Raw genomic sequence first — 71942 nt, 5'->3', positions numbered from 1 at the left:
ATCGGAGGAAATCTGCAAATCTGGACAAAACAAATATCGTACTACAACGGAATTAAACCGAACATCGTACCAAGACGCGAACTCAAGACAAAAAACTCTGCAATAAGAAGGGATTAAAACAACATCTGACATGAACAACAAAAGAAAACTCACCCCTCTTTGGAAGATGAACAAGAATAAAAAGGAAAAAGTAGGGTTTACTATGTTGTTGTTGTGGGGCGGCTATGAAAAAACAAAAAGTGACATGTGTTTTTTCTCTTATTAATAAGATTTCATGTTCTTTAATAATTTATGTAGGACCTATATATATTTATACTCATGAATTAATAAGATAACCTTTTTTTTTTGTGATTTATACGAGACTTATAATTTTAATCATATATTAATAAAGTTGTTTATTTTTTTATAATTTTGCGGGTTATACTAGATCAAATAATACAAGGACCTAATTATTTTGTTCATTTTTACGAGACATATATTTTTTTATTAATATATTAATAAGGTTGCTCATTCTTGACATATATTTATACTCATGCATTAACAGAAGGATATAATCTTTTGTGTGATTTCTGCGGTGCCTTTTTTTTTTTGAACAAACTAAAATGAATTTTATTATTAATAATGAGTCCTGATTAGCACAAGGTGTGCCAAACAAAACAACAACAGTTTATATCATACACGTATGCAGGGTCTATGTTTTTACTCTTATTAATAAAATTTCCAGTTTTTAACTATTTTTTGTGAACTTATATTTATACTCATATATTAATATACGATAACCTGATCTTTTGTGTGGTTTATGCGGGACCTATGTTTTTTACTCATATTAATACGTTTGTCCGTTCTTTTATAACATCTACGGAACCTATAAAATACTCATATATTAATATGGATTTTTTTTTTGTGATTTCTACGGGGCTTATACTTTTATTTATTTTGTTTTACAATTTTACGGGTTATACTCATATTTAATACGATGACCTAATTATTTTGATGATTTTTGTGAGACCTATATTCTCACTAACATATTAACAATGTTACCTATTTTTTAATAATTTTAAAAGGATATATTTATACTCATATATTTAATACATGGACCTAATTTTTTGGTGGTTTTTACAAGGCCTATGTTTTTACTAATATATTAATAAGATACTCTATTTTTCCATAATTTCTACATTATCATTTATATTCAAATATTAATACGGAGACATAAGATTTTTTTGTGATAGTTTTACCATTGTTCTTTTTCTATTTTTTTACCAAATATTATATCTTTCTATTTTTTTAATCTACTTCCCAATAAATTACTATTTTATGTTATCAAGTGAGGAGCGGCAACGCCGCGACTCCCGTGCAGACGCACGGGTGTCCTGCTAGTTCATTTATATTGTTTTGACCGTATATTTTTAATAACATATAGACGTAAACATTAACATATGAGATCTTGTTTCTACAACATTTTTGAAGTTTAGGCAACAGTTTTTAAAGCAATGTTTGAAGACCGCACCTATAAAGTGGAATAGGCAGCGGTTTTGACTCTGTTGCATAGTTTCTGTACCCACAGTCATTAAACTGTTCCTAAACACAGTATAAGCTACGGTTTGGCTAACTGTTGCCTTAAGACAGAGGTACGGTTTTTTGTCTTTAAGTAACAGTTTTTGACTGCTGCCTCATTTTCAAAACGTTGTAGTGTGAGTATTTTCAAAATATCAAATTTTTATAATATTTACAAATAAACAATTAAAGATATTAGTGATCAAAATTGTGCATCGACGTACATGCAGTGATCAACTAGGTCTTATATTTTGGGACGGAGGGAGTACATCTCTACATCATAATTTATTATGATTAAAATCACAATAAAAATCTTATATAAGATCACCTAAACATTTTTAAAGTTTCTAACCCATCCACCACAAATTAAAAAGACAATTTATTTTACTATAAGCTCCATCAATCAAATTACATTTATTCAAAGAGCTTAATATATCATACATACTTAGTAATTTTTTTTTTTGTACATCATTTTTTCATATATAAAAACATACTTAATAATCATCGAACATATGCAGCGGCTTACTTAAATAAGCTACATAATACGATTTCTATTTTATTATTACATATTTTTATACTAAAAATAAGATATTCATTCGTTTCAATAATTGATAAAGGAAACCATTAGGTCTTGATTCAAAATCTTGAATGACTTCTTTGTTTTCCTTCGCGTCAATTTCCTCTGCCGTGTGTTGGTCTTTCACAGCAAGTTTCAAGTATTCTCCTAGATCCTTTCTTGATTCTACCGTTGCTGCAAACTTTTCAAAAATATAAAAACAAAAATAAGACAAAAAAAAGTAGAGGTGTGAGTGCAAATGTGTTTCGGAAACCGCTCTCATCTCCGAAACTCGATTGGAAACCGCTCTCATCTCCGATCAAATTCCTTCATCTATATTCTATCTGTATCTCGGTTCGATTGTTCATCTGAGTTTCCGTCATCGTTCTCAGAGATATGTTTCTTCTTCTTCAACACCAAATCGATATTCCTTCATCTATATTCTAACTAATTGCGATGCCACACATAAGAAGGTTTGATTCTTCTTCTCCAACACCAAATCGATATGCATTATTACGGTTTGATTTTCTTTTCTCTCTGTCTCCGATCGATCTAATTTTTTGTCCGATTTTCTTTGTTCTCCATCTCAATTTGCTTCTCTGTTTCTAATTGATCTACATTTAGATCCATTTTTGCATCTCTGATTTTATGTAATCGCATTTCTTTGTCTAAAATTGATTTTTCTACATTTTGTCTCGGATAGATTTTGACTTTTGTTCAATATTCTTGGTTGCATTCATCTTGGAATGTTTATCTTAGGGTTCACAATATCAATAATCCTTTCTCAATATGATTTGTTTATATAATCTATGTAATGTGATTCAACTTCATCTATGTAATGTGATTCAACTTCATCTAATCCGTGCTTTTTTGTAATATCAAGTATTATTATCTTGTCACATTTTACTGATTGTGTATGAATGAAACAGGTAACATAAACACATTGGCTGGAAATGTACCTCCGAAAGCTAACCTCGGTGACTTGAGGGGGCTTGAATGGGCTTAAAAGTTCTTCGATGAGAAGATGAAGCAGGAAAGAGACTTGCTCAGGTAATGAGACTCTGTTTGGATTAACTTATTTGAGTCTATCCTTTTTGTTTTTAGTTGTATTGAATTTGCACTTGAATCTGATATACTTTACCAATTTGACTGAATCAACATCTTTTATTTTAGTAAAAAAAAATCATTCGCTTTCCATAAAAAAAAGATCATTAGCTTAACTCACAAGTATAAAAATTAAAAATAAAAAAAAGAAGCCATTTCATACTCAATTCATTCTGACTTGCAAAATTTATATGTCTTTATTTAACAAATTGTATGAATCTATTTAACTAGCTAGTGTTACTGTTAACATATGGAGAGCTAACATATAATGCTTAGAACAATATTGAAAATTGATGTAAGAGGTAAAAATTTATTCCTGTAAATTTTGGCTGATAAATTCACACATAAATTTGTCTCTCAAAATAAAATGTTAAATAGTGATAGACCAAATTATTTAAAAGGTAAAGTAAATGAAAAGCTCTCCTAATTAAGAGAAATTTAAGACCAGCTTTTGGAAAAGTGAGAGTTAGAGCAGCTTTTGTTAGGTGTGATGGTGCGTTCAGATACAGCAGATAGAAGGCGCTGGAATTCTGAAAGTTCAGGTATGTTTAGCGTAAAATCTGTGCATCTCTTCTTGCAATCTAGGCTTGAACTGTTTATTACCGAACCGGGTTTATTGGATGCTTTACATAAATTGTGGAAGAATGATATCCCCTCTAAGGTTGGTGTGTTTGGATGGCGCTTACTCTTAGACAAATTACCTACCCGAGCGGCTTTAGCCTCAAAAGGTATTTTGTCTAATTATCACGATTTGCCTTGCGTCTTCTGTTTTCAAGCCGTAGAGGACATCAATCATCTTTTCTTTAGTTGTTATAAGGTTCTAGATGTCTGGAGGCAAGTATATTCTTGGATGGGTTTTGATCCAAATTACCATGTAGAAGGATGGAAACATTTTTTGGCTTTTGGTTCTCTTGTTAAATCTAAAAAAGGTATGAAGGTGAAACATTTAGTTTGGTTGGCAACAACTTGGTGCTTATGGCGTATGCGAAACAATATTTTGTTTAGAGGAGATGTTGCTGATTTTTTTGGTGTGTTTGATCATATTAAGTTCATTTCTTGGCTTTGGTTTAGTGGTAGAGCAGGGCGAAATTCAGGATATGTGTATCCAAATTGGTGCATCAATCCTCTATGTTGTTTAAAAAGCATTTGAATTTTCCTAGCTTCTTTTTTGTATTGTAAGGATTGAGTACTCCTTGTACTCCTTATTAATACAATCATTTGATTATCAAAAAAAAAAAAGAGAAATTTAAGACATAAAATGGTGGTAGGACGATTAGGGTAACGACAAAAAGTGTTGAATATCTATTTTTTGACAACTAGCAATAGTTGTAAAAAAAAAAATGACAAGCAATATGCATCAGCATAAACTAACATCCACACACTATAAAAAAAAAACACGTCAATTAAACATGTGGTTAGGGATCTGATTCTTGTCTCATGCGTATGGAGAAAATTCGGTTGGGAGGGGAGAACTCACCTTGTGTGGCCCACAGGTTCCCCGACGGAGATTAGTCATCGCTAACAGCGTTGGAAACTTCGTACTAATATCATGGTAACAAAAAAAACGCCAATTTGTGGGGGGGGGGGGGGGGGGGGGGGGGGGGGGGGGGGGGGGTTTCTTCCGTTAAGCTGGGGTTTCAAACCCCCACAGAATGTTTTGCAGGGTTTTTGAAATCTGCCGATGAATAGGTTCCCATAAATCAACTACGGGGGATTTTGTGAACCGCTGGTATCCTACTTTGAATCGCCGGTATTCTACTTTTAAATTGGGGCGGTTGTTTTGTTGGGGTTCAAAACCCTCGCAAATCGGTAAAAATATTTTTTTAAAAAAAATCAAAATACCGACACTATTTTATACAGAATCGTTGCAACAAAAATATCTAAATAAGTAAAAAATAAATAAATAAAATCTAACAAGACAAATACACAATATTTGCTATATTCATTTAATCAATTTTTTTACTACATTCATGTAACATAATGCATACAAAATTCAATGTGGATATAAGCATCATAATATCTAATGTTGAACAAAACAACAGTTAGAAAATTTGATTACATATCAAAATCAGTAGAACTGCTAAACCTCTAATTCCAAATAACCTTCGATATCCAATTTAAATGGAAGCAAATAATTTCAGATAACCTTCAGTATCCAATTCAAATTGAATGCCAGATACTCCCTCCGTCCCAATATATAAGACCCACGTTGGCCAAATGTACTATTTATTTATATTGTTTTGTCCGTATATTTTTAATAACATATAAATGTAAACATTAGCATATGAGATCTTGTTTGATTTATTTGGATAACATTACAACATTTTTGAAGTTCAGGCAACAGTTTTTAAAGCAATGTTTCAAAACCGCACCTATAAAGTGGAATAGGCAGCGGTTTTGACTCTGTTGCATATTTTCTGTACCCACAGTCATTAAACCGTTCCTAAACACAGTATAAGCTACGATTTGGCTAACCGTTGCCTTAAGACAGAGGTACGTTTTTTGCCTTTAAGTAACAGTTTTTGACTGCTGCCTCATCTTCAAAACGTTGTAGTGTGAGTATTTTCAAAATATCAAATTTTTATAATCTTTACAAATAGACACTTAAAGATATTAGTGATCAAAATTGTGTATTGACGTACGTGCAGTGACCAATTAGGCCTTATATTTTGACGGAGGGAGTACATCTCTACATCATAATTTATTATGATTAAAATTACAATAAAAATCTTATATAAGATCATTAAACATTTTTAAAGTTTCTAACCCATCCACCACAAATTAAAGAGACAATTTATTTTACTATAAGTTCCATCAATCAAATTACATTTATTCAAAGAGCTTAATATATCATACATACTTAGTAATTTTTTTTTTACATCATTTTGTCATATATAAAAACATACTTAATAATCATTGAACATATGCAGCGGCTTACTTAAATAAGCTACATAACACGCTTTCTATTTTATTATTGGGTCTTGCTAACGAGTGTCCTCGGGGCACTCTTTAAGCATTCCATTAAAAGAAACTTTTTATTCAAAAAATTAAACACTCCAATTTTCAATGCGTTGACTTTACGCATTTCCATAAAAATTCTATAAAAAACTTATTATTTAAGGGCTTAAAGAGTGCCCCGGCACCGGGGGCACTATTTAACATTTGCCTTTATTATTATATATTTTTATATTAAAAATAAGATATTCATTCGTTCCAATAATTGATAAAATACATAAGACGCAAATACAAATTCAATTTTGCTAAAAATGAAAAGGATGAATCTGCGAACAAACTCACAATATCCAAGTTAATAATAACATTACAACGGTAAAATGCTTACAAATAATATGATAAAATTGATCGTACCTGGTGATCAGAATAGGTTCGAAGGCCGGTCCGTTGAGCAAGCTTCCACACCGAAGGGGGGGTTTGTACCTGCAGGTGCTCCGATGCCTAAGTCAGCAAGGTGAACAAGAGAGATACAAAGAAGAGAGAGAAAGTATGGTATAGAATGAATTAGAATACCTGGCTCTCCTGTCTAGGAGAGCTTATATAGTGCCCCCAGCGCTGGGCCAAAGGTTGGTCTATTGGGCCTGGATAACCGGCCCAATAGACTCAACTGCCAAGATAGTCCCTGTATCGTAGGGGAAGGCCGTTATTTGCCTCTATCTTGGTTGGAGCCGTTCCGCTATTCGCGGGTAAGGGATAGGCTCGATGACAGATGCAGTTGGATAATGGAGCACGTGTTAAACGTGCAGCTTAGCTGTTAAGCTAAGGCTGAATGAGTTATTATGCTCGGATAGTCGAGCACGTGATTAGCGTGAAGCTAATCTGTTATGTCGAGCAGAACACGTCAAGGCTGACGTGTCGGGGAAACCTCCCCTTATTGGGCTGTGCCCCAAATGTCGGGCATAAGTGATTGGGCCAGCTCTTGGCCCAGTCCAGAACAGGAGCCCCCCAAGTCGTTGCTCCTAGCTATAAGAGTAATGACTTAAGGTACATGCCCGTATGTCGAGGAGAGTTCATATGTTGTTAATAAATTTCTCAATAGTATGACGAGGAGGATTTTACAAAGGGGAAGTTTCTCTTTGCCCGTAACACGCGTGCCACGATGTACGAGGAGAGGATTTTACCCTTTTCTTTGTCGAGGGCATATTGTGGTAATTGTATGTTTGTTAATGCTGCGCGTTTTAGCGGGCACATTTTGTGGCGTTTGTTTCACTTGTCCGTAACTCGCGTTTGCTCCTTGTGTCGAGGAGACAATTACGTTGGTGATAACGATGAGCCCCTCGAGAGACGCGTGGTCTGTTCGATGGGATGTGAAAGGACAGACGTTTCGTCTGATGTTGCCACGTGTGTGGGCTATCAACAGACGCAATGATGACATTGGGAGTATGCGTTTTTTGCTTCGTTTTCCGAGGAGGTTTATTAGCCATTGGATTCATCGTGTCGTTTGGTTTATAGTGAGATTCAATCAGAGCCATTTGATGCTTTTAATCGGGACCGTTGAATTTTAATCAACGGTTGTGACACGATGGGGTGTATCCCTTTGCAATGCAGGTGAAGAGACCTGGACAGATTATAAATAGAGGAGGAAGGGCTCACTTTCAAAGTTTCCAATTTCCCTTCCCTCTATTGCGTTGTTGCTGCTGCTTCCAAAGGTTTTAGGCCCTAAGTTCAAACTTCAAGGTTCCAGATTTCCATTCAAAGGCTCTTCATTTTTACTTAAGACAGGTAAACACCTTTTCTCTTTGTCTTGATTTCGTTTGAGTTATGCTTTCAATTTGTACCCATTTTGTTTGTGTTATTTGGGTTTTTGCATTCCTGTACTGTGTTGGTTTGAGGATGTTTTAGTTTAGGCTTTGTGTTTAATCACTGTATTTAGTGTGATTTGGTGTTTATTTGCGGTAAAATCACCCCCAAAGACCCATTTTGTGCTCTGATTTTGAGCCTTTTCGCTGTGTTTTGGTCATTTTTTCTGGAAAAATGATGAATGTTGCTATGGAGATGATGATTTTCTGGAAAAAATTATGAATATGATGATGAACGCGATGAAGGTGATGAATTTCTGGAATTCTATGCGTTTTGTGTCGGGGAGGAGAATGCTGTTTCCTCTCCCCGTTTATTGTAGCAAAAAGCTAGGCTATTTGAACCTTATGTCGGGGAGCTTCTCCCCGTTTTCGCCTTCGCGAATAGCTTAAGTGTCTTTTGCGAATTTTATGAATGTCGGGGAGCTTCTCCCCGTTTTTAACTTAAGAATTTAGCTGGAAAATGAGTTTGTAAAGACTCTGTGTCGGGGACCTTCTCCCCGTTTTTAACTTGGGATTTTATCCAAACTAGAGTTTGGTTTCAAGTGTCGAGCCATGTCTTGTGTCGGGGACCTTCTCCCCGTTTTTAGGCTTTGTTTAGTGGTTTTCCCCGGTTTCTCTGTTTTGTTTGCCATTTTGATAAGGGCTTTTGGTCGGGGACAGCGTCCTCGTCCTAATTTACGCCCTTTCACTTGATTTGCGGTGAAAGGGTGGATTTGATTACTGTCGAATTCACTTTGTTTTCGCTGCTTTTCAGGTACTCAAAATGTCCGACGTGGAGGAAGTAACGGGGAGCCAAGCCACGTCGAAACACAAGCTGGTCGACACTATTACTGACCCAGAGCTGGCTTGGGTTGCACCCGAGCCCCGGGGGATTGCTTCGACGATTACCGCGCAGGATCCGCGGCTTTTTACTGTCGTCGAGGAGGCTGGTTCGGAGAACTGGGAGGTTCGCACGCCTGCTGAGGGGGAGCGGGTTTGCTCGTCGTACACGGGGTGCAGCTTCACCATGTACGAGATGGCGTTCAAGGAGTTGGGGTTTCGGCTGCCCTTCAACGATCTCGAAGCCGGAATTTTTGGTCGGCTAAGAGTGGCTCCTTCCCAGCTTCACCCGAATTCATTGGCATTCATCCGGGCATACCAGATCCTATGTCGGTATCTGGAGGTAGAGGCTACCGTTGCCTTATTTTTCTATATCTTTCAAATCCAACGTCAGAAAGTCGGGGATCGGCAGGGTTGGATTTCCTTGAAGCATCAGTCGAGCAAGATATTTAGGATGTTCGTTGAGTCTGCTCGGGGCTTCAAGGAGAGATATTATGTGGTGAGGCCGTTGACGGAGTTTGCCGAAGATTCCCTCCACATGGAGAAGCCTGTATTCAACGAGGACGGGACTCCTCAGTTAGACGAGGAAGGGGGACAGGTAACGGAGTGGGTTCTCCGGTTTCCATTATCATGGTCGTCGGAGCATTTTGATTTGCGGACCGACGAGTATCTAACTGCTGCCGAGGATCTTACCCCGGCCGAAATGGCGGGCTTTCAAAAGCTCCAAACATATGTGGATGGTTTTAAGCCTTGCAAGGTCATGACCAGCTTAGGGGAGGTCGCTTTGGACAAGCATGGTAAACCGAGGATCGAGCCTCGTTTTGTTAATACCAAGCTATTGTTGTCGTGCAAGACTGTTTTGGCCGAGGACACTCTGCTGGGTATCTGTTTTTCTGCATGCCCGTCTTTTACTTGTAATAAATTTCAGTATTTTATGTTTGATTTCTCCCTGTGATTCTGACCACGTTTTTAACTTTGCAGGTAGGATGGCAGATCTTGCTAGTGAGCTTGTCAGGATAGCTGCTGAACAGAAAGGGGAGAAGGCTAGGAAAAAGGCGAGGAGGGCCAAGCCAACCATTTTGATGGGCGATCAGGGTGCTTCGGGGAGCGTCTCCCAATCTTCCCCGGTAGGAAGTTCAGCTGGGACTCCGGGTGGTCGTTCGAAGAGGCATCGGGAGGAGCAGATGACGCCCATCGTCGACTTGTCAGAGGGGGACGGTGGCTTTGTCCTCCCCGCGTGTTTGAGCAACCGGTGCTTTTTTGACAAAAATCCCCTCCAGGTGCCTGCATCGGAGAAAAAGTATATATTGGGCGCTTCTGCATCTGCCCGACAGAAGCAGCTCAACGAGGATGTTGCTGCTGTCATCCGTCTGGCGGAGACAGCCTTGGTGCTGAATGAAGGGGGACCAACTCACGAGGTGGAGAAGTTGGCCGCTCGGAATGCCAAGCTGGAGGGGAAAATTGTGCTGATGGAGGGTGAGCTGATCGACCTGAGGGGAAAGCAAGAGAATTACGGTCAGCTGTTGGAAGATGTTAGGGTAAGCCGGGACGAGTTGGAGCTTGCCAAGAAAAACCTCGAGGAGGTGGAGGCCCGGAGTGCCGAGGAGAAAAGGCAGTTGGAAGGGGTGATAGCTGACCTACAGTCCAAGCTGGCTCCTGCTGCCGATGAGGGTGCTGAGATTTCCAAGATGGTTAGTCGGGCTGACCTAGTCAAGGAGATCAAGAGGCAGCGTGGTCTGATGTTGGCGAGCATGGTCCACGGATGGAAGAATGCGATCGCCCAACTTAGGGTTGTGAATGCCGAGCGTGACTTGATTACTGAAGGTATTCACAAACTCAAACGGGTTGAGAACGGGCAGCTCGTCATTCCGGAAGAGTACAGGGAAATGGAGCTGGAGGAGGAGAAGTTGGATGAGGAGGCTGTTGATGATGAGGACGAGGAGGATGAGGAAGTCGAAGAGGAAGTTGTCGGGGAGGAGAGGGCACCGGAGGGCAACCCAGAGGGTCATGATGAAAGCTCCTGATCTCCCCGGTTTTTTATTTGGGCCTGCGCGCCAATGACTTGTAATTTATTTGCTTTTCTGATAATTTATTTTTGGGGGCCTGCGTGCCCGGTTTTTGTAATATTTGACAAATGGGTTTTTGTGCCCGGTAATTTATAACAATGATGCCCGTTTTATTCATCCTGCTCGTCCATTTTGTGCTCCTCGTTTGTATGTTTTAAATTATTGCTCTTTGTTTTTGCTAAGTTATGCCTGTTCGTAATGTGCATGTCTTTATGCTTGCTCGTTTTTAACTTAACAAATTTTTGGTTTTGATATTTGTATATTTGCTCGACATTGTTGTATGCCTGCTCGACAAAACCTTTATTATATTTGCAAGTTTTTTGTTGCGAGCGCGTTTCATCGAGGAGCTCGTCCTCGGATTTAACTTAGAAAGTTTAGGGAACTGACTAAGCGCCTAGAGTTGTTTTCTGAGGCTAATACGGAGGCCGACACGTTGTTGTGCCCGTCCCCGCGGCTTGAACTTCCCATCGCGAGCTGGGCGTTAAGCCTTGGCACGAAAGACGAGGAGCTTGTCTTAAAGGTTATCCTTGTCGGGGAGATGCTATGCCCTTCCTGAGCCAAAGTATCTCCTTTTCAATAACTGGATCGAGCACGTGTGCCCGCGTGCTCTCCGTTGTCTTGCTGTCGGGCTCGTTGCTTGAGGATCCGAGCAGCCTCCTTTGAGGGTATGTTTTTTAGTTCGGCAATAACTTAGCTGTAATATTGTTTTAGTTTTTGGGCGTTCCAAGGTCGGGGAAGTTTCTTTCCTCGAAGATCCTCGAGATAATACGCGCCATTTTCTGTTTTGTCAATGACGCGATACGGTCCTTCCCAGTTGGCCGCCAATTTACCATCCTGGGAGTCCTTAGCATTTCGTCTTAAGACGAGGCTGCCCACTTCAAATTCTCTTTTGATGACTTTGACGTCATGTCGGGCAGCTATTTTTTGTTTAAGGGTGGCTTCTCGAAGAGATGCCCCCGTGCGAATTTCCTCGACGAGATCTAGCTCTTCGCGAAGAGCTTCGTCGTTCATTTCTTCTTCGAGCGGTTGCTCGGTTCGGCGAGATGGCTCGCCCACCTCCACGGGGATGACTGCTTCTGTTCCATACACCATTCTAAATGGAGTCTCCCCGGTTGTGGAGTGTGGTGTTGTGCGATAGGCCCAAAGGACGCTTTCGAGCTCCTCGACCCATTTCTTTTTATTTTGGTCCAATCTTCGTCTTAGGCCGCGCAGGATCACTCTGTTGGCGGCCTCGGCTTGCCCGTTAGTTTGGGGATGCTCCACGGAAGTGAAATGTTGCTTGGTCCCCAGGGCAGCGAGGAAGTCTTGGAATCCTTTGTCCGTGAATTGTGTCCCGTTGTCCGTGACGACGGCTTGTGGTATTCCAAACCGGCAGAGTACGTCGCGTTTGAAGAAACGGAGTATCCTGAACGACGTTATGTCGGAGAGAGGTTCAGCCTCTACCCATTTGGTGAAGTAGTCCACGGCGACTATCAGAAATTTATTTTGGTGGAGTCCCTTTGTGAAGGGGCCAAGTATGTCCATGCCCCACCAAGCGAAGGGCCATGGTGACGACAAAGATTTGAGTTCGTGGGGAGGAGCTAGGTGCATGTCCCCATGTCGTTGACATTTGTCGCATTTCTTCACATGGTCCTTTGCGTCTTGCTGCATGGTGGGCCAGTAGTATCCTGCTCGAAGAGCTTTCCTGGCCAGCGATCTTCCTCCCAGATGCTGGGCGTTGATTCCCTCGTGTACCTCGCGCAAAATATAGTCGACCGTTTCCTCGTCGACACATTTAAGGAGTGGGATTGAGAATCCTCTTCTATATAACTTTCCGTCGAGGATGACGTATGCGCATGCTCGACGTCTAATTATTGCTGCCTCTTTCTGATCGTCAGGGAGGGTTCCATTCGCGAGGAAGTTGTACACGGGGGTCATCCAGCAATTTTGGTCGCCAACGACATTTATGTCGAGGACGTTGCTCGCCTTCTCGATGCTGGGTCGGGGGAGTACTTCCTGAATGACGGATTTGTTTCCGCCTTTCTTTTTCGTGCTCGCCAGTTTGGACAGGATATCTGCCCGTTTGTTGTGCTCGCGTGGGACGTGTTGCACCTCCACGGATTCGAACTTAGTGATTTTTTCCTTCACTAATGCTAGATATTCAGAGAGATTATCATTTTTGGCTTGATATTCCCCCAATACTTGTGAGGCAACAAGTTGTGAATCTGTGAAAATTTTTACCTCTTTTGCCTCCATGTCCTCGGCCAACCGTAGCCCTGCTAGGAAGGCTTCGTATTCTGCTTGGTTATTTGATGTCGGGAAGGATAGTGCTAGGGATACTTCAATGATGATCCCATTTTCGTTTTCTAGGATAATTCCTGCTCCTGCTCCCGTGGAGCTTGACGCTCCGTCGACGAATATTGTCCATTTGTCTGCCTCGCTTGTCGAGGAGGCTGGACTCGTCATTTCGGCCACAAAGTCTGCTAGGACTTGTGATTTTAGCGCTTTCCTGCTTTCGTAACGAATGTCGAATTCGGAAAGCTCGAGGGACCATTTGAGCATCCTGCCCGCCATGTCTGGTCGACCAAGCAATGATTTGATTGGTTGGTCGGTTCGGACTACGATTGTGTGTGCTAGGAAGTAGTGACGTAGTCTTCTCGCTGCGTTGATCAAGGCAAGGGCCACCTTTTCGATTTGTGTATATCTGAGTTCGGGCCCCTGTAGAGCCTTGCTCGTGAAGTACACTGGTTTTTGTCCTTCCGTTGTTTCGCGGACAAGGGCTGCGCTGACGGCCTCGGATGCGACGGAGAGGTAGATGTATAACACTTCCTCGACATCCGGGCGCGAGAGGACTGGAGGTTCGGACAGGGCCTTCTTTAGATGTTGGAGGGCCTGCTCGCACTCGTCCGTCCATTCGAACACAGCTTCTTTCCTTAGTAATTTGAAGAGGGGCAATGCGTGTTGAGCAGATTTTGCTACGAAGCGAGACAATGAGGTCAGCATTCCGTTCAGGGTTTGTATGGATTTTTTGTTGCTCGGAGTTGGGAGCTCCGTAAAGGCACGACATTTGTCGGGGTTGGCTTCGATTCCTCGTTCTGTTAGGTAAAAACCGAGGAATTTTCCTGCCCGTACCCCAAAGGTGCATTTTTCTGGGTTAAACCGCATATTGTGTTTTCTGGCCTGCTCGAAGACCTTACGTAAGTGGGCGGTATGGTCGATTTCCTCATGGGATTTTACGATCATGTCGTCCATGTAGACTTCGAGCATGTCGCCTATTTCTGCCCGGAATACCTTGTTCATCATCCGCTGGTATGTAGCACCAGCGTTTTTTAGACCGAAGGGCATTACGTTGTAGTAATAGTTGCCCGACTCAGTCATGAAAGCTGTTTTTCCCCTGTCGGCCACAGCCATTGGGATTTGGTTGTATCCTGAATATGCATCCATAAAAGACAATAATTTAAAGCCAGAAGAATTATCGACTAATTTATCAATGCAAGGTAAAGGATAGGAATCTTTAGGGCAAGCCCTATTGAGATCGGTATAGTCAACACACATGCGCCATTTTCCATTAGATTTTTTAACTAGTACAACGTTTGACAACCAGGTAGTGTATCTGGCTTCAGAAATAAAATTTGCCTCTAGGAGGTCTTTTACAGCTTTTTCAGCAGCCTCCGCTTTTTCGGGAGACTGCCTACGCCTACGTTGCACTACAGCACTAGCAAGTGGGTCGACAGTAAGTTGATGACAAGCGATGTTTGGATCCAGCCCGGGCATGTCGGCAGCGTGCCATGCGAACAAGTCAGCATTTTCTCTAAGGCAGGCTTTCAGCTGCTTCCTCGCCAACTCGGGGAGCCCCGTACCAATCTTGACTCCTTTTTCTGGATCTTCGCCAAACTGGACTATCTCGAAGTCTCCATCTGGAATGGGGCGATAATGCTCTTTGCTCGCCTCGTCGTCCTCCTTCTCCTCCTTCCTCAGCTTTTTCTCCTCCTTATGCTCTTTCTTGGAGGTGCGGCTGTCAAGATCAACAGAGCTCACACTTGGACCGGGCAGACTTGGTGGTGCTTCCGGGGATGGCTTTGGTGGTGCTTCCGGGGATGGCTTTGGCTTCTTTGCTTCAGGAGCTTTGCCAATGAAGTTGTTGCCTTTGGATGCTGCGTCAAAGCATCTTCTTGCAGCTTCAATGTCCCCGTGTAAAGTAGCAACCTGCCCCTTATGAGTATAGTACTTCATCTTCAGGTGGGCAGTAGAAGGGACAGCAACCAGGTCTGCTATGGCCGTCCTGCCGATGATGCACTGGTAGAGGCAAGGGCAGTCCACGACCAAGAATTTCACCCTGATCGACTTGGCAGTCTCTTCGGAGCCAAAAGTGACGATCAGGTCGACATAACCCCAAGGCTTAGTAGTTGCTCCATTGAATCCTGTGAGGTCTGAGCCCAAGTACGGGGTGAGATGTGTCTCGTCCAGCTGTAAGGTCCTGAACAAACTGGCGTACATGATGTCGCAGGAGCTCCCCGGATCGATGAGGACTCGACGAACGTCCATGTTGGCCATGTCTGCCCGGACGAGGAGGGGAATTTGGTAATTGGCTGTCCCACCGGGCAGCTCTTCTCGATAGAAGGCTAAAGGCATTGATCGCCCCTTCGCCTTGTCCAGCGTTGCGTTCATATTCGAGGACGTGTTGATGAGATCCTCGAATTTTCTTTTTATTGATCCGACGGTGTGCTTGTCCATGTGACCGCCGGATATGACGAGTGAGTCTGTGAAGTAGTCCCCCGTGCTAAGCGTAGGACCAGTATAGGTGTCCTCAAAATCGCTGGGGATAGCCAAATCTTCTGGCCGGGATACGCTCATAGCTATCTGCTTGGCGTTTTTCTGCCCGGCTGGCTGTGGAGGGACCTCCTCGACCGCGCGAGTCTCCGCGGTTTCGGGTCGAGGGTCATTGTTTCTTTTCACGAACTGTCTTAGTTGTCCGTTTTTGATCATGATTTCAATAGCATCCTTCAGTTGGATGCAGTCGTCGGTCCTGTGACCATAACTCTTGTGGTATCTGCAATACCTATTTTTGTCTTGGCCGGGTTTTAGGGGGGTTGGCTTTGGTTGTTTCACATTTGCTCTGTCGAACTCAGAGATGTGAACCTCAGCGAATATCTCTCCCCGTGATTTGACGAGTTGGGTGTAGGTGGCGAATGTGCTTGGAGGACCACGAGGCTCTCGTCTTTCACCCCTCCTTCTGTCTCTGCCCCTCTCGCCGCCCCGATCGCCGCCTCTATCATGTCCCCGGTCGCTTCCCCTGTCATCGTTCCTGTGGGTGGACTCGCGGGCAGGGTGGCTGCTTCCAGGTCGGGCAAGGCGAGCGACATCAGCTGCCTGGACCTCCTCGTAGTCGATGTACTTTTGAGCTTTTAGGAGGAGGTCGTCCCAGGTGGGTGGTTTTTCTATGCCCACAGCTTTAGCAAAATCGCTGCCCGGGCGAAGGCCCCTCTGCAGCAAGTATTTTTTCATATCGTCGGTTGTTTCGACTTGCACAGCCTCTTTATTGAACCTCTCGACGAAATTGCGGAGAGTTTCATCCTCGGCTTGGTATATGGCCTCCAAGGCGTGCACAGTCTTTGGATGCTTGCGGGAAGCAGTGAAGTGTCTGGAAAACTGTTCAGTCAGATCCCTCCATGAATGGATGGATTGAGGGGGCAGGCTTTGGTACCATGCCATTGCTCCCTTCCTCAGCGTGGTTGGGAACAGTCTGCACCTAATGGCACCGCTAATGTTCCTGAAATCCAGGTTAGCGTTCACATTGGCTATGTGATCGTCGGGGTCGGTCAAGCCATCGTACGCGGGGAGCGTAGGAGGTCTCTCGAAGCCCTTTGGAACACGCTTCCTCAGAATGTCTGCGGACAGGGGGCATCGGGGATCACCCTCGTCGCTCCCATTGGGAGAATGGTCCTCGGAAGACCGGGGAGAATTATCGCCGGGCATGGGCGTTTGACTGCGAGATTTGCGAGGACGATAGCTGCCCGACGCGCCATGCTTGGCCATGTTCGTCAACCCTTGAGGTGAATGGCGGCGCGGGGCTTCGTGCTTCCCTTTCTTGCCCGGGGAGAGCCTACCCTCGCGATGTGGAGGAGTACGATCCCTCTTCCGAGGAGTAACTTCGACCCTCTCTAAGTCGGGGCGTCGATGTTTGACGGCCGCCGGACGGGGAGGGGAAGGAGTAGCCTGGTGTCTCCGCGGGGGAGAGTTGGTCTTTCTGCGACGCCGGCTCTTCTCCAGCGCGGCGATTCTTTCGCTCTGCTCGTCCAGTCGACGATTTTGAGCCTGCATGGCCTCCGTTGTTTGTTTGAGGGCAGCGATCAAGGCTGCGACTTCAGAGTTGGCCAAGACGGCGGGCTGTTCGGCGTTGTTTGCCGGAGTTTCTTGTTTCAATTGCGGGCGTTTGCCCATCTGACGATCGGTTAGGATCTCGACGTCTTCTTCATCGGAAGAGAGTGAGGTTTCCCGTCCGTCGCGGGAGTCGGTTTCTGGACCGTGAGACGCGGTGGTATTGTCACGCACCGGGGATAGCACGGTGTTATGCTGCGGCGGCGGAGAGGATGGAACGTTGAGCACGTTATCGTCGCCGGCGTCGGTGTTGAGTGGCTGCGAAGAACTGGCCATGATGAAGTTTTTTGAGAGGTTTGGTTTTTTATCTTCGTTTCTTTGGAGAAAGGTTAAAGAATGGGGAAGAACTCAGTTCCCACAGACGGCGCCACTGATCGTACCTGGTGATCAGAATAGGTTCGAAGGCCGGTCCGTTGAGCAAGCTTCCACACCGAAGGGGGGGTTTGTACCTGCAGGTGCTCCGATGCCTAAGTCAGCAAGGTGAACAAGAGAGATACAAAGAAGAGAGAGAAAGTATGGTATAGAATGAATTAGAATACCTGGCTCTCCTGTCTAGGAGAGCTTATATAGTGCCCCCAGCGCTGGGCCAAAGGTTGGTCTATTGGGCCTGGATAACCGGCCCAATAGACTCAACTGCCAAGATAGTCCCTGTATCGTAGGGGAAGGCCGTTATTTGCCTCTATCTTGGTTGGAGCCGTTCCGCTATTCGCGGGTAAGGGATAGGCTCGATGACAGATGCAGTTGGATAATGGAGCACGTGTTAAACGTGCAGCTTAGCTGTTAAGCTAAGGCTGAATGAGTTATTATGCTCGGATAGTCGAGCACGTGATTAGCGTGAAGCTAATCTGTTATGTCGAGCAGAACACGTCAAGGCTGACGTGTCGGGGAAACCTCCCCTTATTGGGCTGTGCCCCAAATGTCGGGCATAAGTGATTGGGCCAGCTCTTGGCCCAGTCCAGAACAAAAATCAAAGTGAACGAAATATCCATTCTTCCGGATCTGCAACGTTGACTTCCAAATCATAGATTGAATCTGCAATTGATTGAAGTTGATCTTTCAATATGAACTAACTCAACGCCACAACAAGACAGAAAACCCAAAACGACGTACCAATCAGACGACGACCAACACACTGTGCGCATATTATTACACTTATTTATGAAACATATTTCATGACACTTGGATTCGGCTCAAAATACTTCTTTTACATAACATCAATGTAATTTTCTTCATTGCTAGAAACCGTGGGTTTTAGTTCAAAATCTTTAATGGCTCCTTTCTTTTCATCTGCATCTATCCCATGATAAAGGAAACCATTAGGTCTTGGTTCAAAATCTTTAATGGCTCCTTTGTTTTCCTCTGCATCTATCCCATGATAAAGGAAAGCATTAGGTCTTGGTTTAAAATCTTTAATGGCTCCTTTCTTTTCCTCTGCATCTGTCCCATGATAAAGGAAACCATTAGGTGTTTGTTCAAAATCTTTAATGGCTCCTTTCTTTTCCTCTGCATCTGTCCCATGATAAAGGAAACCATTAGGTCTTGGTTCAAAATCTTTAATGGCTCCTTTGTTTTCCTCTGCATCTGTCCCATGATAAAGGAAACCATTAGGTCTCGGTTCAAAATCTTTAATGGCTCCTTTCTTTTCCTCTGCATCTATCCCATGATAAAGGAAAGCATTAGGTCTTGGTTCAAAATCTTTAATGGCTCCTTTCTTTTCCTCTGCATCTGTCTCATGATAAACGAAAGCATTAGGTCTTGGTTCAAAATCTTTAATGGCTCCTTTGTTTTCCTCTGCATCTGTCCCATGATAAAGGAAACCATTAGGTCTTGGTTCAAAATCTTTAATGGCTCCTTTCTTTTCCTCTGCATCTGTCCCATGATAAAGAAAACCATTAGGTCTTGGTTCAAAATCTTTAATGGCTCCTTTCTTTTCCTCTGCATCTGTCCCATGATAAAGAAAACCATTAGGTCTTGGTTCAAAATCTTTAATGGCTCCTTTCTTTTCCTCTGCATCTGTCCCATGATAAAGGAAACCATTATGTCTTGGTTCAAAATATTTAATGGCTCCTTTCTTTTCCTCTGCATCTGTCCCATGATAAACGAAACCATTAGGTCTTGGTTCAAAATCTCTAATGGCTCCTTTGTTTTCCTCTGCATCTGTCCCATGATAAACGAAACCATTAGGTCTTGGTTCAAAATCTTTAATGGCTCCTTTCTTTTCCTCTGCATCTGTCCCATGATAAACAAAACCATTAGGTCTTGGTTCAAAATCTTTAATGGCTCCTTTCTTTTCCTCTGCAGCTGTCCCATGATAAAGAAAACCATTAGGTCTTGGTTCAAAATCTTTGGCTCCTTTCTTTTCCTCTGCATCTGTCCCATGATAAAGAAAACCATTAGGTCTTGGTTCAAAATCTTTAATGGCTCCTTTCTTTTCCTCTGCATCTATCCCATGATAAAGAAAACCATTAGGTCTTGGTTCTAAATCTTTAATGGCTCCTTTCTTTTCCTCTGCATCTGTCCCATGATAAAGGAAACCATTAGGTCTTGGTTCAAAATCTTTAATGGCTCCTTTGTTTTCCTCGCATCTGTCCCATGATAAAGGAAACCATTAGGTTTTGGTTCAAAATCTTTAATGGCTCCTTTCTTTTCCTCTGTATCTGTCCCATGATAAAGGAAACCATTAGGTCTTGGTTCAAAATCTTTGATGGCTCCTTTCTTTTCCTCTGCATCTATTCCATGATAAAGGAAACCATTAGGTCTTGATTCAAAATCTTGAATGACTTCTTTGTTTTCCTTCGCATCAATTTCCTTATCTCCATAAACATTAATATTAGGTTTTTGTGTCTTGAGATTCTTTTTATCGTTGAAGTTAAGGAGTCCTTGAATATATTCTGCCGTGTGTTGGTCTTTCACAGCAAGTTTCAAGTATTCTCCTAGATCCTTTCTTGATTCTACCGTTGCTGCAAACTTTTCAAAAAAATAAAAACAAAAATAAGACAAAAAAAAGTAGAGGTGTAAGTGCAAATGTGTTGTTAATAATATAATATTGTCTTGTTTTCAAAATAGCTATGTAAGTTTTTTTAAAAAAACATTAAATAGCTATGAAAGTTTTTTAAAGAAACATAGGAAAATATATTAATTAAAGTCACGTTATTTCACAACCGATAGGATTTGAAATTTGTCACAAAAATATTGGACTTTCTTAGTTCTTAACTACGTACATTATATCTTTTTTTTTATATGGTTTCCTTAGTTAGATTACAACTGAAACATATATATTTGACACCTCAAAAAATATTAAGCTAACTCCATTGTTTATATGTCTATATAATCATATTATAAACATTGATTCAACAAATGAAGGGTATCTTTAATCGGTATAAGATAAGTACTGGACATAATCACATAATTGTATATATGAAAAATATTTAAGGTATTGAATAATTTTTTTTGGCATTCACCACCAATTGAATCTGGTTCGGGGATATTGAATAAATTTTACTTTGTAAGATGTTTGATGTTTAAAATATTATTTTAGTATTTTATGTAATTTGTGTAAAGGATAAAAAGTTGGCCATTAGTTTAGTGAGGAACAATAATTTTAATTTTTGTCCACTCTCTTGTATATGTGTGTTGATTTTTTTTGGATTCATTTTTATTTTAGATTCTCTAAGATTAATTTTGATAAAATTAATTCTTTAGAAACTTATAAAAAAGCACAAATCAAAAGGTTTTCATGTTGATAAAAGTATAAAAAATTAAAATCACTCAAGTTGAAAACTATGAATATTAAAATAGTTTATCATTAAAAGAGTTGAAAAAAACCATAGAATCAATAAAAAATAACATTCTCTCAACTTCTATTAAAAATAATTTTCTTTAAAAACTAATCAAAATAGCTATTTCGTTATCAACATGAAAATTAGTTCTTAAGAAAACAATTTTTGAGAATAATCTCTACTTAAACATCACCAAATAAAAAATCTAGAACAATATAGACTAGTCATGCATTGCATTAAAATCACCAAAACTAACCACTGACTTCAAATACATTAATTAGCATTTTGTTTGAATATTATTAGTATTAATGCTACTAGTACTACTATTTGTTTGAATATTATTATTATTAATTAATGCTACTAGTACTATAGTATTGAAAGGACGAAAAGTGAAACATACCAAGAGAAGCAAGAGAGGTAGTAAAGCAAGAGCAGGTCTCATCTTGAGAATCAGATTAAAGCCTCGTTGTTGTGACTATTTGTTTGTTTGTTTGTTTGGATGGATGGATGGATGGATGATGATCTTATAACTTGTTAATCACTGCTATTTATAGCTAGCTAGATACAGGCTCAGGCTAGGGTGAGAGAGTCTATCATATCTCTCACCCATGAGCAACCCTTAAGGGCCTTTAGATTAAAGGGTCCATAGATTTTATTGTGAGCTTTCTGCATCATAATATTTTTTTCCTTTTGTCTTTTTGAAATATTTTCAACCTTTAATTTTTTCAACCTTGAATCTTTTCTATTTTCTGTTATAAATTTTTTTTCAAGCCTTAAGATTTATCATCATTGGTAAATACTGTACTAATTACTTTTTTATTTGTAATTTATAATTTTGCAAAAAAAAAATTTACTCTATAATTAATTACTATTTTTTTTACTTATAATACGTACTATTTTCGTCACTCTGAAATCAATATTTTTTATTTTGCTTTTATAGTAATAACGAATGTTTAAGAACACTTTTTTTTTAGTAAGACTTAGTATTTTTTTTCTTTTTTGGGCCCCTAAAATCTTTGTTTGAATTGTCTTACCCTTGAGCCAATCCTGACAAAGAAATAAAAATAAAATAGAAACGCAATAAACAACAAAAAAAGCAAAAATGTGAGAGAAAAAAAATAAGGCTAAATTAGATAATTGGTCCTTAATTTATTTTTATAATGAATAATTGAGTGGATGCCCATTAACCATTGACTCATTTCACCTGTTCATTGTATTGTCATATAAATAGGACTTATATTGTTATGTAAATATGCAACTTGAATAGAATACAATTTTTATTGTCCCCTAATTTTAGCTCAGTTGGTAGGGACATCGTACTATATGTTCAGAAGCCGATGTTCGAACCCGGACATACCACTTATTCACCTTTAAGATAGAATTAGCCACTACACTACTTTCAAAAAAATACATATTTATTTTGTTATTTTAGTATACATATATTATTTTTGTAAATAAATAAAATGACAAAGTCACTATAAATTCACACACACATATATGTGAGAGAATTGAAAATTGAACTTTAGTCATGACGTCCGGCCTAACAATTTTAACATTTTTTTTGTCGGTTAAACTAAAACTTGTAGACATTATTTTAGTACATTTATTGCTGCATTCAATTTATAAAAATAAAAAGAATAATTATGTTGAATTAATAAAATTTACAACACTTGCGTCAATTTTTTTAATAAAGCTGGATTTGATAAGATGGGAGAGGAGCATGGACAATAATAAAGTGCATTACGTATATCTTACACTCTTATAATCAATGGTTTGGATTGATCATTTCACTTGTGCACCTATGAACTATATGAACGGCTTGCTCACAGTAGAAGGCGCTGCTAGGCGCTAGATACATACACGTTTACGGACCTGGATTTCCTACAGTTGAAAAACCACACAGTTTAACACTGTAATGAATCTTTACCATTGATTTTTGATCAAACGGTTTTGATTAAATATACTCTAAAATAATCCTGACCATTTATTATGATCGGACGGTTCACACCGTAACTGCGTCAACGCAGTTACAGCAGGGAATCTTTTTCCCACGTTTACCAAACAATTATCGAAGCCTCGTTGTGACTGTTTGTTTGTTTCTCTGTTACGAAAATTACTACTACTTTTTTTTTTTTACATTAGTCCTTTGGTTTCTGAGGAAAGGTTACAATAATCTAAAGTTCGGTCGCGAAGATAACAAAATGTGACAAAAAATTATTTCATAAAAAATTAAACCCGAATTTTTCCGAACAATCCGTCGTAGGAAGAACTCATTAATCTTTGGTTTTAATTGTAGTGATGTCTCTAGTTTTAATTAATTATACAGCGTGTAAAAAAATAGTAAGCATCACAATTTCATTATTGAGCTTGCACAATAATGAATTATTTGCACGTGTTTTATTGTTGTGAAATAACAATTTTAACTCGAAAGTATTGAACTAGGCATAAAATTTGATTCATAATGTAAAATTATATATTCTTATTCTAAGTTGTCAAGAAACTCCAAAGGCTTGATAAAAAGATGGGTCCTGTTGAACAAAAAAAAACGGGTTTTAAATTCGAGAGGTTAAGGGTTTAAACTTTGCTAATGTTTTTGGAGAGAGACAAATATAAAAATTTTTGTAAGCATTTTTTGAGCTCTAAGATCATCTTCAATGGTGTAGTACTTATTAAGTACTTATTAGGTACTACCATTGGACAGAGCCGGTTTTGGGCCAGGGCAAGCTGGGCCCGAGCCCAGGGCCTCCAAAATTTGGGGGCCTCAATATTTTTTCAGGCCCATTGTGTAAAACACTTGTCAAGTAGAGTTGCTGCAAATTTGTAAGAAGAAATGAAGCTTTAACCGTTCATTTCCACTACTCTTATCTTATTCCTTGTAAAACTGGTCCTTCCAAAATCCATAAATCATTGATAAAATTGGTCCCAAGTCCCACAAGCCAACCGTGTCCTTGCCAAACAAATCACACCAAAAAAACATTCTTGAATTTTAAGTGTAAGTGATTAAGTCTAATATAATTATGAATGAGAAAAATGTTGAATTTATAAAAAAAGTTATTCATTAACATACTGCCTTAAGGTTTTGGATGGACAGATACGTGTACTAATACTAACTTAGTACATAACCCTCACTCACAAGCTCAAAATACACGCTCACATGTCCAATACGACCTACCAAAATACAAATGTTAGAAAGTTTTTTTTTTTTTTTGCTTACTTTATTAGTAACATTATCAAACTAATCTAGTATGGTTTTTGCTTACTTTATTAGATTCATTTGAAATTATATTTTTATTTCAATAAAATTGAAATTTATTTTGTTTATTAAGTCATTTGAGGAAATTGGAACATTATGAAACAAAATTAGTGTGACACTACCACCGTCCACCGGTCTATGACTAAGCAGCCTTCTATTTATGTGATTGGAAGGAAATTGGGAAATTGAGAAATTATGAGGACCACCAAAACAAAAGGTTTAACTACACATTTGGTCCCTTACGTTTATTTTAGGTTTCAATTTGGTCCCTTACGTTTAAAAAATATCAATTTGGTCCCTTACGTTTATTTTAGGTTTCAAGTTAGTTCTTTCCGTTAGTTTTGTCACTAACACCGTTTGAACAGTACACGTGTCAGCGTGTCAAAGTGCCACGTGTCAGTCCACGTATGCAAATTGACTGCCACATGTGACAAAATTGACGGAAAGGACTAACTTGAAACCTAAAATAAACGTAAGGGACCAAATTGATACTTTTTAAACGTAAGGGACCAAATTGAAACCTAAAATAAACGTAAGGGACCAAATATATAGTTAAGCCAAAACAAAACATCTATCTCGTACTTTTTGTCAAGTACTCCTATGTTTTTTTTTTTTGTCAAGTATGTGCTGATGCTGATGTTATAGTGTTCTTTCACCATTTTAAACGTTTATTATATGTGTTGTATTATCTAATAACTATTTTTTTTTAACGGCAAAATAATATTTATATATAAAAAATGAATTGAAAAAAAGTACAAGTAGTACTCAATCCACTTCTAAAAAAAAAGTACAAATAGTACTCCACCCAATCCGAAAAAACCATACCCAAAACTATCTAGCTATACAATCAAAAGGATTCGTAAACCACTCATAAAACATGCAAGGTGTACCAATCTTTTTTGCCAAAAGCCATTTCCAAGAAACAGGCTTAATTCTATCCACCATCTCTTGTAACTCTACAATTCTCCAAAAAAAAATCCTATCATTCCGAGAGCGCCATAAAGTCCAAATAACCGCATGCCAACTCTATTGGTTTAACTCCACTGGTTGGCATGCCTGATTTAAAGTCTCTTTATCTTAAGGTTGTGAGTTCAACTCTCATCTCTAGTACTTTTGTTTTATTTTATTTTAACCCATTAACAATCAACACTTCATAAGCTATTTCAAAATTGTTTCTTTTTTTTAAAATGGTGAGTTTTTCTATAAATAAAACCACTACTTTAGTAAAAACAAAATCACTACTTATAAATAACTTCACTATTTTTATTTTTTAAAAAAAATACATTTTATTATTTCTTTAAAAATAAAGAATTAATTTCTAAAATTAAGATGCAATTTTATTAAAAACACTATCAATTTTTAATGATATTAGCTTCAAGGTGTATTTTGTTATTATTGATTTTAAAATGATTATTTTTTTACATTATTGATGTTTACATTTTAAATAAAAGATTACATTTTATGAAGTAATAGGTTCATTTTTAATGATATATCGCTTAATTTTATATTTTTCGATTAAATTTCAACACTGTGGAATTACCTTTTCTTTAGGTTAGTTATGACTATTTTTGATGTTGTTGATACTATTTATAATTTAAATAAATGATTTTTTTTTTAAAAAAAAATTATTTTTTATTAGGGGTCCATTTTTATTATTTGTCCCGGGCCTCCAAAATCTCAGAACCGGCCCTGCCATTGGAGTACCACTCATTTGAGTACCTATTAGGTACTACTTCTAAAATAATAACTATTTCTCTCCTCTTGGACCCACCTTATTTTTCATTAAAATATTCTTTTCATGAGCCCACTTTATTTTATATATTCAATTTGAATTAATGGTACAAAAACACAATTATTTTTTGTACATCACAAAAACACAATTTTTGAATTGGCATGCCTCTAAAAAAAATTAATGCCAACCATATAGACGTTGGTGCAATATTCGGTAAATAGAACCCAGTATAATATGTGGTATTATTTAGCCGATGATATTTATCCACAATGGCCTACACTTGTCAAGACAATTCTAATGCCATAAGGAGATAAAAGAAAATTGTTTGCACAACATCAAGAAGCAGCAAGAAAGGACGTGAAGCGTGCATTTGGAGTGCTTCAATCTCGATTCGCAATTGTATGTGGTCCGGTGCGTAATTGGCATATGGATACAATTAAACATATATTATATGCATGCATTATATTGCATAGCATGATTGTGGAAGACTAACGACACATGTATGCTGGTCATTTTAATTATTCTTATGATCAGCCCCCCAATAATGATGTTTCAACAAGTGACACACATAATGATCCTCATCCAAATCTCGCACCATACCTTCAAAGAAGAGTACATATTCAAGATAGGCGAACTCATCTTCAACTTCAACATGATCTTGTCGAGCATATTTGGCAACATTTTGGGCATGATGATCAACAAAATTAATCTACTATATAAGAAAAGAAGATACTAATGAAATTCCCAATTTGTCCCTTTTTCATTTTTTGACACATAATCATTTCATGATTATTTTTTGTCTTTATCAAAAAAGGTTAGTAGAAAAATGCTAAAAACATTTCTCAATAGAATTTGAACCCTTAACCTTTTAGTTACACTTCTTATTACATTTACCACTAAGCCATATGAATTAATTTGTTATATTTTTGGAACCAACATATAATCAATATGAGTTAAATGACTAATTGTAACCATCTACTATATAAGAAAAGAAGATACTAATGAAATTCCCAATTTGCCTCTTTTTCATTTTTTGACACATAATCATTTCATGGTTATTTTTTGTCTTTATCAAAAAAGGTTAGTAGAAAAATGCTAAAAACATTTCTCAATAGAATTTGAACCCTTAACATTTTAGTTACACTTCTTATTACATTTACCACTAAGCCATATGAATTAATTTGTTATATTTTTGGAACCAACATATAATCAATATGAGTTAAATGGCCAATTGTAACCACAAAACTCCACTTTATTTGTTATTTCTTCCACAATTTTTTTTCTTTTTATCTAAATATCCAATTTTGTGTATGTAACCCAAATTAAATTACCTCACTTTATACAAATTCAATTTTTTAGTAAATAAAAATCAATTATTAACTGGGCATCGATATATCCTATACATATTTATTAACTGAGCATCGACCATCTGCCACGTTTTTGTTAATATAGGTAGATTACACTTTTTTTTTTCTTTTTACCTACAAATCCAATTATTTGTATGTAACCCAGATTAAATTACATCACTTTATTTTTATTTATTTTTTAATCTAAATTACCTATTCTCCCACTTTTTTTTTCTTTTTATCTACAAATCCATTTTTTTAATTACCTAAGAAAATAAAATATTAATGCTATATTTGTCTACACATATATTTTTTTTAATCTTACTTAAAACAAAAATAGTTGTCCTTTTATTTTATGTTTCCGTTTTTTTATTTCCTGAAAAATTTTATATGGAAAGTTTTCATCAATAAGCCAGCAATACTAATTACCTAAAAAGAATAAAATATTAATGTTATATTTGTCCGTTTATTTTATATTTGTCTACACATGTTTTTTTTTGTTTTTTTTATATATTTTTTTTGAACAAGCCAAAATGAGATATATATTAACTAAACCAGTCTCCCCAGCACAAGACGTACCGAAGTAGACTACAAAAGTTTACAATATGAAACAAACAATCAAAACATATACAAAGGTCATACAAGACCCAGACAAAGTAGAGGACTAGACCACCAGCTATGGTAGTTCAAAGCTAACGTAACACTCGTCGACTTCAACCACCTAAATGAAAATAGCTTGATCTTGTCCAACAAAACATGGGGCATATCTGCTGAGCCAATATTCAATTAAGTTAATTTTTAATTCAACTAAATATATTTAAGAACAAAACTTATAAACAGTTCCATAGAAACTGTTTTTTTTTTGTACAACCATAGAAATGGTTTTTACTGTGATCAATTGAAACATGACACATGGATTAATTTATTCCATATCACTGATTTCAATTTTAATAAAATTCACGTTGTCAATTCGAATTTCGTCGAGCAAGTGGAAGAGAAGAGTAAAACGATGGAGATCACCACTACTCTTTCCTTCAATTCATCTGTTCCTTTTTCACCTTCCCAACTTATGGCTTAACAACATATATATATATATATATATATATATATATATATATATATATATATATATATATATATATATATATATTTGTTGGCCTTTCATCAAAGCCTCTCCATGGTTGGGCGTTATTGCCATGTTTATCCTGTTGTTGTTGTTGATGATTTCACTTTCAATGATACAATCAATGTTGATAACAACGGTGGAAATTAAAAATCCAGTTTCACTTTTAGATTTTTAGATAATGGTGAACTGACGGGGTTTAATAAATTATTAATGACGAATAAATTAATTCAGGTGTCGCATTGGTGAACAGTATCAACAGTACCTATGGAACTGTTTCTAAGTTTTGTCCTATATTTAATTAATTTAATATGAGAATATGGTGAGAGAAAAATGGAACCGTTTCTAAGTTTTGTCCTATATTTAATTAATTTAATATCAGAATATGGTGGGAAAAATTGAAAAACTTCCGAAAAAATGTTGAGACTAAAACAATAAGAATTCTCAGTCATCTCGAGGGGATTGGTCTCTGCAGGGTTGTGCGGATGATACTTTTAGTTTAAAAAAAAAGAATTAAATACAAAATTAAAAAATAAATGACATTTTTTTAGAAGTTTTTTTTTGGAAGATATTTTGTTGTTGATATAAGGACTGATTAATTTTTTGAGAAATAAATTACCTTTTATTTTACCGGAACAAAAAATTCACTTGTCATCAATGCATTGGTCATTCTTTTGAAATAGATTGACCAATACATTATGCAGAATTTATATTTAGTCTCACGAAACTTGTGTTTTACTAATATATTATGTTATCTATTTTTTTTATAAATAATTTACAGGGTTATATTCATATTAATATGGGAGCATAATTTTTTTGGTTATATCTACGGACCTTATATTTTTATTCATATATTAATAAAGTTGTATATATTTTTATTAATTTTACGAGTTATACTCATATATTAATATGGGGACATCATCTTTTGTGTGAATTCTGAGGGACCTATATTTTTCTTCTTATTAATAAGGTTTCCTGTTCTTTTAATAATTTATATAGCACATATATTAATACCAGAACCTTTTTTGTTTTTAATTTCTACAAGATTTATAAAACACATGATGTGTCAATTTCATTAAATGATGTGGCAACATATCATTGGATGTATGTGTAAAGAATCTTTACACCGACAGTGCACAACAATTAAACTCTTTTTTTGTGAGATCTATATATTTATACTCATATGTTAATACAATGACCCAATGTTTTGTGTAATTTTTGTGGGACCTATATTTTTTACTCATATTAATAAGCTTGCACGTTCTTTTATAATATATGCGGAACCTATATTTATACTCATATATTAACATCAAAACTTATTTTTTATGTTGTATATTTTTTTTTACAATTTTACGGGTTATACTCATATTTAATATTTAATACGGTGACCTAATTATTTTGATAATTTTTGTGAGACCTATATTTTCACAAACATATTAATAAGGTTGCCAATTTGCTAATAATTTTTACGGGACTATATTTATACTCATATATTGAATACACAGACATAAGTTTTTGGTTATTTTTACAAGACGATGTTTTTACTAATATATTAATAAGGTAGCCTATTTTTTCATGATTTCTCCATTATCTATATTTATATATTATTTTTTTAACAAAATTTATATATTATACTAATATGGATATCTGAGGGTTTTTTGTGATGGTTTTACCATTGTTTTTTTTCTATTTTTTTTACTAAATATTAAATCCTTTCTGATTTTTTTTTTTAATCTTTTGAATTACTTTCCAATAAATTATTATTTCATGTTACCAAGTGAGGAGCGGCAACGCCGCGACTCCCGTGCGGACGCACGGGTGTCCAGCTAGTTGTTTTTAAAATTATGTAATTCTTAAAATTTGGCAATATTATTTTAAATTAAATTTTGAATTTTAATTATTTTTCGAATTATAAAAAACAGTACATACTAATTTTGTAATTTTATCATTCAATCAATTTATATTATAAAATATATAATTAAATAATAAGTTATTGTAATGACGAGAAATTATTGATGGGACCCATTTTAGAACTTTTTAAGAAGTGCTCCATATTGGAGGGGTTGAGTACCTATTAGGTATTATTATTAAAAAATAATAAATTAGTGATGTGTCCATGTGAGACTCATTTAAGTACTCAAAGTTGGAGTGCTCCATTATGAATGCTCTAAGGTCTTTCTGATTTGGGTTGGGTACCATAGCCTTTGAAGAAAGACTAATGTAAATACCTTTATAATCACTCTTTGAATCTAAGGTCTTCATTGCTTTAGATTGGGGCACCATCTTCTCACCTTAAATTTAAATTTCATGTAAACAAAAAAATCTAATTAAATTGTCAAGTGTCAACTAAAATCGGATATTATCTTGTCTAATTTAAAATTTAGTAAAAGAACATAGACTTGTATACACTATACATCAACCACAAAATCTTTTGTGAAATATATTTAGGGTCATGCTAAATGGTGTTTCGTAATACTTGTTAAACATGCTAAAAAATACAATTAAAAATAAAATTAATGTTAAGGAAAGAATTTTTATATTTTTAAGATATTAAATACATAAATTTCAAGATACTATACCAAAAAAAATGCATAAATTTGAAGATAATTTCTTTTTTATTAATATGCTTATCAAATATATTTTAAAGGTGCTGCTTAGCATTTCCCATACAATTATATAAGGATCTGTGTTTCCAGCTTTGAAGTGGTGGTTGGTGGCTTGCATGCACTCTTGTTTTATTTGAAGGAAACAAAACAATTATATGGTCCGTTTTTCGAATGAACAAATGTGTCATAACCATTAAATTAAAAAGATTCAATGATCTACTGATGTACACTATATACCATATAAATATAATCCTCAAAAGGGTAATGTATAATAATTGAAGGAAACAAAACTGGAAGAAAACAAAACAATATAATTCGTAATGGGTGTATTGGTCCATAATGAAAATGACCATTAAATTAAAAAAATTCAATGATCTTGTGATGTATGTACTATGTACAACAATGCCAGATTACATATCTTATCTCCTCTTATCCTTCCACAGATTCCAGCCTGCAACAACAATACCCTCTTAATTTGTGAAAGCAAGGCATGGCATAGAATGCAAAACATCACCCTCTTCCACAACCACACATATTTTCTTCATCACTCTTTAATTATTTTTTTGCTCAAGAATGTATATCATCTTAACCCAACATTCTTGAGGGAGCCCTAAAATCCTAACCCAACATTAGTATGAATATGTTTTAAAATTAAAGCAATCGCCAGTTGATTCAGTGGTGATTGACGCTGAATTTGGTAGGGAGGACCATAATTTGATCCCGCAACTGCGATCGAGAGGGAAATGGAACAACTTGATGTCAGAACTGACCCCCGAACCAGATTAAACTTATGGTGAAAAAAAAAAAAACATATTCATACTAATGTTGGGTTAGGATTCTTCTATACCCATAATGATGATTAATTAGAAAGTAGGCACTTATTTGTTGAACTATATGGTGTTATTCATATTATTGGTTGATGCTGAAAAATCCTTGGGAGGTACGGTGCGGTTGGGCCAACAAAAAGTACATAAAACAGGCAAGTTGTGTGCCATGTCATTCGGTACACTCTCGTGATGTTAATTTTCGGGATATTAAGCATTTCCCACCATTAGAATCCTCAAAAGGGTAATGTATAATAATTGAAGGAAACAAAACTGGAAAAAAACAAAATAATATAGTAATTCGTAATGGGTGTATTGGTCCATAATGAAAATGACCATTAAATTAGAAAAAATCAATGATCTTGTGATGTATGTACTATGTACAACAATGCCAGATTACATATCTTATCTCCTCTTATCCTTCCAGATTCCAGCCTGCAACAACAATACCCTCTTAATTTGTGAAAGCAAGGCATGGCATAGAATGCAAAACATCACCCTCTTCCACAACCACACATATTTTCTTCATCTCTTTAATTATTTTAAATATATATATATATATATATATATATATATATATGGAGTGTATCCGGTGAGAACTGATAAATATTATAAGAAATGAGAACAATTGATAATAACCCCTAGATTTAACTAACGTACCATATTAAAATTCTCTCACTCACATAAAACTTCACGTGATCATACTTGTGTAGATTGAAAAATCTTCCTAAATATAATCTTTCCTAATTTATTCCTATAATCTTTCTTAATTTAATTTATTATTAACTCAGAAACTGTTCAATAATTCTATTCTAACACACTTGATCATTCATTCCGCTTGTTTAATTCCCTCTAAGAAAATATTAGATATTTGTCATTTTAGTTTTTTTTCTTGGCTTTTTTGTGTTCATGTTTGAGGTTTTTGAGATAGAAAATGGACAATAATTCTAACCCAAGATGTGTGCATTAATTTGTAAAACATCACCCTCTTCCACAACCACACATATTTTCTTCATCACTCTTTAATTATTTTAAATATATATATATATATATATATATATATATATATATATATATATATATATATATATATATATATATATATATATATATATATATATATATATATAAAGAACATTAATTTGCTTCCACTTTCTTGTTTATTTATTGAGAAGTAAACTAATTGAGTTAGAGAAAAATATTCTATATACAAATATTTTTATGTTTTTCTTTCTCTAGAGAATATATATAATATATAACTCATACCAGTAATGGTAGGAAATTTTAATGGCCCTTTCTTGTGACTATAGCTTCTCAAAATTGCAAATCATTAATTAAAATTTAAAATGACTTAAACTTAAAATAGGCTTTGATACCAATTGTAACAGGTAAATTAAATTCTAGGGACGAAACCGATAGAATCAAGTTTCAAAGTAGGAATTCTAATGAATTGAATATAATTCGGTACAAATGAGAAACTACGTGAGAATAGAATAAGAGTTTTTGTAAGAAGAGATGTTTGTTCATTTGTTGATTGATTTGTTGATTGCTTTTCAAAGTGAGGCACAATCTCTTTAAATACAATCCTAAAGGATAAAAAAATAAAATGACATAAAATAAACTATTAATTAATACTTAATTCTTGTCACAATACCCTCCCCTTCAAACATCGCCAATTAAACTAAGACCTTTGCACTTGGCGTTAAAGATCTACCTCATGCAATTAATTATCTAGAATCACGATAAATTAGCAAAATAGATTAAGGATCTGTGTTTCTCTTCCACAACCACACATATTTTCTTCATCACTCTTTAATTATTTTAAATATATATATATATGGGGATGAATCAAATTACACCGGTGAAACATTTGAGTAATGTCACACCGCTCAATAACGCTATAACGTTATCATGAATGTTTTTTTTTTTCACCATAAGTTTAATCTGGTTCGGGGGTCAGTTCTGACATCAAGTTGTTCCAGTTCCCTCTCGATCGCAGTTGCGGGATCAAATTATGGTCCTCCCTACCAAATTCAGCGTCAATCACCACTGAACCAACTGGCGATTGCTTTAATTTTAAAACATATTCATACTAATGTTGGGTTAGGATTTTAGGGCTCCCTCAAGAATGTTGGGTTAAGATGATATACATTCTTGAGCAAAAAAATAATTAAAGAGTGATGAAGAAAATATGTGTGGTTGTGGAAGAGGGTGATGTTTTGCATTCTATGCCATGCCTTGCTTTCACAAATTAAGAGGGTATTGTTGTTGCAGGCTGGAATCTGTGGAAGGATAAGAGGAGATAAGATATGTAATCTGGCATTGTTGTACATAGTACATACATCACAAGATCATTGAATTTTTTTAATTTAATGGTCATTTTCATTATGGACCAATACACCCATTACGAATTATATATTGTTTTGTTTTCTTCCAGTTTTGTTTCCTTCAATTATTATACACTAGGGATAAACCCGTGCAACACGAGTTCGATTAAATATATAATTAAAATATTTTTATAAATGAAAAATAATAATTGTTATAAATATAATAATATCATATAGTTAAATGATAGATATTAAAATAGTTTATTTAACTCCTATTCAATGTATTATTGGTCAAAAAAGAATAATAAAATATGAGACATAAGAGCAATTTAAAGTTCGCTTATAGAGATGTCGTAAAATAAATTATAACCTTTAACTTCTAAACTTTTGCACAGGTCATATACATTCAAATTATTTCTAATGTAGTTGAGACATACGTTTTTTTTTTTTACAAAACATACCAAATTCATGGTTTAAATAGAAGGAAAACTTCCGATCAAATTGACGTGCTCCCCAATCATAACTCAGTCCTTAAAAAGGTGAAAAATGGATATTGAAAATAGAATAACATTCATATATATATATACTTAAAAAGATAAAGACCAGTTTGTGCAAGTGTGTGTGTGTGTAGAGCTGTCAAAACGGGCGGCCCGGCCAAATTCGGGCCGGCCCGGTCGGGCTTCGTCGGGCCGGGCTAAAAAGCCCGGATAAAAAACGGGCTACCAAAATTGGTTCCCGAGCCCGGCCCGGTACGGGTAGTCGGGCTTTCGGTCCGGCCCGGTTTATTTTAATTTTTTTTTAACTTCTAGTGCTCAAACTCAACCATATAAATAGCACTAGTAATTCTCGCGCGTCCTATTTTTTACTCATCCGCTATATAATAATTCTCGCGCGCCGTATTTTTACTCATCCCCTATCTACGAATTTCTCGCGCGCCCTATTTTTACTCATCCACTACTTACGAGTTTCTCGCATGTCATATTTATACTCATCCGCTACCTACGACTTTCTCGCGCGCCCAATTTTTACTCATCCGCTACGTACGAGTTTCTCGCGCGCCCTAATTTTATTCATCAACTACGTACGAGTTTCTCGCGCCCTATTTTTACGCATCCGCTACTTACGAGTTTCTCGTGCGTCATATTTTTACTATCCGCTACCTACGACTTTCTCGCGCGCCATATTTTTACTCATCCGCTACGCACGAGTTTCTCGCGCGCCCTATTTTTATTCATCCACTACGTACGAGTTTCTCGCGCGTCCTATTTTTACTCATCCGCTACCTACGAGTTTCTTGGGTGCCATATTTTTACTCATCTGTTACTTAAGTAGCGGACGGTGTTTTATAATTTATATTACAAACTAATTTCAAATCATCGAAAACAAATTATTTATATTGAAAACCCATTTGGGTTGGTGCATTGGTATTGACTTGGGACCTGGGAGTGTGCTCCTCTTGAGGTCTGAGGTTCGATTCTCTTTGGCGCCAATTTGGGTGGGCTAATTTAGTTTCTTCAACAAAAAAAAAATATTTATATTGATATTTTATTTTTTAAATTTTAATTTTTCGGGCTTGCGGGCCGCCCGCGGCCTATTTGGGCTAGCCCATATTTTAATCGGGTTTTGTCGGGCCGGACTAAAAAACCCGGAATTAATTCGAGCTAGGATTTTCAAGACACGAGGCCGGAAAAAAATCGGGCTTGGCGGGCCGGCCCATTCGGGCTAGCCCATTTTGACAGCTCTAGGTGTTTGAGTGAAAAGAAAGAGAAAGAAGTTAGGGGGTGTTTCTCGACAGGAAGAAAGTTGGGGGAAATAGTGTGTAGTTGGTGCATAGCACTATCATGAGGACTAGATCAATCCAAAAGTAAATAATTGTGGTCCACTTTGGACCATTCTTTTTATGAGTCCATTTTATACTGACCCATTCGTAATACATTATTGCTACCTATAACAGTTCACAGTAATTAATTATCTTGAAATTTCTGCGTATAACATATTAAAGATGTAAAAAGTTATATTTCTATCATTAATTTTATCCTTATTTTCTTTTTTAAATTAATTGTACTGAAGTCTCTAGTTTTATTTAGGATTTAATTGATATGTACCGACGGTGTAAAATAATTTTACACTGTCAACCAATATCAACCATGTTTTCCGCCACATCACCTCACTTCACTCCACTTTCTCGACATGACATGGCAAAATGATGATTATTTATTAGACGATCATGTAAAAATATTTTACACCGTCAGTGCATATCAATTAAACTCTTTTATTTAAGGAAAAGCTAACTAATGCTTTAAGGGCACATGCTTAGTGGTTCAAAAAAGGAAATATTTTATCATAATTCATGCATATAATTCACTTTTTAAATTTGATCACAAATTAATTACACAAAATTTAAGAAAATGTTTCTACTTTTGAATTCTTAACATGTGTCATTTAGGCATATGTTAACAAGACCCTTAATCTACTATATAAGAAAAGAAGGTACATATGAAATTCCTAATTTGCCCCTTTTTCATTTTTTTGACACATAATCAATTCAGGGTTATTTTGTGTCTTTATATCATACACGTACGCAGGGCCTATGTTTTTACTCTTATTAATAAAATTTACAATTTTTAACTATTTTTTGTGAACTTATATTTATACTCATATATTAATATACGATAACCTGATCTTCTGTGTGGTTTATGCGGGACCTATGTTTTTTACTCATATTAATACGATTAATACGTTTGTCCATTCTTTTATAACATATACGGAACCTATAAAATACTCATATATTAATATGGAAACTTTTTTTTGTGATTTCTACGGAGCTTATACTTTTATTTATATATTAATTAAGTTGCCTATTTTGTTTTACAATTTTACGAGTTATACTCATATTTAATACAGTGACCTAATTATTTTGATGATTTTTGTGAGACCTATATTTTCACTAACATATTAACAAGGTTACCTATTTTTTAATAATTTTAAAAGGATATATTTATACTCATATATTTAATACAAGGACCTAATTTTTTGGTGGTTTTTACAAGGTCTATGTTTTTACTAATATATTAATAAGGTAACCTATTTTTCCATAATTTCTACATTATCATTTATATTCAAATATTAATACGGAGACATAAGATTTTTTTGTGATGGTTTTACCATTGTTCTTTTTCTATTTTTTTACCAAATATTATTATATCTTTCTATTTTTTAATCTTTTAATCTACTTCCCAATAAATTACTATTTTATGTTATCAAGTGAAGTTTTCAATTTTTTACTATTTTTTTTAGTCCTATATTTATAATTATATATTAATACGAGATCCTAATCTTTTGTGTGATTTCTAGGGACCTATGTGTTTTTTTTTTGGTACATGTGGACCTATGTGTTTTACTCATATTAATAAGTTTGCCCATTCTTTTATAACATCTGCGGGACCTATATTTAAACTCATATATTAATATGAAAACTTTTTTGTTTGTGTGGTTTCTACGGGACTTATACTTTTAATTATATATTAATTAAGTTGTTTGAAACAAAAATAAAATAAAAATTAAGTTGTCTATTTTTTTTTTTACAATTTTTCTGGTTATACTCATATTTAATACGATGACCTAATTATTTTGATGACTGTTGCGAGACCTATCCTATATTTTCACTAACATTTTAATATGATTGCCTATTTTTTAACAATTTTTACGGGACTATATTTATACTTATATATTAATACATGGACATAAGTTTTTTTTTGTGATTTTTCAACACCTATGTTTTTACTAATATATTAATAATGTAGCCTATTTTTTTTCTTCATAATATTTTGGCAAGTTTTACATAGAAAGGATTTCCCCGTTACTAATATAATACAACCCCTAATTTTTCTTTAGATCTACTTGTTTCACTCCGATAGTATCATAAATGGAGTCAATGCATAGGAAATGAATGCATTTCCATACTATTAAGTTAAGTGAAATACATACGACATAATCTGGATTATATCACATTACTTATTTTACTGAATATTACGGAGCCTGCTCATGCAGGATATGATCGAGTCTGATCATAGAAAAGATTCTCTTCAAGCGAACCGGCCTATCCTATGTAGGGGACTGGCGCGGTGGTTGTGGCAGATAAAGTCAAGTCATATATCTGCACGGCCCAATCAATAGTTCAAGTCACACACTCCCATAATCCATTCTTTTTTTTTTCGGAGAGTTCCCTTCCACTATTCATTATATGTCAAATAAAAGATGCAATTTATTTTGTTAAGTGGAAGGGGAATATCCAAATACATGTCTTATTTTTTTTTTTAATAATGCATATTTGTAGCAATGAAATACTATATCATCCTCCCCAAAATGATATATTTATATTCCTAAATTAATACGGAGACCTAAAGTTTTTTTGTGATGGTTTTACCATTGTTCTTTTTCTATTTTTTTTTACCAAATATTATATCCTTTCATCTTACCAAGTGAGGAGCGGCAACGCCGCGACTCCCGTGCGGACGCACGGGTGTCCTGCTAGTTAATTATATAGCGTCTCAACTGTCAAAAAAAAATAGTAAGCACCACAATTTCATTATTGAGCTTCCACAATAATGAATGATTGAATGTGTTTTATTGTTGTGAAATAATTGCAATTCATGTTAGATATTTTAACTTAATAAGAATCATAATTTTTTTAAAAAAATATCTCTCAAAAATAATTTTTATGAAAAGTTATTTAAAATAGCTTCTCTTTTAGAGTTTTTTTTCCGGAAATTTTATGATCCAAAAAAATTATAATATAATGATAAAATACTTTTTTTTAATAAGAAAATGAATTAAACTACTAAATAACACGAGGTAAACTAACCTCTTACATCATCTTCTAGAAGAAGTTTCAAAGCAAAAAGAGAAACATAAAAAATGATAAAATACTTAAAACCATATTTTTTAAAAAATAATATTTAAACCAATTTTTCAAAAGTTTTATAAAACAATTCTTTATTTAAAAAAAAAAACTTTTAACAAAATAATACAATATAAAAATTATTTTTAAAAAAGCTTAAACAAACTAGTCCATTAGAACTGGTTATTATTATGAATCATCACTTGAGATACTCAACGTTGAAAGTAGAAATATGGGAATAAAATTTATATCTTGGATCTTCCTTCTTCATCTACTAGTAATACTACTGGTATGTTAAACTTTCTCTTGAAACTCTGTTTCTCTCTGTTTATTATAACTATACTCTGTTACTATACTTTTGCAGTGTTCTCATGGCGACCAAGCGAGGGAATTGGATGAACAAACAGAAAAGAAATCATTGGAAATTCATCATGATATTGATCGAAGACTAATGGTGTTCTTCACTTTGAAAGATTTGAAAGTAGGAAAAATAATGCAAATTTATTTTCCAAAGAGAGACCCATCAACTTCTCCTAAGTTATGGCCCAAAGAAAAAGCTGAATCACTTCCTTTTTCATCAAACCAACTCTCATATCTTCTCAAATTCTTCTCTTTCTCTCAAGGTTCACCTCAAGCCATGGCAATGGAAGACACCTTAAGACAATGTGAGAGTAAACCCATCAAAGGAGAGGTCATATTTTGTGCTACCTCTTTAGAATCTATGCTTGAATTTACACAGCATGTTGTTGGTTCAAATTCTGAAGTCCAAGTTCTTACAACTTTTCACAAAACTAAGTCAAGTGTTACTTTCCAAAATTACACTATAGTAGAAATTCTAATGGAAATTCTACCTCCCAAAACCAAAATGGTGGCTTGTCACAGTTTGCCTTACCCTTATGCTGTTTTTTATTGTCATAGCACAGAAAGTGAGAAGAATAGGGTGTTTAGAGTTTCATTGGTTGGTGAGAATAATGGAGATATCGTGGAAGCTATGGCGGTTTGTCACTTGGATACATCACAATGGGCACCTAATCATGTTTCATTTCAAATTCTTGGGGTTACACCAGGAAGCTCTTCTGTTTGTCACTTTTTCCCAGCTCAGGATTTCATCTGGATACCTAAATTCAAAACACAAGCTTCTTCTACCATGTGATTTCTAGTAGTAGTAGTACGGTAATCCCTTCGGATTCGGATTCTAAATATAAGACAGAATTTGGTCAGTCAGCGAAAATTGATGTATCTGATTCAATCTAAATACATTAAATTTTCTTGACCCTACGTTCTCTTATATTTAAAACCGGAGGAAGTACTACCAGTGTGCTTGTAATTTGTGTTTATGTGCATCAATGCTGCTAAAATAAATAATTGTGTTTTGTGTTACAGAGGTAAGTACTAATTAAGTACTATGAAATAAAGTTTTATAAAAGTGTAAGTAATAGTAAGAGCCTCTCCTTTGATGATTTTGTTGTAATATTGAATCATATGATGTTATTATGGTCTGCTTATTCAATACCTGAAACTTAGTTTTTAAATTATTTTATGTTAAAAAAATTATTTATCGCATTTAATTGAGTTTCTCTATATATGTTGAATCTAACAATAAAAATTAGACTTTTCAGGAAAAAAGCTGAGCTCCATGCTCGCCAACCATCGTGTCAAGTCCTTAAATTAATAATTTTCAGGAACTGGTAAGGTAAAAGGTACATAACATTTAATGTGCAAACATATACTATAAATAGTCTTCAGTATTCTATAATTTGAAACTGACGTTGAACTCTCACATGCGGAAATTTATCGATGAAGTTAGCAGCTTTAGCAAGTTCTGTTGCAGCTCTGATTTCTTCATCTGTTGCTCCATCCTTACCATAGGAAATGTTCTCTTTAATGCTACAAGTAAAGAGAACTGGTTCCTGACTGACTAGGCCTATTTTTTGCCTGATCCATTTCAGTTGAAATTCTCTGAGGCTGATACCGTCAATGAGAATTTCACCACCCTGTGGATCATAAAATCTCTCTATCAAACTAATAACTGTCGATTTCCCACTCCCACTTTGCCCTACGAAAGCCGCAGTAGTGCCACTTGATATTGAAACAGAAAATGCATCGAGTATCATTTCATTTCGTCTTGAAGGATAACTAATTAAAGCAAACTAATTTTACGGATTATACTCATTTTTAATATTTAATAAAGTGACCTAATTATTTTGATAATTTTTGTGAGATCTATATTTTCACTAATATATTAAGAAGGTTGCCTATTTTCTAATAATTTTTACAAAACTATATTTATACTCATATATTGAATACATGGACATAAGTTTTTGGTAATTTTTACGAGACCTATGTTTTTACTAATATATTAATAAGGTAACCTATTTTTTCATAATTTCTACATTATCTATATTTATGTATTTTTTTTAACAAAATTAATATTATATTAATACGGATACCTAAAGTTTTTTTGTAATGATTTTACCATTGTTCTTTTTCTATTTTTCTTTTACCAAATATTATATTCTTTCTGATTTTTTTTATCTTTTGATCTACTTTTCAAAAAATTATTATTTCATGTTACAAAGTGAGAAGTGGCAACGCCGCGACTCCCGTGCGGACGCACGGGTGTCCTGCTAATAAGAATTAAATACAAAGTTGAAAATAGTTGAAAAATAAATGACATTTTTTTAGAAGATTTTTTTTGGAAAATATTTTGTTGTTGATATAAGGACTAATTATTTTTTTGAGAAAAAAATTCTCTTTTATTTTACCGGAACAAAAAATTCATTTGTCATCAATACATTGGTCATTCTTTTGGAATAGATTGACCATCAATACATTATGCAGAATTTATATTTAGTCTCACGAAACTTGTGTTTTACTAATATATTATGTTGTCTATTTTTTTTTAATAATTTACGGGTTATATTCATATTAATATGGGAACCTAATTTTTTTGGTTATATCTATGGGCCTTATATTTTTACTCATATATTAACAAAGTTGTATATATTTTTATTAATTTAACGAGTTGTACTCATATATTAATACGGGGACATAATCTTTTGTGTGAATTCTGAAGGACCTATGTTTTTCTTCTTATTAATAAAGTTTTCTGTTCTTTAATAATTTATGTAGGACCTATATTTTATACTCATATATTAATACGAGAATATTTTTTTTAAAATTTCTACAAGATTTATATTTTTAATCATATTTTAATAAAGTTGTTTAATTTTTTATAATTTTACGGGTTATAGTAGATCATATATTAATACAGAGACCTAATTATTTTGTTGATTTTTACGTGACCTATGTTTTTTATTAATATATTAATAAGGTTGTCAATTCTTTCATAATTTCTACATGACATATATTTATACTCATATATTAATACAAGAATATAATCTTTTGTGTGATTTTTGCAGGGCTATATGTTTTTACTCTTATTAATAAAGTTTCCAGTTTTTTACTATTTTTTGTGAGACCTATATTTATACTCATATGTTAATACAATGACCTAATGTTTCATGTAATTTTATTGGGATCTATGTTTTTTACTTATATTAATAAGTTTGCACGTTCTTTTATAATATATGCGGAACCTATATTTATACTCATATATTAACATGAAAACTTATTTTTTATGTCGTCTATTTTTTTTTTACAATTTTACGGGTTATACTCATTTTTAATATTTAATATGGTGACCTAATTATTTTGATGATTTTTGTGAGACATATATTTTCACTAACATATTAATAAGGTTGCCTATTTTATCTTTTTTTTGGTAGAAGGTTGCATATTTTCTAATAATTTTTACCGGACTATATTTATACTCATATATTGAATACATGGACATAACTTTTTGGTAATTTTACAAGACCTATGTTTTTTACTAATATATTAATAAGGTAGCCTATTTTTTCATAATTTCTACATTATCTATATTTATATTTTTTTAACAAAATTAATATTATATTAATACGGATACCTAAGATTTTTTGGTTTTTTTATCAAATATTTTATTCTTTCTGATTTTTTTTTTATCTTTTGATTTACTTTCAATAAATTATTATTTCATGTTACAAAGTGAGTAGCGGCACTCCCATGCGGACGGAGAGTGTCCTGCTGGTTGTATACATAAAGCAAGATGAATGATGCTTCAACACAAAACAAAACAATGGAGATTAAGCTCGAGAAATTAAACACAATACTCATAAAACCCTCAAAACCTACACCATCACATCTTCAAACTTTCAAAGTCTCATTACTAGATCAAGTTTGTCCTAATAATCATATCAACGGCACTTTCTTCTACCCAAATAACAATAACAATAACAATAATCATAACCACCATTTTTCTGATTTTTCCAATAAATCAAAAATTCTTCAAAACTCACTTTCTCAAACATTATCCCATTTTTACCCTTTCGCTGGCCATCTACATGACGACACCACCATTCACTGTAACGACAACGGCGTTTTCTTCATCGAATCACAAACAACCACCACTCTCTCCGAAATTCTCACCAATCCTAATTTCAAAACACTAGAATGCTTCCCCCCAACCACTGAGGAGAAACAAAATATGCTGTTACTACTCCGATTCACCTTGTTCAGTTGCGGTTCCACCGCAATTACCATCTCCATCACACACAGGATCGCTGACACCAACACAGTAATCAGTTTTCTCAACACTTGGACAGCAATCACCAGCGGAAATGAAATTGTTCCACTCCCTGATTTAACCGTCGCCGCTGCTCTTTTTCCTCCGAGAGAAATTCCCGGCATGTCTTCTGGTTCCGTTAAAACTTCCGATGCAAAATTCACTACTAGAAGATTCATTTTCAAAGCATCCAAAATAGAAGAACTAAAGATAAAAATCAAAAACAAATTTGAATTTCATCCTTCTAGGGTAGAGGTTGTTCTAGCTCTGATTTGGAAATGTGCTCTTTCGGCGGCATCAACAGCAGTTTCTGGTTCCAAAACGACGTCGTTTAAGCCTTCGATTTTGTTCCAAGCAATGAACCTCCGTACACGGATGTACATACCAGAGAATGTAGTTGGGACCTTGGCTTGGCCGTTTTGGGTGACGGTTGAAGAAGAAAGCCACGTGGCATTAGATGAGATGGTGAAAAGAATGAGGAAGGGTGTAATGGACTTTATAGAGAATAAAGTAGAGAGGTTTAAAGAAGAAGGTGGGTTTAAGGTTGTGGTGGAGAATTTGAAAGAGAGGGTTGAGATTTTGAAAAGGAACAATGAGAATGAGGGTAGTTTGGTAATTTACAACAGTTCGAGTTGGTGTAAATTTCCAGTGCTTGAGTTTGATTTTGGGTGGGGGAAACCTGTGTGGTGTTGTAGTGTGCATATTAATTTGGGGAGCAATTTTATTTATTTGATGGATACAAAAAATGGTGGTGGAATTGAAGCTTTCGTTACTCTTGTTGAAGATGAGATGAAATTGTTTCAACAAAATCAGGAGCTGCTTCACTATGCTGTGCTTAATCCTACAACAACTCTTATTTCAACTTCAAAGCTATAATATTTATAAGTATATCCACTTAAAAACTTGAAGGCTCAAATTAGTAATGCGCATCTTTTTTGATTTGACAAAAGTAATCTCTCTTTACTATTTTAAATAGTTTAAAATGTTGGATAGTTAAGTAATTTTTTCATTGTGTCCAACTGAATTTTCTAAATTGCCGTTTGTCTTTGTTACTTATTTGTTTCAAGTCATGCCTAATTTTTCCTTCAGAAATATCAAATGATGTGTGTTTGATGTGAATTGTTATGTTCGGTGGCTCCTTTTTAGTGGAACTTAGTGGCTTTAATTCATCTACTTCATGGTTAACATTCCTGGCTCCGCCACTGATTATAGTATATACCAAGTTAACTTTGAGATTTTATTTCTACGCAAATTAGTAATTAGAATTTTCCATTTGTTTTATTGATAATATTCTTAGTTAATTACCAGCTCTCATTGTTGTTATTCACCATCATTTTTGCTTAATAATACAAAAAGTGTGGAAACTAACAGGTTTAATTTTTATAATTTCATGTAAAAATACATAAAGTTGTGTAAGGTACATTTTTTTAAAGTAAACTGAATATTATTAAAGAATCAAATCCATGATCAAAATAGGTATAAGTTGTGGGTGTGTTTCTTCAATAGTCATTCTAAAGTGTATATTTTTTTCACCCAAGATTTCCGTCCCCTAAAAAAATCTTAAATAATTCGTTCAAATTTTAGAACTTCAAGTGTTTTTTGGTTGTTTGGTGGTCATCAAAGTCTTAGCCCTTGATCAATGGTCATTTTTTATTTAATCTTTGAAAAGTGTCCCTAAATATAAGACCATCTACAAATTTTTAGATGCAATTATTTTTTTTTTTCTGAAATATATCATTCATTAATACCACTAAGTTACATTCGAATATGAAAAAACAACATTTAATGCATTAAATATAAAGGGTAAATTAGTAATAATCTCACACAAGTCAAACAAAGTTATTACTAAACGACTTTTCTTAATATCCGTATATTTTTAGAAGTTCATATATTTTCTTAATATCCGAAACAACTACTTTGCAAAAAATCGATTCAAATTAAACCGCACAAAATTAGATTGGATTGGATCATATTTTTTTTATGTAGTCATCCAAAACCAAACTGAACCGCTTGTAATTTTAACTTTGGATCAAATGAATTTTTATCTCAAAACCGATTCAAACCAAACCACAAGCACTGTGGCAGTGATGGGTGATTACACTTATCTAAAAAATCTAATAAGTTGCATTTGTATATGCAAGTGGACCCATCTTTAAAATTTATTTTAATTTATTTAATAATAAATAATAAATGAAAAGACAGAGGTTTATGACAAAATTGATGGTAGTGGGTGACAATCATTTATTTGGTAGTGGGTGACAATCATTTATTTGAGTAATTTTTTTCCTCTTACTTTGTTTTGACCATACCAAACAGACTCTTAGGGATATATTGGATTGAGATTTCAAAGATTTTAAAAGACTTTTTTATTATAAAAAAGTCTTGTGGTATTCAATAAAGACTTTTACAAAAGTTAAGTAAATCTTGTGGTATTCAATTAAGACAATTACGATTTTTTTCAGGGCAATGAAATCTGTTGGTATTCAATTGAGATTTCTTGTCATTTATAGAATGTCAATTAGTATTCAAAAGTCTACCGATTTTGATGGATTTCATGAGACTTTTTAGTTGAAAGTATAAATACTACACTCCTCAAACAATCCCACTCCAAACCCTGAGATTGTTCATGCTCTCCCACCGACTTTTTTTTTTCTCCACTGCCGTCGAAACTCATCAGTTCAAAATATGTTCTTCTCTTACAACTTGCTATATTGTCCATACATGTAATTATAAACATCTCATATAATTTTACAGAGTTTCTTCTCTTACAAGTGGAATGGATTATATATATTTTTCAATCAATTATATGCTTGCGTCAGATCAAAAATTTCCTCAACGTATGCCATGAAAAAAAAATTGTTGTATTGTTCAATCATCATCATACATATACCACTCTCAAAATTCTTCAACATAACTTTTTTTCTTGTAACAATTTAACGTAATTTTTTTTCCATCTGTTATGTTTTTTTTTTTCAAATTCTTCAACATAACTTTTTTTTGTAACAATTTAACGTAATTTTTTTTATTTGTTTTGTTTTCTTGATTCATTGATTTTATTTTGTTATATTGATTAATTGTTATTATTATTGGATGTTATTTTAGGAAATCAATAACTTTTTTTTTAGAAAACAAATCACTGAATTATTTGAAATCATAAAAATCCATAAAGTACTCTGAAATCTAGAAAATATGTGTAATAAATTTATCTTTAAAGTATTCTTTAAAGTCTTGATTGTTGAAAATCGTGATTGTTGAAAATGTCATTAAAATCCCACAAAGTCAATACAATCCCACAAAATCTTTTAAAATCTTCAAAATTTTTTTACTAAAATAATCCATCGAAATCTCAATTCAATACACCTCTTTATCACTAAGTACAAAAGTTATAAAATGAAAATAGTAATTTCAACAATGTATTTCAATGAAAAAGACATGTTGCATATATATAGTAAGTTATCTGCTGATCAAAATACATGAAGATGTAGGGAATTAAATCCTTTCAATCCCATTTTTTTATCAATCTCTCAATTAGAAAAGTATAATTCACTAAAAGAAAACTTAATGTACAAAGTAAAACATCTAAAAATATGATTTGAACGGTATGACGGCAAAATAGTTCAAGAATTCTTTAATAACACACGACGTCAACATGTTAGTCCCGTGACTCCAAACGATACAAGAGGGGGTGAATTGTGTACTCAAAAAATTATTAAAAATAAGCACTTAAAATATTTTAACCAAATAAAAATAACTTGTAGCGAGAAATAAAAGAGATGAAAGGGTAAGAAGAAAAACACAAAGAAATTATCCTGGTTCGGCCAAAGACAAAGGGCCTACTCCAGTCCCCAAGGAAAGCACCTTGAGATTTCACTAAACCAAACTTTTATAACAGGATAAACTAATAACCTTTACAACCGAGAACTCTCAACACAAACAATGGGATATCACCTCCCTTGTGCAAGAGCCTCTAAACCAAGAGATATCATCTCTCTTGAAAACCTTGGGATCACACCCAATACAAGTGGAATAAATTGAGTTACAAGATATTACACCATATGTGTAGATAAAACAAATTGAAGCACAAGTACTACAAGTAAACTATGTAGTATAAAAAAACTCTCAAATAAATATATTAGCAAGTGTAAAAATAATGAGAGTGATGAGTAATATTCTTAATATATTTTCATGCAAAATGTATTAGTTTAATGAGCTACGGTAATACACATATATATATTTATAGGATAAATGAAAGTGGTGTATTAATAAAATAGCCGTTGGCACTTGAAGGCATAAACTAGCCGTTGCAATATCTTTACCATGATATGCTCATATTTAATTGTGAATGAAATTCCAAAAATACGCAGCATGGCTGTATCTCTTGCTCAACATCAATTAGAAATTAAAAACAAGATCGTTGAATCAAATGGTAGGCTAATTGATTATGGTAATAATCAAAATGGTTATTGTTTAGAAAGAGATCATACTGAAACAAGTTGAATGCATAAATATAATTGACAAGCTAAAAGAGCAAGTCCATTGCTAAAATATAATTATGACCTTGTTCAAAAGCATGTTCTAAAATATTTAACGAGAAAAAAAAAAATGCAATTTCCAAAACACAATTTATGCAAAAATATTTTTATTCAAAATCACATTTAAATAAAAATTATAGTGAGTGTGTGATATATTATTTTGAGAGCTATTTTTACTACACACATAACGATCTTAAAAAAATATGGATTACATAATCCAATAATTCTATAAACCAAGTCTTGAAAGCTAGATTCTCTTTTCCGCTTTTTGCATCCTTATCATTCTTACACTTCTTTTGTCAATCATCAAAACCACAATGTTCATGTCAAGGCATATATTCACACAACAGTTGCATGTCTGTGTATGCAACTCGTCCAGACTCCGATCATTAGGTATTCCTCCTCTTGTCTTTTCTTTTTCATATACTCCCTCTGGTCCTTTTTATAAGGAACACTTTGAAGAAAAAAAAAATGGTTTTTTTTATAAGAAATTTTGACCAATTTTCAAATGTTTTAAATGTTCAATGTCACGTATGCCCTTATTTATTATGAGAGAGAATTTAAAAATAAGTAAGTTAGTCGAATAAAGAGTAATTAAATAAGGGTATACATGAAATAAATTTAAATATATAAGAGTATTAAACAAAAATAACTATGTTAAATGTGCTTTCTTGATCTGTGTAATTTTTTTAAAGTGTTCCTTATAATAAGGATCGGAAAGAATACTACTTCTATAAAATAATACAATGCTATATGGCTGCGGAGATCGGCAACCAAGCAAAAGCCTCCAACGCCAAGTTGATCGTAACACATGGCCATGGGTAAGAGATTTTAAAATCAAAAAAAGCAAAGGGGTGTAAAAATTGATGGAAGTTGCAAAGCAACCTGGAAAAATTGATTGAAGAGAACAGATAAATTGATGGAAATATTGATTGAAGATCATGAGAAAATTGATCGAATTTGTTTGAGTATTTTATAGTTGTTTTAATGTGGTAAACAAAAAAAATTATAATAGGTAATTTTACTAAAGTTATTGTGAAGAATAGACTTTGTGCTTGGTGTATGCCATGAATGCAAGCTACAAGATGAAGTAGTTGCAGAGAAACTAGAAGAATATGCAGAGAAAGAAATGAGCAAAAGATAGAAATTCTTATTCATGAAAAACTTGATTGAATACAAGCACTATGTTCTATCTTATATATTGAAGGGATCAAACTAACAATCTAACTAACTAACAAACTATTTACAACAAACTCCAACAGTTTGTAACTGCCAAAACCAACTCCAAAAGCAGTTAGCTTATAAGGCAAGTGAGATGGAATTCATTTATTTGCTTTTGTCATTAACATCCCCCCTCAAGCTGGAATATATGTCAAACATTCCAAGCTTGGACTGTAATGTCTGGAAAGGACCTGGATGTAGAGATTTAGTGAATATGTCTGCAATTTGCTCTTTGGAGGATACTGGTAGCAGATGCAGTATGTTGGCTTGAACTTTGTCTCTCACAACATGACAGTCAATCTCTATATGTTTGGTTCTTTCATGAAATACAGGATTGGAAGCAATGTGCATTGCTGATTTGTTGTCACAGTACATTATGATGGGTGAATCATGCTGAATTTGAAAATCTTGAAGCAGATACAATAACCATTGTCCTTCACAAGTAGCTTGAGCCAAAGCACGATATTCAGCTTCAGATGAAGATCTTGAGACAACTGTTTGCTTCTTACTCTTCCAGCTAATCAAAGATGATCCAAGAAAAAAGCAAAAACCTGTGGTAGATCTTCTGGTATCTGGACAAGCTCCCCAATCAGAGTCAGAGAAGCCTTTCAATGTGAGTGATGATGATGAGCTAAAGAATAAGCCTTGTCCAGGATTATTTTTGAGAAACTTCAAGATGTGAAGACCAGCTAGCATGTGTGCATCAGTTGGTGAATCTAAGAACTGGCTGAGCTTGCTTACAGCATAAGAAATTTCTGGTCTAGAATGAGTTAGGTACAACAATCTTCCAATTAGCCTTCTATATGTTGTTGGATCAGAAATAGGTGTACCAGAAGATTTATGTAGCTGTAACTGTGGCTGCATAGGAGTAGGGCATGGTTTTGTTGCAAGAAGGCCAGTATCTTGCAATAAATCTAAGGTATACTTCCTTTGACATAGTGAAATGCCATTATGTGATCTAGCCACTTCAAAACCCAGAAAATATTTCAGAGATCCTAAATCTTTTATGCTGAATTTAGCATCGAGTAATGCTTTGAGCTGATTAATTTCATTAATGTCAGTGCCCCCCAGCACCAAATCATCAACATAAACAAGAATAACAGTGAATCCAGTTGTTGACTGTTTGGTGAAGAGTGAATAATCAGCCTTAGATTGCTTGTATCCTGAGGCAATGAGTGTTTCAGTTAATTTTGCATTCCATTGCCTGCTGGCCTGTTTTAATCCATAAAGTGACCTTTGTAACTTGCACACCAAGTCAGGTTTATCAAGAACCAGCCTAGGTGGTGGTTGCATGTAAACCTCTTCATTTAAGTCACCATGAAGGAATGCAGTGTTCACATCAAGCTGGAAAAGAGGCCAATTTTGAGCAGCTGCTATGGCCATAAAGGTTCTGACTGTAGTCATTTTAACTACAGGGCTGAACGTGTCCATATAATCAATACCTTCAGTTTGTGTGAAACCTTTTGCTACTAATCTTGCCTTATGTCTTTCAACAGATCCATCAGCATGTAGCTTGAGTTTGAATACCCATTTACACCCTACTGCTTTCTTGTTAGGAGGTAGTGTTGTCATAGACCAGGTATTGTTTTTCAACAAAGCAGCCAACTCAACATTGACAGCATTCTTCCATTGCTCATCATGCATTGCCTCCTCATACGAGGATGGTTCAGTGAGGGTGGAGATATTAAAAGCAAAGTGTTTGTGTGATGTAGATAAGTTTTGATAAGAAATAAAAGATGATAAAGGGTACTTACATTCAGAAGATGATGCGGAAGTAGATTGAATTGAATCATTATTGGAGGTGGAGATGAGGTTGCAATGAAAGTCTTGTAAGTAACCAGGAGGATTGGAAGGTCTAGTTGATCTTCTAAGAGTAATGGGAGGTGGAATGATGGGAGATAGAGAAGGTGAGTTAGGTGAATTGGTATTAGAATTGTTTGGTGAGGGAGATGCAGACTGAATGTAGTTGTCAGAAACATGAGTTGCAAGAGGAGTATTAGTGTCAGCAGGTGAAGTGTGTGAAAGTGGAGATGAATTTTGAATAGGTAAATGAGATGGTGTACAGGGTGGATGAGATGTGTGTGTGGAGGGAAATGTAAAATTTAAGTCATCATAAGCATGTTGATTGTAAACATGTGTAGAAGAAGATGGTGATATATCTGAAGTATATGACTTAGCAGAGTAAGGAAAGATATTTTCAAAAAATGACACATCTCTAGAGATGAAAATTTCTTTATTCTTAAGATCAAATAGAATGTGACCCTTGACTCCAGGTTTAAAACCAAGTGAAGTACATTTTCTTGACCTAGAATCAAGTTTTTGTCTGTGAGAAGAAATAGTTGCAGCAAAAACAAGAGAACCAAAAACTTTGAGATCTTCAATGTTAGGTAAAGTATTATAAAGCATTTGAAAAGGAGTTTTTTGTTTTAAAAATGGAGATGGTAATCTATTGATGATATGTATTGCATGACCAACAGCATAAGTCCAAAATATTTTAGGTAGATTGGCTTGGAATAAGAGAGCTCTAGCTATACCTAAGACATGCTGGTGCTTTCTCTCCACAATGCCATTTTGCTGAGGTGTGGCAACACATGAACATTGGTGTATAATACCATTAGTAGCATAAAAATCTTTGAGTAAAAATTCAGGTCCATTGTCAGATCTAATGGACTTAATATTGCAATTGAATTGAGTTTTAACTAAAGAATAAAAGTTTTGAATATGCAAAGAAGCTTCTGATTTTGCTTTCATGAAATATAACCAAGTAAATCCTGATCTATCATCCACAATGGTTAAAAAATATTTATGTCCTGTCATTGAAGGAATAGCTAGTGGTCCCCAGATATCAATATGGATGAGATCAAAATTATGCTTAGACACATGAGAGCTGAGATTAAAAGATAATCTTTTTTGTTTAGCATAAAAACAAGTATCACAAGGATTTGAAGAAGGAACAAATTGAACAGAAGGAAAAATTTTATTGATTTCAAGAAGTTTTACATCAGATGCATGGCCAAATCTTCTATGCCATATAGTACAATCAACTGGCTTATGTGCATTAACACTAGACTGATGTAAGCTAAAACTAGAAATGGAATTGATACAATTTTTATTTGGTATTGACCCTAAACTAACAGCTGGTGATTTGAGAATGTATAGTCCATGATTCAATTCAGCTACACCAATCATCCTCTTTGTGCAATGATCCTGTATCATACATTTATTAGCATCAAAGACTAAACTACATTGTAAATGTGCAGTAAGTTTGGGTACAGAAATTAAATTGAAAGAAAAATTAGGAAAGTATAATGCATCAGTGAGATATACGTTTTGATCAAATACAATTGTGCCAGAATAGCAGGTAGTAACTATGGTTCCATTAGGTAATTTCAAGTTTATAGGGTTAATTTTTCTGATGCATTGAAAAAATTGAAGTGAAAAACATATATGGTCAGTGGCTCCTGTGTCAAGAATAAAATCATTGGAGTCACTTGAAGTAGGAATGGTACAAAGTGTACCTGAGTTTGTGGTTACATGGTTAATACTATGAGAGGGCAATGATTGTAAGCCTTGGAGGAGTGCAAGCAATGCTTTTTGTTGAGCTGATGTGAGCAACAGTTTCCCAGCTTCTGAGTCAACATTTTCCTCTTCACAAGTAACAGTATGGGACTCATCATCATCACCATTACCAGTAACACAATTATTGACAGCTCCATTATTTCCATTATGCTGCAGGTGTTGCATATGAGGTGGGTATCCATACTTCTTCCAGCAGTTATCTATGATATGGTTGGTCTGGCCACAGTGACTGCATAACATTTTACCTTTGCCACGACCTCCATTAGACCTACCACCACCTCTATAGCCCCTACCTCTGCTAGTTTGACCCCTCCCAGCATAAGAATTGTAACCATTGATTGCTAACAGTTTAGATTCATCAATAGGAATAACTATCTGCCTCTCTTGTTGCACAAGTAAAGAGTAAACCTTAGCAATCTTAGGGAGAGGGTCCATGAGCATAATTTGAGATCTAACAGCATAGTATTGATCATTTAGGCCTTTAAGAAAACGTATTACCTGATCATTTTCTTTGTATTCTTTCATCTTTGCCATAGCAACACAGTTATTGACACAATTGGATTCAGGAATAGGCCTAAAATTATCTAATTCTTGCCAAAGTTTCTTCATTTTGGTATAATAAGCAGAGATAGAACTATCACCTTGTTTGAGAGTGTAAATTTCTTCTTGAAGATCTGAGATACGAAAGATATCTCCTTGGTAGAAACGATCTTTGAGATCCAGCCAAACCTCTGAAGCAGTGTCCATCCAAATGACACTTTGAGCAATTTCAACATCAGCAGAATTTGTGATCCATGACATAATCATGGTATTGCAACGATCCCAAGCTATTGAGTCATGATATTCGTCATCAGGACGAGGAAGAGTAGCATTGATAAACCTAAGTTTTTTCTTGGATTTCAATGCCATAGTCATGGCACGTGACCATGAGTGATAATTGGAGCCAGAAAGAGAAGGAGTAACCAAAACAAGCCCAGGATTTTCATTAGGATGTAAGAAATAGGGATTGAGAGTATCTGTTTGGTACCCTTTGTTGTGACTCTGAGCAGTGCCACCATGAACACCAGCATTACTATCAACTGACATGGTGAAAGATTATGAAGAATCAAAGAAAAGATTGCAAATTTGAGAGAAAAATTGAAGAACAAAGATCAAGATTGTGATGAATCTTGAAGAGAAAAAGATGAACAGAACAAAGAATAAGCAAAACGAAACGAAGAATTGCTTGAGAAAACAGAAAAAGAAAAGATCAATCAATGGCATACCTCCATTAGAGGCCTGATACCATGTGAAGAATAGACTTTGTGCTTGGTGTATGCCATGAATGCAAGCTACAAGATGAAGTAGTTGCAGAGAAACTAGAAGAATATGCAGAGAAAGAAATGAGCAAAAGATAGAAATTCTTATTCATGAAAAAATTGATTGAATACAAGCACTATGTTCTATCTTATATATTGAAGGGATCAAACTAACAATCTAACTAACTAACAAACTATTTACAACAAACTCCAACAGTTTGTAACTGCCAAAACCAACTCCAAAAGCAGTTAGCTTATAAGGCAAGTGAGATGGAATTCATTTATTTGCTTTTGTCATTAACAGTTATTGTATAACTATGAATATAATTTTATATTTGATATCAGACTTTTTAGAAAAAAAGAATTGATAAATACGAGAACAATAACATGTCTATTATTAGTCCATAGAAGAAAAAATAATTGAAATCGGTTATGAGATTTATTTTATGCTTAATTGCAAATAATTGGAAACACAAATTAATAGTGTGACTTTTGATTATCTGCAAAAGAAACGGCACACTAAAATGAAAAGAATAAAACTCCATGTGTTATTGTAGTTTTTGCATAAAGAGTTCTAATTTCTTATGCTATGAATTAACCTTTGCATAGTTAATTTGTAAAAATATAATGCAATGATAACTAAACACTCATTACAATTAAATCTTATGACTGTTGGAATGTTTCTTAATGTAACACTGATCCTTATATAACTAATATCTATTCACCCGTATCACATACTTTTTGTTTGGTTATGCTCTCTCATTTTTTGTATTTAAATTATTTTGTATGTTTTCTATATATAGATATTTTAGCAAATTATGTGTATATATATTCTCAACAAGTAAGTCAGCCACTATATATATTTATCTTTTTAAGTATATATACGAATGTTATTCTATTTTCAATATCCATTTTTCACCTTTTTAAGGATTGAAGTTTAAAGATTGCTTTATGGAATAAATGTGGTCATTGCAGTGTGATGATTGTGGAGCACGTCAATTTGATCGGAAGTTTTCCTTCTATTTAAACCATGGATTTGGTATGTTTTGTAAAAAAAAAGATGTATGTCTCAACTACATTAGAAATAATTTGAATGTATATGACCTATGCAAAAGTTTAGAAGTTAAAGGTTATAATTTATTTTACGACATTTTTATAAGCGAACTCTAAATTGCTCTTATGTCTCGATTTTGTTGATGTGCCGCCTCTAAAAAGGCATCATACAATTTTTTTTGAACCAAACAAACTTAATTCATATCATTAACTAATAAATGTTCAATACATAAGGGAATAATCTCAAATCTATGGAAACTAGCCCAAACATTGGCCGCCCTAGCAAGAGTATGAGCTACCAAATTTGCTTGTCTCCTAACAAACTTAACCTCAAAGTTTACATAAGAAGATGACATAAGAAGAATAATGTCGTTAACTATTAAACTAAATTCCGAGTTGCCACGTCTTCTCGAATGGATAGCGTCAACCAACAGCTTTGAGTCACTTTCAAATTGAACTCGCTCAAATCCATGATGAATAGCTTCTTTCATAGCATGTAATAGTGCTAATGCTTCGCCTTCCACTATGGAACAAACAGGCTGCTGCCATTGAGTCAAGCCAGCCACAAAATGCCCGTTGGGATCACGAAAGCAAATACCCATAGAAGTAACACCGGACCTATAACTACAAACGCAGCATCAACATTACACTTTATCCATCCCACTCCTGGTTTCTCCCACCTAACCGGCCTAGGATCCTCAACAGGGATAACGTTATGATGCTGTAGTTGGTGGACAGTAAACCACTCATTCCAGACGACGAACGCCATGCTTCCAACTTGGCTCGGGGACTGAATATTGTCATTCTAGATCTTGTCGTTTCGATTATGCCAAATGCACCAAAATAACGATGCAACTCGTCCTATCATTGCACTGTCCACATTTCTGCACATTCGAAATACCCTTTCTGCGACAGCCCCAACTGGTAAGCTGTATTATGCAGCACCTGTGACAGGCCTGCGACTGACCAACATTCGCGAGTTGCTACGCATCCAAAAAATACATGAATATCATCTTCGACCTCAACATTGCACACAGGACAGCTTAGTTCACATTGTACATTACGTTGTCTCAAGCGGGTTCGCATTGGTAGACACCCCCTACACAACCTCCATAGTAAGTGACGCGTTTTGTGAGGAGATTGAGCTTTCCAAATATCATTCCAATTGCCCTCTACATGGTGTCTATCGCTTCGGATAATACATCTCATGGCTAGATTGTAACCAGATTTAACTGAATAGCATCCATTCCTTTCCTCCTCCCAAACCACGTTATCCTCTTTACTCGAACTAATAAGAGGGGTTGCAATAATCTCGTCCACTACCTGGCCTGTAAACAAGTTACGAATCTTAGCTATATCCCACGCTTTATAGTTCTCAAGTAACAAGTCTTTAACAACTAAATGATACACATCTTCCACTTGAGGTGAGGACACCCAGCGATCACCCTTTCCACGCAGCCATGGATAATACATAACACGGATTCTGTCGCCACTACCAATCCGCCACCTACACCCACGTAAAAGAATTTTTCTAGCCTTCCAAATACTTCGCCACGCAAAGCTAGGATTATAACCCAAAGATGCTTCGAGTAACGATGAGCGTGGGAAGTACCTTGCTTTAACTAGTTTAGCCGCCAACGAGTCCGGATTTTGAATGATGTTCCATGCTTGTTTAGCCACCATAGCCATATTGAACGCTTCAAAATTACGAAAGCCTAAACCACCCTTCGCCTTAGGGCATGCAAGTCTGTCCCAAGCTAACCAGTGGATCCCTTTATTGTTGTTACCTCTGCCTCCCCACCAAAAGGCATTCAACATTTTCTCAATATCGTCAATGAGTGAGGTAGGAAGGATAAACATACTCATAACATATGATGGAATGGCTTGAAGCACAGATTTTATCATAACCTCCTTCCCGGCCTTAGACAATGCTCTTCCCCTCCAAGAATTCATTTTGTTCTAGATACGATCCTTGATGTAAGAGAAGATTGCTTTCTTACTCCTTCCTATCATAGACGGAAGACCAAGATATATACCTGTTCCTAAAACATGACGGACACCAAGTATACGGGATAGGTCTTCTTTATCGGCAGGAGACATATTGCGACTAAAAAATACTTCGAATTTGGCCAAATTAATTTCCTGGCCAGAGGCTAGCTCATAAGTATGAAGAATGCTCATAAGCTGATTTACCTCTGCTACATTTGCCCTGCAAAACAAGAAACAATCATCCGCAAATAGAAGGTGAGACACCTCTGGGGCGCCACGACAAATTCTCGCTCCATGAACATCACCCCTCCCAACCGCCTGGTGAATAAGAGAAGTCAAACCCTCCGCTACCAGAATAAACAGATAAGGAGAAAGAGGGTCTCCTTGTCGCAACCCACGACCCGGAATAATCGGTCCAACTCTGTCATAATTCATGAGTACTGAGTAATTGACAGAGCTTACACACATCATTATCCAACGTATCCAAACGTCACCAAATCCCATTCTAGTCAGAACTCCACGGAGAAAACTCCAGTCTACCTTATCATAGGCTTTGCTAATATCAATCTTTAGTGCTAACTCACCTCTGCGCCCTGTAGTTTTCCTCTTCAAAGCATGAATCACTTCGATGGCAATAAGAGCATTATCAAGAATCGACCTACCTTCCAAAAATGCTGATTGCTCTTGGGAGACACATTTATCGAGACAAATCTTCAACCTATTAGCAAGTACTTTAGATATCATCTTATAGAGGACGTTATAGAGAGATATAGGACGCAGGTCTTTCATAGATATCGGATTGTCACATTTAGGAATGAGACAAATGTTTGTTTCGTTCAGACTTGTGGGGAAGTACCCTCTCTCTAACCAGTTAGATGCTGCCAAGAAAATATCATCACCACATTGCTCCCAAAACCTCTGATAAAAAGCTAGATTAAATCCGTCAGGCCCTGGGGATTTATCCAGATGCATATGAAATAAAGCTTGTTGAATTTCAACCTTTGTAATAGGTGCTACAAGGTAGTTATTATCCTCATCTGTCACACACGTCTGGATTAGATTAAGGACCGGTTCTTGTTCGCCATTCTTAGGTTTAAAGAGAGCATCAAAGTATTGTTTCGCTACCTCACAAAGTTCCTCTTGAGTATGAACTTCGGTGCCACCTTCATCGACAAGTTTACTAACCTTCTTTTTCTTGTGATGAGCAGTTGCCGACTTGTGGAAAAAACTAGTATTCATATCACCTTCTTTAAGCCAATGCATCTTCGCGCGTTGTTTCCAATAGTTCTCTTCTTGAACCATCAGAAGAGCATGTCGGTCATGAATCTCCTGATATCGTTTGCCTTCCTCCTCCCCCTGGTTATCCCTTAACACCGTCATCTCTCTCACACATTCATCAATTTCCTCCTTAAATTTCACCTTTTTATGTTTTCCCCATCTTTGTAGTCTGTTAGCGCATCTAGCTACACGGTCCACCACCTCAATAGTCTCGTGAACACCCCAACCATCAAGCACTACCTCCTCTAAGTCTGGTTCTCTCAACCAACTATTCTCAAAGCGAAAAGAACCATTGAACCGAGATCTAAAAGAAGGAGTACATTGCAACAATATCGGACTATGGTCTGAATTGAAGCTAAAAGGTTAGATAACCTCACATTAGGAAAAAGATGGAGCTAGCTTGTACTAGCCATTGCCCTGTCCAACCGTTCTTCAATCACGTGAGGAGTACCACGGCTTTTTATCCAAGTGAACGGATAACCTTCTAGTGGAATATCCGACAGATCACAATCACTAATCGCTTGTCGAAATCCCATACACAACGAATTCGGGTGGGGATGATTGCCCCGTTTATCCTCTTGAGAAAGTAGATCGTTAAAATCACCAATGATACACCAAGGAAGAAATGACATATTACCCAAGCATTGCTTCGCCGATTACGCTCCGGATACCCATAGTAACAGGTTAGCCTCCACTCCCCCCATTCCTCATCCTCCACTAATAAGTTAATAAAATTTCTGGTATAGTTTAGAATCCTACAATGACCACTTTCCTTCCATAACACTGTCAAACCCCCACTTCGTCCCTCCACATCGATAGCTAAACAAGAATCAAAACCCAATAAAACTCGAATAGTTTCAAGATGTCTAGTATAAGATAAAGTCTCAGATAAAAACAAAATATCCGGCTTGTGTACCCGGACGAGCTTACGTAGGTTAGGAATTGCACTCGGGCCGCCCAATCCCCGGCAATTCCAACTGAGAATAATCATTGGTCCTGGCAGTCCTGGAAACTGCCAGGACCTGCCGATAAAAAATGCTGTTGAACAAGATCATTTTAAATTAGAAAATTTCTCATATTTTCTTATTCTTTTTTGACCAATAATACATTGAAGAAGAATTAAATAAGCTATTTTAATATCTATCAGTTAACTATATGATATTATTATATTTAAAATAATTATTATTTTTTATTTATAAAAATATTTTAATTATATATTTAATCAAACCCGTGCTGCACGGGTTTTCCCCTAGTGTATAATAATTGAAGGAAACAAAACTGGAAGAAAACAAAACAATATAATTCGTAATGGGTGTATCGGTCCATAATGAAAATGACCATTAAATTAAAAAAATTCAATGATCTTGGGATGTACTACAACAATGCCAGATTCCATATAACTTCTCTTATCTTCTCTTATCCTTCCAGATTCCAGCCTGCAACAATAATGCCCTCTTTGTTAAAGCAAGGCATGGCATACAAAGCAAAACATCACCCTCTTCCACAACCACACATATTTTCTTCATCACTCTTTAATTATATATATATATATATATATATATATATATATATAGGGAATGAATCAAATTACACCGGTGAAACATTTGAGTAATATTATACCGCTCAATAACGCTTTAACGAATACAAATTTTACAAAATCCACCGTTGGATGAAAAACTTATATCGTATAGATCATTCATGTTGAATTGTATAAAAATCTAAAATCGTTTGATATATTTTTAAGATAGATCAAGATTAACTGTATTCAATAAAATCGCATAAATCATTAATCTTCATCGGTCTCAATAACATATCAAACGATTTTAGATTTTTGTAAAATTTAACATGGACGGTCTATAAGATATAAACTTTCAATCAAACGGTGGATTTTGTAAAATTTGTATTCGTTAAAACGTTATTGAGCGGTGTTACATTACTCAAATGTTACACCGGTGTAATTTGATCCCTCCCCATATATATATATATAAGAACATTAAATGTTTTTTTCCTGTGTTTAAAAAAAATAAAAGAACATTAATTTGCTTCCACTTTCTTGTTTATTTATTGAGAAGTAAACTAATTGAGTTAGAGAAAAATATTCTACATACAAATATTTTTATGTTTTTCTTTCTCTAGAGAATATATATAATATATAACTCATACCAGTAATGGTAGGAAATTTTAATGGGTCTTGCTAACGAGTGCCCCCGGGGCACTCTTTAAGCATTCCATTAAGAGAAACTTTTTATTCAAAAAATTAAACATTTCAATTTCCAATGCGTTGACTTTACGCATTTCCATAAAAATTCTATAAAAAACTTACTATTTAAGGGCTTAAAGAGTGCCCCGGGGGCACTATTTAGCATTTGCCAATTTTAATGGCCCTTTCTTGTGACTATAGCTTCTCAAAATTGCAAATCATTAATTAAAATTTAAAATGACTTAAACACTTGCACTCCTACAAAATCATCTAACAATTGAGTATCAAACGCATAAACTGAAGAAAATTTGTTAACATTAGTCGTAATACATTATTGCTAGCTATAATAGTTCACAACAATAATTGCATTGGCTCTTGTTTTTTAGTCCATTGGCCAGAAGTTTTACCCTTAAGTTGGATAAGTGAGATGATCGAATTCGAACTTCAGCCCGTGCATATTTGCTCTTGTTTTGTTTGTCCACAAACGGACAATGTAAAATAATTGAAGGAAACAAAACAATATAATTTGTCCGTGTTTGTTCGCAAATTGATCATTTTTGTTTTTAGTGATTTTGAATTTATATTGCATCGATGTACTCTTATCAATTTGAATGAATAAATATTTTTTATTTAGTAAAAAAAAATTCGTAATACATTATTGCATTCAATAAACCCGTCTAAAATGGAATGTTATGATTTCACCAAAAAATCAAGAAAAAAAAAGAATGTTATCATGAATGCTTTTTTTTTTTTAAACCATAAGTTTAATCTGATTCGGGGGTCAGTTCTGACATCAAGTGATTCCAGATCCCTCTCGATCGCAGTTGCGGGGATCAAATTATGGTCCTCCCTACCAAATTCAGCGTCAATCACCACTGAACCAACTGGCGATTGCTTTAATTTTAAAACATATTCATACTAATGTTGGGTTAGGATATTTTAGGGCTCCCTCAAGAATGTATATCATCTTCTTCTTCTTTTTTTTAAACGTCAAAGTAGTTAGTTGTTAATATTAGTATTTTATTTCTTTATCGAGACTTGAACTCGGAACCTTTTAAACCCTTATTATGTTCTTATTGTCTCTCCCTTGATTTTGACATTCAATAACTTAAATATTCATGTTAGATATTTTAACTTTATAAAAATCACAATTTTTTTAAAAAATATCTCAAAAATAATCTTTATGAAAAGTTATTTAAAATAGCTCCTTTTTTATAGTTTTTTTTTTATATTTTATGATCCAAAAAAAATTATAATAAAATGATAAAATACTTAAAACGATATTTTAAAAAAATTATTTAAACCAATTTTCAAAAGTTTTTTAAAAAAATTCTTTATTTAAGAAACTTTTAACAAAAAATTACAACATAAAAATTATTTGGCTTAATTAGTCTATTGGTCCTTAAAGACATTTTAGGTTTCACAATGATCCCTTAAAGAAAAAAAGTCTGGATTGGTCCCTCAAAGACACATCTGTTTTTCACATTGGTCCTTTCCGTCAATTTTTTTATAAAAAACGTTAGTTTTAGTTGACTGTATTGTGGATGTCATTAAGTGTAAGTGGTCCACCAAAAACCTTATTAATTTTTAAAATTTTAACGTTTGGAATTTTTTGTTATATTTGGAGTTAAAATTTAACGGAAATGACCAATATGTCAAACATATATGTCTTTAAGGAATCATTGTGAAGCCTAAAATGTTTTTAAGAGACCAATAGTCTAATTAAGCCAAATTATTTTTATATCTTGATACTCATTTGACCGAAGAGATAACTGAAGAATTCAACGTTGAAAGTAGAAATAATATGGGAATAAAATTTATATCTTGGATTCATCTACTAGTAATACTACTGGTATGTTAAACTTTTAAGTTAATTAACTTCTCTTGAAACTTTGTTTCTCTGTTTATATTATAATCCTTACATGAATGCGGAACCTTTTACACATGAACTCTTTAAACCTTTTGAATTCATTTTTTTTATAAACAGCCAAAGTTATTGTTGAATCAGCGGTATTCATTGATAATGCAAGGTTTTGTAAGAGAGGCCAACCAGTTGCAGCAGAAGGAGAAATATGCAGATGTTAGCGCAACAATTGATCAAACATAAGCGCGCACACATACACTGCTTCAATAGGCGCAGAACGCGCTTCACACACACACACTTGCACAAACTGGTTTTTATGTTGGAGAGCAATGAGAGAAGAGAAAATGAATGAAAAGCAATGAATATTGGCTCAACAAAGATTGGAATTGTTTAGGGAGAGAGATAATTTTATTCATCCACTAATAGGCCAAAATCACAATACAATACGATCACCAATAAAATGCATCTAAGCATTTATATAAGCTGCTTCACACATAACATAAGCAACAAAGTTAGCTCATAACTAACTTCTAACTAACACCCTAACAAACTCAAATGTGGTTATTAACTCCCTAACTAACAAACATATATATTATTTGACACCTAAGCAACAAATCATAACAAACTATTCTTGTTAATTACTTGCAGAATGCAGAACAAGTAACTGCCTAAACAATATGGAATTACACAAAATCTCAACAGTTTATGATCAACAAGAATACATTAGTTTAATTATAATGTACATTTAGCGGATAATTGAGATAGTGATTTAGGTTGATCCTTAGTCCATTCATAAGGCTAATTATGAAATTCGTGAGAGATTGATTGATAACTTGAATCCAAGAAGTAATAGTAGTCTCTTTGGCTCAAATGACACTTTTCTTCCTAACTCAATTATTGGAAGGGATATGAACGTGATCATGGGCCAACATGTCACAAATAAAAAACTCACAGTTTTACGTAATAATTAATTTCAGTCACTATCTGACAATTTAAATTATACATACAATAAAAATATCTCCACTATCTATCTAAATTTCATACTCTAACTACATCCACACAGTTATAGTAGGAAATTTGTATCCATAGTGTGAGTCACATACCAGCAATTATAAGACAACTTGATTTTTTTTTGTTTATAACCCTATGTTCTCATGGAAAAGGGTCCTAATATTCCAGAGTTCGGCTATACACAATATTTACTATATTCATTTAATCAATTTTTTTTACTACATTCATGTAACATAATGCTTACAAAATTCAATGTGGATATAAGCATCATAATATCTACATGTTGAACAAAACAACAGTTAGAAAATTTGATTACATATCAAAATCAATGGAACTGCTAAACCTCCAATTCCAAATAACCTTCGGTATCCAATTTAAATGGAAGCAAATAATTCCAAATAACCTTCAGTATCCAATTCAAATTGAATGTCGATACTCCTTCCGTCCCAATATATAAGATCGTTGGCCAAATGTACTATTCATTTATATTGTTTTGACCGTATATTTTTAATAACATATAGATGTAAACATTAACATATGAGATCTTGTTTGATTTGTTTTGATAGCACTACAACATTTTTGAAGTTTAGGCAACAGTTTTTAAAGCAATGTTTCAAGACCGCACCTATAAAGTGGAATAGGCAGCAGTTTTGACTCTGTTGCATAGTTTCTGTACCCACAGTCATTAAACCGTTCCTAAACACAGTATAAGCTACGGTTTGGCTAACTGTTGCCTTAAGACAGAGGTACGGTTTTTTGTCTTTAAGTAACAGTTTTTGTCTGCTGCCTCATTTTCAAAACGTTGCAGTGTGAGTATTTTCAAAATATCAAATTTTTATAATATTTACAAATAGACAATTAAAGATATTAGTGATTAAAATTGTGCATCAACGTACATGCAGTGATCAACTAGATCTTATATTTTGGGACGGAGGGAGTACATCTCTACATCATAATTGATTAAAATCACAATAAAAATCTTATATAAGATCACCTAAACATTTTTAAAGTTTCTAACCCATCCACCACAAATTAAAAAGACAATTTATTTTACTATAAGCTCCATCAATCAGATCACATTTATTCAAAGAGCTTAATACATCATACATACTTAGTAAATTTTTCATATATAAAAACATACTTAATAATCATTGAACATATGCAGCGGCTTACTTAAATAAGCTACATAATACGCTTTCTATTTTATTATTACATATTTTTATACTAAAAATAAGATATTCATTCGTTTCAATAATTGATAGAATACATAAGACGCAAATACAAATTCAATTTTTCTAAAAACGAAAAGGATGAATCTGCAAACAAACTCACAATATCCAAGTTAATAATAACATTACAACGGTAAAATGCTTACAAATAATATGATAAAATCAAAGTGACCGAAATATCCATGCTTCTGGATCTGCAACGTTGACTTCCAAATCATAGATTGAATCTGCAATTGATTGAAGTTGAGCTTTCAATATGAACTAAATGAACGCCACAACAAGACAGAAAACCGAAAACGACGTACCAATCAGACGACGACCAACACACAGTGCGCATATTATTACACTTATTTATGAAACATATTTCATGACACTTGGATTCGGCTCAAAATCCTTCTTTTACTTAACATCAATGTAATTTTCTTCATTGCTAGAAACCGTGGGTTTTAGTTCAAAATCTTTAATGGCTCCTTTCTTTTCCTCTGCATCTATCCCATGATAAAGGAAAGGATTAGGTCTTGGTTCAAAATCTTTAATGGCTCCTTTATAAGAGAAAGCATTAGGTCTTGGTTCAAAATCTTTAATGGTTCCTTTATAAGTGAAAGCATTAGGTCTTGGTTCAAAATCTTTAATGACTCCTTTCTTTTCCTCTGCATCTATCCCATGATAAACGAAACCATTAGGTCTTGATTCAAAATCTTGAATGGCTCCTTTATAAGAGAAAGCATTAGGTCTTGGTTCAAAATCTTTAATGGCTCCTTTATAAGTGAAAGCATTAGGTCTTGGTTCAAAATCTTTAATGACTCCTTTCTTTTCCTCTGCATCTATCCCATGATAAACGAAACCATTAGGTCTTGATTCAAAATCTTGAATGGCTCCTTTATAAGAGAAAGCATTAGGTCTTGGTTCAAAATCTTTAATGGCTCCTTTATAAGAGAAAGCATTAGGTCTTGGTTCAAAATCTTTAATGGCTCCTTTCTTTTCCTCTGCATCTATCCCATGATAATGGAAAGCATTAGGTCTTGGTTCAAAATCTTTAATGGCTCCTTTATAAGAGAAAGCATTAGGTCTTGGTTCAAAATCTTTAATGACTCCTTTCTTTTCCTCTGCATCTATCCCATGATAAACGAAACCATTAGGTCTTGATTCAAAATCTTGAATGGCTCCTTTATAAGAGAAAGCATTAGGTCTTGGTTCAAAATCTTTAATGGCTCCTTTATTTTCCTCTGCATCTATCCCATGATAAAGGAAACCATTAGGTCTTGATTCAAAATCTTGAATGACTTCTTTGTTTTCCTTCGCGTCAATTTCCTCTGGCGTGTGTTGGTCTTTCACAGCAAGTTTCAAGTATTCTCCTAGATCCTTTCTTGATTCTACCGTTGCTGCAAACTTTTCAAAAATATAAAAACAAAAATAAGACAAAAAAAAGTAGAGGTGTAAGTGCAAATGTGTTGTTAATAATATTGCTTGTTTTCAAAATAGCTATTAAGTTTTTTTTAAAAAAAAAACATTAAATAGCTATGAAAGTTTTTTAAAGAAACATAGGAAAACATTATATCTTTTTTTATATGGTTTCCTTAGTTAGATTACAACTGAAACATATATATTTGACACCTCAAAAAATATTAAGCTAACTCCATTATTTGTATGACTATAATCATATTATAAACATTGATTCAACAAATGAAGGGTATCTTTAATCGATATAAGATAAGTACCGGACATAATTACATAATTGTATATATGAAAAATATTTAAGGCATTGAATAATATTTTTTGCTTTCACCACCACAAGTTGAATCTGGTTTGTGGAGATATTGAATAAATTTTACTTTGCACAATGTTTGATGTTTAAATTTATGTAATTTGTGTGAAGGATAAAAAGTTGTCCATTAGTTTAGTGAGGAACAATAATTTTAATATTTGTCCACTCTCTTGTATCCACTTTGTCAAATTTTAAAAACAGTTTTAAAATTAAATATAGTACGACTAAAATTATCATGTTCATTTCCTTAGGAGATCAAACGCAATGTTGCTTATTTTAACTCAATGTTGAAAATCAAATCATCTATATGTGTGTTATTTTTTTTGGATTCATTTTTATTTTAGATTCTCTAAGATTAATTTTGATAAAATCAATTCTTTAGAAACTTATAAAAAAGCACAAATCAAAAGGTTTTCATGTTGATAAAAGTATAAAAAATTAAAATCACTCAAGTTGAAAACTATGAATATTAAAATAGTTTATCATTAAAAGAATTGAAAAAAACCATAGAATCAATAAAAAATAACATTCTCTCAACTTCTATTAAAAATAATTTTCTTTAAAAACTAATCAAAATAGCTATTTCGTTATCAACATGAAAATTAGTTCTTAAGAAAACAATTTTTGAGAATAATCTATACTTAAACATCACCAAATAAAAAATCCAGAACAATATAGACTGGCGGAGTCTAGGGTGGGAAAGGGCCCTAGGTCTCCCATGGTGGGAAAGTAATATTATCCGTTCGATTGTGAGGTTCTATGGATGTTACGACACACCACCAACATCTTATACATTTTCTATCTCTCTCTTTCTCTGTGCCTCCTATGCCCATCACCACCACCTTGTTTCAAACCGAAAACCCAGAAAACTGTGAAGAAGAAGAAGAAGAAGAAGAAGAAGAAGAAGAAGAACAATAATTATCCTGTAATGAGTTTGAGTTTATTGAAGTTATTGGTACTTAAGTGTTAATTAAACAAACCTCTTCTACCATGTTGCTTAACGAAATTGATAATAATACCTTTCTTCCCTTCTTCGATCAAATCATATCAGCAACAAACAACAATTGCAATTTCATGATTTTAATCTCGCCCCACTTCAGTTTCCTTTTTCTTCCTCAATTTTAATTTCACTCGGCCATTTATTTTTTACCTCTTTTCTTTCTTCCTTATTTTGATTTTTTTATTTATTTGCTTTCAAACTCAAATTCAAATGCTTCTTTATGTTCATGTGTCCCAGAAAATGCTCCTGTTTCAACACAATTTTTTTCAACACAGTGCACAAGCTTGCTATGGGAAACCAAATTTGTGAGAGTCTGAGAGATTGATACCATTGTGGATTTGTTTAGCCCTTTGTTTGGTGCCGAGGTGTGTTGCATCTATATGGGTTCTTCAAGATTTAGTTTTTGCTTTTTTGTGAGATGGGTGCATCCCATTTTTTGTTTGACCGATAGATAGGTGATTACACAGTGCAGAAAGTCTATGATAATCTATTGTAATCTAACAGATAATATTACTTTCCCACCCATTGCATTAAAATCACCAAAACTAACCACTGACTTCATTTTCCGTTCCCTTCTTTCGATATACTTCAAATACATTAATTAGCATTTTGTTTGAATATTATTAGTATTAATGCTACTCAGGGGCGTCTCCGAGTTTTAGGAGGCTCTGTGCAAAATATAAAAGTGACCCCTTAATAAAAAAAAATTAAAAAAATTATCGATTTAAATTGCATATAATATAAAAAAAAATTCTTGTAAACATAAATTATGAATATTAAATCTTACATTAAATTAAATGGAACAAGAAATACAAAATAACTATCTTTGAATATAACGTCAAAAAGGAACATCATAATCTAAGATTAAATTTTATGCAAAGATTAAAATGGACTAAAACTATATTTACGAGTATAGATAACTAATATATTGATACTCATGATATTTATGAACATTAACAATATATAACTATTATTTTAGGGCCTAAAAATTAATTTATTAATATACATCTGATATTTTATAAGTATAAATAATATATAAGTAATATTATAGGACCTCAAAATTTTGAGTTGAGACCCTCAAAATTTTGAAGCCCTATGCCGTCGCACACCTCACAAATGCATGCGAGCCTCCTCTGATGCTACTAGTACTACTATTTGTTTGAATATTATTATTATTATTATTATTATTAATTAATGCTACCAGTACTATACTATTGAAAGGACGAAAAGTGAAACATACCAAGAAAAGCAAGAGAGGTAGTAAAGCAAGAGCAGGTCTCATCTTGAGAATCAGATTAAAGCCTCGTTGTTGTGACTATTTGTTTGTTTGTTTGTTTGGATGGATGGATGATGATCTTATAACTTGTTAATCACTGCTATTTATAGCTGGCTAGATACATACACGTTTACCAAACAATTATTGAAGCCTCGTTGTGACTGTTTGTTCGTTTCTCTGTTAATGAAAATTACTGCTACTTTTTTTTTATGTCTTTGGTTTTTTTTTTACATTAGTACTTTGATTTATGAGGAAAGGTTCCGATAATCTAAAGTTTGGTCGCGAAGATAACAAAATGTGACAAAAAATTATTTCATAAAAAATTAAACCCGAATTTTTCCGAACAATCCGTCGTAGGAGGAACTCATTAATCTTTGGTTTTAATTGTAGTGATGTCTCTAGTTTTAATTAATTATACAGCGTGTAAAAAAATAGTAAGCATCACAATTTCATTATTGAGCTTGCACAATAATGAATTATTTGCACGTGTTTTATTGTTGTGAAATAACAATTTTAACTCGAAAGTATTGAACTAGGCATAAAATTTGATTCATAATGTAAAATTATATATTCTTATTCTAAGTTGTCAAGAAACTCCAAAGGCTTGATAAAAAGATGGGTCCTGTTGAACAAAAAAAAACGGGTTTTAAATTCGAGAGGTTAAGGGTTTAAACTTTGCTAATGTTTTTGGAGAGAGACAAATATAAAAATTTTTGTAAGCATTTTTTGAGCTTTAAGATCATCTTCAATGGTGTAGTACCTATTAAGTACTTATTAGATACTACTATTGGACAGAGCCGGTTTTGGGCCAGGGCAAGCTGGGCCCGAGCCCAGGGCCTCCAAATTTTGGGGGCCTCAATATTTTTTCAGGCGCATTGTGTAAAATACTAGTCAAGTAGAGTTGCTGCAAATTTGTAAGAAGAAATGAAGCTTCAACCGTTCATTTCCACTACTCTTATCTTATTCCTTGTAAAACTGGTCCTTCCAAAATCCATAAATCATTGATAAAATTGGTCCCAAGTCCCACAAGCCAACCGTGTCCTTGCCAAACAAATCACACCAAAAAAACATTCTTGAATTTTAAGTGTAAGTGATTAAGTCTAATATAATTATGAATGAGAAAAATATTGAATTTATAAAAGATGTTATTCATTAACATATTGCCTTAAGGTTTTGGATGGACAGATACATGTACTAATACTAACTTAGTACATAACTCTCACTCACAAGCTTAAAATACACGCTCACATGTCCAATACGACCTACCAGATTCACACGAATACAAATGTTAGAAAGTAGTTTTTTTTTTTTGCTTACTTTATTAGTAACATTATCAAACTAATCTAGTATGGTTTTTGCTTACTTTATTAGATTCATTTGAAATTATATTTTTATTTCAATAAAATTGAAATTTATTTTGTTTATTAAGTCATTTGAGGAAATTGGAACATTATGAAACAAAATTAGTGTGACACTACCACCGTCCACCGGTCTATGACTAAGCAGCCTTCTATTTATGTGATTGGAAGGAAATTGGGAAATTGAGAAATTATGAGGACCACCAAAACAAAACATCTATCTCGTACTTTTTGTCAAGTACTCCTATGTTTTTTTTTTTGTCAAGTATGTGCTGATGCTGATGTTATAGTGTTCTTTCACCATTTTAAACGTTTATTATATGTGTTGTATTATCTAATAACTATTTTTTTTTAACGGCAAAATAATATTTATATATAAAAAACGAATTGAAAAAAAGTACAAGTGGTACTCAATCCACTTCTAAAAAAAAGTACAAATAGTACTCCACCCAATTCGAAAAAACCATACCCAAAACTATCTAGCTATATAATCAAAAGGATTCGTACACCACTCATAAAACATGCAAGGTGTACCAATCTTTTTTGCCAAAAACCATTTCCAAGAAACAAGCTTAATTCTATCCACCATTTCTTGTAACTCTACAATTCACCCAAAAAAAATCCTATCATTCCGAGAGCGCCATAAAGTCCAAATAACCGCATGCCAACTCTACTGGTTTAACTCCACTGGTTGGCATGCCTGATTTAAAGTCTCTTTATCTTAAGGTTGTGAGTTCAACTCTCATCTCTAGTACTTTTGTTTTATTTTATTTTAACCCATTAATAATCAACACTTCATAAGCTATTTCAAAATTGTTTCTTTTTTTAAAATGGTGAGTTTTTCTATAAATAAAATCACTACTTTAGTAAAAACAAAATCACTACTTATAAATAACTTCACTATTTTTATTTTTTAAAAAAATACATTTTATTATTTCTTTAAAAATAAAGAATTAATTTCTAAAATTAAGATGCAATTTTATTAAAAACACTATCAATTTTTAATGATATTAGCTTCAAGGTGTATTTTGTTATTATTGATTTTAAAATGATTATTTTTTTACATTATTGATGTTTACATTTTAAATAAAAGATTACATTTTATGAAGTAATAGGTTCATTTTTAATGATATACTCCCTCCGTCCCAAATTATAAGGGAAAATAAAAAAATCACACTTATTAAGAAAAAGTAAAACATGATAATTTGAAATATATTTTTGTGGGTTTTTCTTGGAATAAGTTGCATAGGAAGATGTAAAACCAATTTTTATTGGTTGTTGTTTATTGAGAAAAGGGGAAAGAGAGAAAATTAAATGCAATTTGCATTTAATTTTATGAGAATAAGGGAAAAACATTCTTGAAAATGATTTTTTCCCTTATAATTTGGGACAAAAAAAATGGGCATTTTTCCCTTATAATTTGGGACGGAGGGAGTATCGCTTAATTTTATATTTTTCGATTAAAT

The 71942-nt window shown here is 34.4% G+C and overlaps 8 protein-coding genes across 16 annotated transcripts; 3 read left to right on the top strand and 5 right to left on the bottom strand.

The window, feature by feature from the left end:
* The first annotated feature begins 3707 nt into the window (after positions 1-3707).
* LOC123894611 lies at positions 3708-4367 on the top strand. The gene has a single exon (XM_045944658.1). It carries the CDS (start codon positions 3708-3710, stop codon positions 4365-4367), a length of 660 nt encoding a protein of 219 aa, XP_045800614.1.
* Positions 4368-15163: 10796 nt separating this feature from the next.
* On the bottom strand, positions 15164-16928 carry LOC123894609. Its single transcript, XM_045944656.1, has 2 exons — positions 15686-16928; positions 15164-15174 (listed from the first exon to the last, which is right to left on the bottom strand). The coding sequence occupies exons 1-2, from the start codon at positions 16926-16928 to the stop codon at positions 15164-15166; spliced, it is 1254 nt and encodes a 417-aa protein (XP_045800612.1).
* Positions 16929-18374: 1446 nt separating this feature from the next.
* On the bottom strand, positions 18375-22979 carry LOC123894442. The gene is made up of 3 exons (XM_045944448.1): positions 22922-22979; positions 19949-20230; positions 18375-19880 (listed from the first exon to the last, which is right to left on the bottom strand). The coding sequence occupies exons 1-3, from the start codon at positions 22977-22979 to the stop codon at positions 18475-18477; spliced, it is 1746 nt and encodes a 581-aa protein (XP_045800404.1). The 3' UTR covers positions 18375-18474.
* Positions 22980-39282: 16303 nt separating this feature from the next.
* Positions 39283-40692, top strand: LOC123896828 (BURP domain-containing protein BNM2C-like). Its single transcript, XM_045947229.1, has 2 exons — positions 39283-39449; positions 39525-40692. Exons 1-2 carry the CDS (start codon positions 39393-39395, stop codon positions 40311-40313), a joined length of 846 nt encoding a protein of 281 aa, XP_045803185.1. The 5' UTR covers positions 39283-39392; the 3' UTR covers positions 40314-40692.
* Positions 40693-43197: 2505 nt separating this feature from the next.
* Positions 43198-45111, top strand: LOC123896825 (BAHD acyltransferase BIA1-like). Its single transcript, XM_045947218.1, has one exon. The coding sequence runs from the start codon at positions 43308-43310 to the stop codon at positions 44697-44699; it is 1392 nt and encodes a 463-aa protein (XP_045803174.1). The 5' UTR covers positions 43198-43307; the 3' UTR covers positions 44700-45111.
* A 7268-nt stretch (positions 45112-52379) lies between these two features.
* Positions 52380-56310, bottom strand: LOC123894439. Its single transcript, XM_045944443.1, has 5 exons — positions 56219-56310; positions 55952-56130; positions 54421-54513; positions 53095-54234; positions 52380-52783 (listed from the first exon to the last, which is right to left on the bottom strand). Exons 1-5 carry the CDS (start codon positions 56308-56310, stop codon positions 52749-52751), a joined length of 1539 nt encoding a protein of 512 aa, XP_045800399.1. The 3' UTR covers positions 52380-52748.
* A 60-nt stretch (positions 56311-56370) lies between these two features.
* On the bottom strand, positions 56371-57459 carry LOC123894437. Its single transcript, XM_045944442.1, has one exon. The coding sequence runs from the start codon at positions 57457-57459 to the stop codon at positions 56371-56373; it is 1089 nt and encodes a 362-aa protein (XP_045800398.1).
* Positions 57460-65064: 7605 nt separating this feature from the next.
* Positions 65065-69235, bottom strand: LOC123896826 (organ-specific protein S2-like). Of its 9 annotated transcripts, none has more exons than XM_045947220.1 (3): positions 69083-69235; positions 65704-66466; positions 65065-65655 (listed from the first exon to the last, which is right to left on the bottom strand). In XM_045947220.1, exons 1-3 carry the CDS (start codon positions 69122-69124, stop codon positions 65477-65479), a joined length of 984 nt encoding a protein of 327 aa, XP_045803176.1. In that variant the 5' UTR covers positions 69125-69235; the 3' UTR covers positions 65065-65476. The 9 variants fall into 9 exon arrangements, with proteins under 9 accessions (XP_045803176.1, XP_045803180.1, XP_045803177.1 ...); XM_045947224.1 differs by having other exon boundaries at positions 65065-65619; positions 65716-66466; XM_045947221.1 differs by having other exon boundaries at positions 65065-65835; positions 65884-66466.
* Between the last annotated feature and the right edge of the window lie 2707 nt (positions 69236-71942).

This window comes from Trifolium pratense, linkage group LG7 (assembly GCF_020283565.1).
Source record: "Trifolium pratense cultivar HEN17-A07 linkage group LG7, ARS_RC_1.1, whole genome shotgun sequence".
Taxonomy (NCBI): Eukaryota; Viridiplantae; Streptophyta; class Magnoliopsida; order Fabales; family Fabaceae; genus Trifolium; species Trifolium pratense.
This window is presented reverse-complemented; position numbering and strand designations above follow the sequence as displayed.

Excerpts from the sequence above, each read along its gene's own strand:
- LOC123894437 (XM_045944442.1), bottom strand. The coding sequence starts at position 57,459 with ATGAATTCTTGGAGGGGAAGAGCATTGTCTAAGGCCGGGAAGGAGGTT.
- LOC123896826 (XM_045947219.1), bottom strand. The coding sequence starts at position 69,124 with ATGAGACCTGCTCTTGCTTTACTACCTCTCTTGCTTTTCTTG. Across the intron at positions 66,467-69,082 it reads TACCTCTCTTGCTTTTCTTG|TTTGCAGCAACGGTAGAATC; the intron begins GTATGTTTCACT and ends ATTTTTGAAAAG.
- LOC123894609 (XM_045944656.1), bottom strand. The coding sequence starts at position 16,928 with ATGGCCAAGCATGGCGCGTCGGGCAGCTATCGTCCTCGCAAATCTCGC.
- LOC123894439 (XM_045944443.1), bottom strand. The coding sequence starts at position 56,310 with ATGACAATATTCAGTCCCCGAGCCAAGTTGGAAGCATGGCGTTCGTCG. Across the intron at positions 56,131-56,218 it reads ACCAACTACAGCATCATAAC|TTATAGGTCCGGTGTTACTT; the intron begins GTTATCCCTGTT and ends CTGCGTTTGTAG. Across the intron at positions 54,235-54,420 it reads GTATCAGGCCTCTAATGGAG|TTGATAGTAATGCTGGTGTT; the intron begins GTATGCCATTGA and ends TCACCATGTCAG.
- LOC123894442 (XM_045944448.1), bottom strand. The coding sequence starts at position 22,979 with ATGGTAAAGATTCATTACAGTGTTAAACTGTGTGGTTTTTCAACTGTA. Across the intron at positions 20,231-22,921 it reads TTCAACTGTAGGAAATCCAG|CAACGGTAGAATCAAGAAAG; the intron begins GTCCGTAAACGT and ends AAAAGTTTGCAG. Across the intron at positions 19,881-19,948 it reads TTTTGAACCAAGACCTAATG|AATGGTTTCCTTTATCATGG; the intron begins GTTTCCTTTATC and ends GAACCAAAACCT.
- LOC123896828 (XM_045947229.1), top strand. The coding sequence starts at position 39,393 with ATGGGAATAAAATTTATATCTTGGATCTTCCTTCTTCATCTACTAGTA. Across the intron at positions 39,450-39,524 it reads ATCTACTAGTAATACTACTG|TGTTCTCATGGCGACCAAGC; the intron begins GTATGTTAAACT and ends ATACTTTTGCAG.
- LOC123896825 (XM_045947218.1), top strand. The coding sequence starts at position 43,308 with ATGAATGATGCTTCAACACAAAACAAAACAATGGAGATTAAGCTCGAG.
- LOC123894611 (XM_045944658.1), top strand. The coding sequence starts at position 3,708 with ATGGTGCGTTCAGATACAGCAGATAGAAGGCGCTGGAATTCTGAAAGT.